Source organism: Myotis yumanensis, unplaced genomic scaffold (assembly GCF_028538775.1).
Source record: "Myotis yumanensis isolate MYYU_CA2020_CCGP unplaced genomic scaffold, mMyoYum1.0.hap1 SCAF_20, whole genome shotgun sequence".
Classification (NCBI taxonomy): Eukaryota; Metazoa; Chordata; class Mammalia; order Chiroptera; family Vespertilionidae; genus Myotis; species Myotis yumanensis.
Window position 1 is genome coordinate 12,937,261 of NW_027223771.1, and position 72,089 is coordinate 13,009,349.

The following is a 72,089-nucleotide window of genomic DNA, read 5'->3' on the forward strand; positions in this document are numbered from 1 at the left end:
GCACTGCCCCCTGTCACTCACAGAGCAGGGCCCATCAGGGGGTTGGGGAGCTCCCCCTGTCATGCACAGAGCAGGGCCGATCAGGGGGTTGAGGAGCTCCCCCCTGTCACTCACAGAGTAGGGCCGATAGGGGAGTTGGGGCACCGCCCCCTGTCACACACGGAGCAGGGCGGATCAAGGGGTTGGGGCGCTGCACCCTGTCACACTCAGGGCAGGGCCAATGGGGAGGTTATGGCTCTACCCTGTCACACACAGAGCAAGGCCCGTGGAGGGGGGTTGGGGCGCCACCCTCTATCACCCACAGAACAGGGCCGATCAGGGGGTTGGGGCGCCGCCACTGTCACACTCAGGGCAGGGCCAATGGAGAGGTTATGGCTCTACCCTGTCACACACAGAGCAGGGCCCGTGGGGGGGGGGGGGGGGGCGGTTCGGGCGCCTCACCCTGTCACACACAGAGCAGGGCCCATCAGGGGGTTGGTGAGCTGCACCCTGTCACACACAGAGCCGCAGGGCAATCGGGGGATTGGGGAGCTCCCCCCCATCAGGCACAGAGCAGGGCCTGTGGGGGGGGGCAGTGTTGGGGCGCCACACCCTGTCACACACAGAGCAGGGCCGATCAGGGGGTTGGTGCGCTGCACCCTGTCACACACAGAGCCGCAGGGCAATCGGGGGATTGGGGAGCTCCCCCCGATCAGGCACAGAGCAGGGCTGATCAGGGGGTTTGGGCGCTGCCCCCTGTCATGCTGATCCTGGTGCCGGGAGCCTCGCTGCTCCGCTGATCCCGGTGCCGGGAGGCATATTACCCTTTTACTATATAGGATAGAGGCCTGGTGCACGGGTGGGGGCCGGCTGGTTTGCCCTGAAGGGTGTCCTGGATCAGGGTGGGGGTCCCCACTGGGGTGCCTGGCCAGGCTGGCTGAGGGGCTGAGGGCTGTTTTCCCGCTGGCAGTTGACTAAAAGCTCCCAACCGCTCCTTGTTTTCTTTTTTTTTTTTTTTAATTCTGGGCCAGCTTTAGCTCTGAGGCCTCGCTGCTGAAAACATGGATACAATGTTGCGGTCCGGGGCTGACTGAAAGCCGGTTTTGTTTAGCTTCTTATTTGCAACATAGTAATAGTTGCTTAGAGTTGCAGTTGAGGGTCCGGCAAGTGAGACGGGGAACGTTGGAGTCTGCAGTCCCTGGAGGAAGCAAGCCTCCCTGCTCGCTTCAGTGCATGGCTGCCGGCCGCCATCTTGGCTGACAGTTAATTTGCATAAGGATACGCTGATTAGCCAATGGGAAGGGTAGCGGTCGTACGCCAATTACCATGTTTCTCTTTTATTAGTGTAGATACTAGAGGCCCGATACATGAAATTCAGCAAGAGTAGGCCTTCCTTCCCCCAGCTGTCAGCACCAGCTTCCCTCTGGGACCCGGGAACCAGGCTTTCCTCTCCCCGCTCCCGCCCCCAGCCCCAGCCACCATCAGGCACCCGGGACCCGGGCATCCCTTGAAGCCCTGGCTTTGTCCGGAAGGTCTTCCAGAAGGATGTTCGCTCTAATTAGCATATTATGCTCTTATTATTATGGGTATATATCAATCAACCATATGTAGTATTAGTTCATCTTTCTGGATTTATATACAGGTATATTTTATGTAACATTCTGGAACTTTTTTGTTTTTATATTATCATAAATTTTAAAATCTATCTACTTTGAGACAAATAGTTCTTTATTGATTTTAACTGCCCTGTAATATTTACTCATATAAGTATTTCAGAACTATGTATGTATTCCTTCTCTGGTGACTATTTACCATATTTTGTTTATTATTGTTTAAATTTTTTTTTTTTTTTACTTCAGAGAGGAAGGGAGATAGAGAGAAACTCAATGATGAGAGAGAATCATTGATCGACTGCCTCCTGCACACCTCACACTGGGGATTGAGCCTGCAACCCAGGCATATGACTAGGTTTCAGAGCAGACCGTTACTTCCTAGTTCATTGGTTGATGCTCAACAACTGAGCAACACTAGCTAGCCATATTTTGTTGATTTTAAAATGTGTAATAAGCGACATTTAAAATCATTTGAAATCCAAATACAGTGCTAATAATAACGCACATGACCTTCATGTACTCTGTGTAGGACAAGGGTCCACAAACTTCCTGTGTAAAGGGTTTGGTAGTAAATGGTTTGGGCTCTGTAGACAATACCATCTTGGTCATAACTACTCAAGTCTGCCATTGTAACCCGCAAGTAGCCAAAGACAATGTGTAAATGAATGTACATGTCTGTCTTCCAGTGAAACGGTAATTATGGACACCAAAATGTTAATTTCATGTTTATGTATCAAAAATATTCTTTTCATTGTTTTCTAACTTTTAAAAAGTGAATAAAAATGATTCTTATCTCATGTGACATATAGAAACAGGCAATAGTCCAGATTTCACCCACTGAATATAACTTCCTGACACCTGGTATACAGATAATATAATGACATACCCTCCTTTATAACATCTATAAAAAGTATGTCCTTCTTTAATATAAAACATTTAATAAAGTAAGTCAAAAATTAAAAGCTCAGATATTCTACATGATGATGAGCAAACCAGTGACCTAATGAAAAATTCTGGCTGTCGACACTGACTTGGTCAGAATGCAGAAATGTCCTGTGTTGAAGTTATTCTGCAGGGACAGACTGTCAGTAAGCAATGCTGGGTGGATGAACTAGCCCCACTATTGAGCACAGGGGGATGGCAGCAAGGAGCCCAGGGTGGCCTCCTGGTACTGCGCAGAGGCGCCACCAGGGGGCGCAGCAGCGGCAGACGCGCCTGGCAGGCCAGCCTGGCAGATCTGGCCACAGGCGCCCACGTGGGTGAGGGGGACAAGCCTGGACCGCGAGTCACAGGACACACTGGGCTTCCTGGCTCGCTCTGCTGCCTCGTGCGGGTCCGCCAGGGTCCCGCGGGCGGAGGAGCCGTTGGAGGCCGAACGCAGTTGGTGTGGATGGAGCCCCCGCCGCCAGACCAAGTGCATCTGCCTGGAGTCCAGGCCACCATCCTGCAGGCGGTCCTCTCCAGCCTGTGGGCTGGGTCCACTTGCTCATCTAAGGAAGGAGCTGGAGCTGAAGCTGGTGAGGGGCAGTGCTGGACCAGATCACCTTCCTCAATGTCACCAAGGTGAGTGCCCTCCTGCTCATCTGCCCAGACCCTCCTGCCTAAAAGCCCTGTCGAACCCCGCCCCCCGCCCCCTTCCTCTGCTCAACTGAGTGCGTGTTCCAGTCTATCTGGCACCTCCCGGGGGCCGGACTTGGAGTGTCCCACGTGGTAGTGGCTGTTGTGGGAATGAAAGGCTCATTCCAAGGGTGAACTTGGGCTTGCCACGTATTTAAAACACTTGGCGGATTGGGGTTCCCTGAGACTGGTTCTGTAGGGGCAGTCAAGGACTCACTTTCCCAAAGGGTGGGACTTGGAGAGCCCCTGGGTCCTGGGAGAAAGCAGGAGAGTGGAGAGGCCCCATCAAAGTCGCCACCTGGGAAAAAGAGCCCCAGTGGGAGACCAAGAGCCCCAGTGTGGCAGTGTGGGCTCCTTCCCTGTGTTTGGCTGGTCCCCTGTCATTCTGGTGCAGGTTCCATGTGATCCCTGGACCTGGAGGAGTGGTGGCTGCTGAGCTGACAGAAGGCAGCTGGGGACAGAGTTTCAGCCAGACCCCAGCAGGGCCCCCTGTCTATGAAGCCAGGCAATGAGGGGTCCTGCTTCTCCAGGGCTTGTGTCTCAAGCCAGGAGACAAGACGGATCTCTAGTTCCCAGAAAGTTTTAACTACCTGATCCAACAGGGTGTGTGTTTTGTGTGTGTGTGTGTGTGTATGTTGGGGGTGAGGGTGTGAGCGGGTGAGGGTGGAGAGGAGAGCTGAGGGAAGGGAATGGGCAGGGGTAGAGCTTATTCCAGGCTTGGGAATATGTGTCTTGGAGGGTAGTCACCACGTGAGCCCATATACAACTTGGTGTTTATTCAGCAGTGGCTTCAGTGCAAGGATGATAATTAAATTTTGGTTGGTTGGTTGGTTGGTTGGTTGGGAGGTTGTTTGGTTTGGTCTCAGAAGAAATAAGAGGTAGAGACAATCGTCTGTCTTTACTAGAGCCCAGCACTGGCCTGACTGGGTCTTGGCTGGTAGGGCTTGTCCTTCTCAGGCTGAGTTTGGAACTGTTCTGAGAGAGATGGCAGCACTTCTTGAAAGGGCGAGGGCTATGCCCTCCATCTTGCCCGTATCCTCCATGTTGGGGCAGCAGCCATGTGCTACCTTCTTCCCGGAAGCCCAGGCCTCTGCTGGCCACACCCGGGATTTTAAACTAACCAATGACAATCAAGGGACGTGTGCACCATAGAGATGACCACATCCTGTGTAACAAGACCCGACTTGCGCCTGGCCAATCAGCAGGGCCCACAGTCAGCTCCCCTCCCCTCACTCCACCCCCTATTAAAACCCTGTTTTTCCCAGGCGGTTTCACTCTGCTTCCGGTCGCTGTGTCCGCCAGGGGAGGGAGTCGGGCTAGCTAGCTCAATAAAGGACCTTCTGCTTTTGCATCGGACTGGCTGGCTCCTGGTGTGGTCTTTTGGGGATCTTGAGATCTGGGCATAACACTTCTCCCACCTGAGAGCTGAGGCTGGCATCCTGGCTGCCTCGCAGGCTGTCTGCCCAACGGGCTCAGTGGCAGGAATGATTCACACACAGCTCCCTTCCTCACTGGACACAATAGGTGACTTGTGGCTCTCAGTCCTTGCACTAAGCTAATGTCAGGATGGGGCAGACCCTACATGGAAGTATTTCAGCTTCACAAGCCATTTGAGTGAATTAAATAACATCATGTTTTCTAACTTTTAAGGCAGAAGATAAAGCCACATTTTAATTTGATGTTTACAAGAGTTGGTTTTCACCCCCCGCAAAACTGGCTTCAGCTGAAGTTTTTCATACCTGGGAAGTTACTTGTTGAAATTTAATAAAAGTGACATACAGTGCTCAACACATCTGTATTTTCTGAGCCTTTTCACACCAATACAAAGAATATGCAATTGACGTTTTAAAAAGATAAAGCTAAATTTACTAGTTTGGGTTATAGGACAGTTACTAAGAAATGTTGAATAGTAACTACCAAAATGTTATAGGATAAGTTTTATAGAGATTGTATATTTTTGAAATGAGTAGTATTATAAAAATGTGTTTACATTTTTGTGAAGTTTTGTACCACAAAGTTTAAAACAAGGAAAAGTTTATTATTGCTGAGATATTTAGGAAGATTGTAGAAATCTGAACCTACAATTATTTTTAAGAGTTTGTAGAAACCTTATTGAAAAGGTCTAATTTTACCCTCATTCTATAGATGTAGCCAGGAGTCCCAGAAAGTTGAAGTGAAATCCCTAAGACCACAAAGCTAATTCGTAGCAGAGATCAAATGAGAACCCAGGGCCAATGCTCCTTCTACTTTTCCTGTCGGCCTCTGTAGAGCCAGTTGAGGTTAGAACCATAGAGCTGTGACTTAGGAGATCTTAATCCTTTAAAAATCTTTTCTGTATAAATATGCTCCTCTTATGAGTCTTGATAGTATTATTTAATTACTAGATGCTGGCTGCATGAATTCATGCACATTGAAAGGAAATTAGAAGAAATATTTTAAGATCACTAGTTGCCCTTTCTCTATAATAGAAGTGTATACCAAATTCATGATCAACAGTGACAGATGGAAACACATGCAACTGGCGCCAGTGATATATATATATATATATATATATAAACTGTTTACTGAGATCTGCTTTCTGATTTAGCTAAACGTTTTCCAGCCTAGTGAAGTGCCCCAATTTTTTTTTAGGATATTGACTGGAAAACAGCAGTGAACACCACTATGAAAGCAGATTATTATTGTGGATCATGCAGGGAGAACAAAGGGAGAAATATTTAACTATAGCACTGTTTGACTATATTCTGTGCAGTGAGGAAACCTGAAGTCATGTTCAAGTTCTACCGTTTCTTGCTTTTTTTTTCAGTTGGGTCAATTTTTAGACATTCTAAATCTCCATTTACTGGCTAATGAAATGAAAAGAGGATTCTACTGAGTCTCCTCTCTACCTATTCCAGGACTTCTGTGAGGATCAAATGAGATAAGGCACAAGAAAACACTTCAAAGACATTTGGCTAAAGTGTAAAATGTTTGCACCTGGCTGTAAAGCAAGTGGGATGAAGAAACTCCAAGGAGGCTAGTCGCTAGGGAGAGGAAGCCTGGCATTGCTATGTGACATCATTACCCAGTGCCCACAGCCACCATTTCCCTGCTGGGCTGGGCTGTGGGCTTAGTGCCATGGGGTGGTGGTGGGGGCCTGTGCCCCACTTGGGGAAAGTGGAGTGTTGCTTGTAGACTCCGACAGTGCAGTGCCGTTTCTCTATAAATGGCCAGTTCACGTCCCAGCAGCTCCAGTATTGAACGTCTGCCCCTGGTGTGGTCAGTGCTCATCATAGCGAGTGGTCAGATGGTGGAATCCTTAGCACATTAGCCTTTTATATATATAGATTTTGCAATTAGAATGGCAAAAACCGTTTTAAAAAAATTTACTGTGGCTCATGTCTGAAGTTTATCAAATCTGAACCTTGACTGTAGATGTCAGCCTTCCAAAGAGGAATTCTTCAAATACATCCTGAGCTGTGGACCCTGAGGCATCCTGCCTAGGAGCCTCTCTTCAGGGTCCCTGACCGGCCCCATCCCCTACCGCGCCTCCAAGCCCTGCCCCATTATTTTTCCTAAGCAGACGCAGCATCGCCAAAGCCCAGTGTCTCATTCAGGAGCTGTTGGAGTGCAAGAATGCATTTTTTTTCCTTTTTCTTTTTTTCTTTTTTGTGCCTCCCGGAAATCTCTGCCATGGCCAGGACGCGTCCTCACCCCACAACACCCTTCATCGGGGCCCGCGACCTGTCGCTGCCCGGCGGGACGGGCTGCGGGCGTCCCTCTGTCACCCGGAGCCCGGCCTGGGCACCGCGGCCCGGGGGCGGCCCCGCCCGGCCCGGAGGGAGAGCTCCCGCCCGCCCGGCGCCCTTACCTTCGAGTCCGGGTCCGCGGGGAGGGCGTCGCTGGTGGTGGCCAAGGCTTCGGCTCCGGACGGAGCAGGCCGACCTGCGCGGGCAGCAGCGCCCCGGGGTCCTGCGCGTCCTCGGCCTCCCGGGTGTCCAGGGACACAATACGCGTTTTGTTATCGGCGATGCTCGCTGCGCAGCCCATGCTGGCGGCGGCCGCTCTCCGCTCAGCAAACGGTCAGCAAACGGCCCGCCCGGCGCCCGCGGCCCCCGCCAGCGCCGTGTCCTCGCCGCCCGGGCGCGCGGGCGGGCGGACGGCGGGAGCGCGGGGCTCAGGTCAGGAAGCGCGGCCGCCGCTTTGATCCCGGGGCGGCGGCGCGGAGGGGGCGCTGGGGCGGGGGCGCCGCGGACGCCCCGCCGAACATGCCCGCCCCGGGCGCCCGGCCGCCCTCCCATCGCCCGCTCGCCGGCCGCGCTGCGGGGAAACGCCGGGGAGGAGGTTCGCGCTCTCCCCGCCGGGAGCCCCGCGGCGCCCGACACGTCGCGGCTCCGACCCCCGAAAGAAGCGCCCCGGCGGCCTGGCCGCGCCCGCCCTGAGGCCGGGGACTGAGGGGAGCCCGTAGGGCGGCCGCCCGCTGAGAGGCAGGGAGCGCGGATCCAGGCGGCCCGGCCCGCGCCCTGGAGAACCACAGACCAAGAATGCATTTTAAAGGTATTTCACAACCCAAAGCACATTTGAACTTTCTCAAAGTTAAGTGGATGGTCACTGAACATGGATGCAAAATGCATTTTACACCCAGAAAAAGTTACTGAAACGTTTTTTAGAAGATTTTTTCTCATTATCAAAATATATAGGATTATTAGTAGAAATTTAAAAAGAATAGTATAAAGTAAAAGAAATCACTTCTTTCCACTATCCAAGGTTAACCACTGGCAACAATTCAAAGGATTTCCTTTTGTCTTTCGTACATTTATATATTCAGATACCATTTTGAGGTGATACTATTAATTGATTTATATTAATATATGTTGTATTGGCTTCAGAGAAGAAAGGAGAGGGTGAGAGAGGTAGTAACATGAATGATAAGAATCATTCATCAGCTGCATCCTACATGCCCCCTACTGGGGATGGAGCCCACAACCAGGGCATGTACCCTGACAGGGACCCCATGCATGACCTCCTGGTTCATAGATCAATGCTCAACCACTGAGCATGCCTCCAAGACATGATACTATTTGTTAGGTGTGTATTCTGACTTGTTTTCTCTTAGTTATGGTGTATTCATTCCACTGCATCTATAACCACTTTTTTCCCATTTATTAAGGCACTATTTATTTTTCCCAGCTTTATTGAGAAATAATCAATATACACCACTGTCTAAGTTTAAGGCAGACAGAACGATGGTCTGATTGACCTATATTGTGAAATGATTACCACAATGGCTTCAGCTAACATCTATTGAAGATGTGACAAACCAAAATTGAAATTTATAATGTATTGTGAGTTATTTTTTCTTCAAAGTCAAATCTACAATTCTTACTATTGCCAAAAAGAGCTTGTACTTTGCACTAAAGTGCAGGGTGTGGTGGGTCTGCAGGCTGGGGCTCTACTGCCCTGGCCTCTTGCACTTGACTCTTGTGCCTGTTCACATGCAGTTCCTTTCTCCCCACAGACTTCACATGACACTGGGAATGGATGTGCTGCCCCTACTGGACAAGCTTCCCGGTCTGTCTTCCCACCACTGAGTGGCAGAGGTGAGAGCCCACTGTGTAAGGCTGTGAGGCCTATAAAGTTCAGACCTCACTTGTGTCTCAGCAGGTCTGGGAGTAACCTCAAGATCAGTGTACGCAGAGATAGTGATGGAAGGCAACAGCGATTCTCGGATGACCATCCTGGAGCCAGAGGAAGGAGCCTGATTCTGGGTTGCATCACCTGAGAACTGCCTTCTCATCATCCAGGACCCCTCGGCAGATATCAGAGAACTGGTTTCGGCCCGATTCCCTGAAGGCCAGGCCGAGGGACCTCACCTGCCAGAGGGAGCCCACTCACTCCACAGACACCCTTGAAGCCAAGGCGCTGCCCCAGGTGCGGCCTACTGGGAGAGGGTTTGGGGGAGGTTGGCACTAGGGTGTGTGGGACCCCTCTCAGCCAGTCCCACCCCACTGGTCACTTTCTAATTAATTTCCTTTCAATGTGCACAGTCCATGCACCCAGTCTCTAGTAAAATATAATGATGTACTACTGAAATATCTTATGTCCATGTTCAATGCCATCATTTTGGCAGTTTGAACGTGGTGATGAGTATCTACACCAGGGAAACTTTCAACTACTACGAACCTAGACTTCATTTAATGCATCATGAAATGCTTAGACTTAAAGCACACTGGCGGAGAAAGTTAACAATGCAGATTAAATTTATAAGTGTATGGTACAAGTGGGCTATAAATCGTACATAGGGTAAAAATTGAGAAAAACTATTTTGTTTATAGAATTCAAAAACCAAGAATTCCATATAGCCAAGAAGTCAGTAGAGTCACTGAAGAATGAGTGAAATTCAAACCTATGTCGTAGAGGCTGCACTGCCCTTCTATTGGTTAGAATAGAATAATAAATTAACTTTAAAAGTAACCAAAAATCCTGAGCAGACATTTTAACAAAGAAGGTAAAGACAGCGAAAGAAATGCATGAAGAAATGATCACCATCAAACATTTTTGCGGAAATGGAGTTAAAACAAAAGTGAGTTAACAGTACACTCATAAGTGATTGACCATTTTAGGTCACAGTTCCATATGTTGAAATGTACCACATTCACTGACACTGGAACAGTCTGATAAGTATGACATACACCTGTAGAAAGAATGGAATACAATATTCCAAACTGTTTTATTTACAAAACAACAAAAGTAGAAATAACTGAAATCATAGGCAGCTCAATAGTTAAAGTGATTATCCATAGAATACAATATTTTCTAGAAATAAAAAATTCACTATTTATATAAATGTTTGTGTTGAATCTCAAACTATCTGTGTAGCATGAAGGAAGCCAGTGTTTGTTAAAGAGAATTCACCTTATAGTGCCAATAAAATTATGAACAATATGAACTACTCTATTGTAAAGGAAGGTAAATCAATGTCTGCATGGAGGGTTGGGGAAGCAGAAATATTACAAAATGACTGGAGGTAAATACAGAGTGTGGGAAAAGTAGGTTTAGAGATGTTGGTATTGAAAATAATACACTAGTGAATAACAACACAAATATAAAAACACCTTTAAAAGAAGATCATAAACCAGAGCAGAGGAGAGCACGGACATTGCCGATTAGTGAATAAGAAACCCCCAAAATGTATCAAAGCACAATGTGAGTTCCACTATGTCCCTGAAAGAGGTAGCACTTCCTAGCTGAGAAGGGGTGCTCTGAAGGAATCCTGGGTCAGGTCCATTTTCTAGTCATAGAGAAATGAATGAAGATACTGCCAAATTCCCTCAAGCAGAAGTGAGAACACAGAATACATTCCCCTGAGCACCCAGGGACAGTGACCGATGCACAATCCTCAGGTGAGCCAGGTGTTAGAGGTGAAATCTCTTCAGCGATAAACACTCACAGTGACATCATTTGGGTCGTAGGTCTAGGCATGTTAGCAAGTACAATGCAGCTCCTTCAAGTTTCACTTGTACCTCAAATTTATGAGGAATCTAGCAGCGTGTATATTCCCATAAAAGGGGTTTACATTCATGGGAATGGTCCTATAGAGCCCCGTAAGTGTTCCTATAAGTGAGAAAAATAAAACATTCCCTGCACATTTAAGGCTTTTCTCCAGTGTGAACTCTGTGGTGTGTAGTGAGGTGAGACCTTTGACTGAAGGACTTGCCACATTCACTACACTCATATGGCTTTTCTCCAGTGTGAACTCTGTGGTGTAGAGTGAGGTAAGACCTTTGACTAAAGGACTTCCCACATTCACTACACTCATATGGCTTACCTCCAGTGTGAACTCTGTGGTGTGTAGTGAGGTGAGACCTTTGACTGAAAGACTTCCGACATTCACTACACTCATATGGTTTATCTCCAGTGTGAACTCTGTGGTGTTTATTGAGGTTAGCTCTTTGACTGAAATGCTTCCCACATTCCCTACACTCATATGGCTTTTCTCCAGTGTGAACTCTGTGGTGTTCAGTGAGGGAAGCCCTTTCACTGAAATGCTTCCCACATTCACTACACTCATATGGCTTTTCTCCAGTGTGAACTCTGTGGTGTATAGTGAGGTTAGCTCTTCGACTGAAATGATTCCCACATTCCCTACACACATATGGCTTTTCTCCAGTGTGAACTCTGTAGTGTAGAGTGAGGTAAGACCTTTGACTAAAGGACTTCCCACATTCACTACACTCATATGGCTTTTCTCCAGTGTGAACTCTGTGGTGCATAGTGACTTGAGACCTTTTCCTGAAGGACTTCCCACAGTCACTACATTCACACTGCTTTTCTCTAATGTGAACTCTGTTGTGTTTAATGAGAGCAGTACTTTCATTGAAGACCTTCCCACAATCAGTACACTCATAGGGCTTTTCTTCAGTGTAAACTCTCCCATGTTGAGGGTGGTTAAATATTCGTCTACACACTTCCCCACATTTATTATACTCATCAATCATATCTCCAGAGCAGAGACCTTTCTGATAAGCAACTTTCTGTTTCTGGCTGGCAGCTGTTTCACATTCTACCCACTGGTGACGCCTTTTTCCACTGAGAAATTCCTGTGAAATCTCATTGTTACTGTGTGGCTCCTCAGTGTTAAGAGTGGCCTGGTGCTGGAGAAGCCCTGAGATGCCTGGGGAGTCTTCACCAACCTCGGTATTGGCTGCAGGCATCCAAGATAAGTAGAAGCAGCAACTCCTCACAAGCAAGGCACTCTCCATATCTTCTTTCCAGGGCTTCTCTCTACTGGCATCCTTCTGTTGCTGGTGACGGTTTGCACTGAAACACAAGTCTCTCACACACGCATCACTTAAGAACACATTCTTCTCAAAGTAAACCACTTGTAACTCACTCAGGTGCAAAATATCTTTTAACACTGAGAAACACAGCTTACACAGATGGGTCCTCTGGGTGGCTGAAGCTGTCTTGGAAGCCCTGACGTGAGAATCTCCTACGGATACACTGTGCTCAGAATAGGCCTCCACATCATCCATTTTATGCCAAGGACCTGAAAACAGAGAAATGATGAGAAATGAACGTTGACTTTGGTGATAGGAGGAAGTCCCATTATAAACGTGGGTTGCTCATACTACATTGGTTTCATTCAACTGGCTGAAAATAAAAGACCTGAAAGATGGACTAATAAGAGGCCCCTGTGTCAGGGGATAGAGCGTTGGCCTGCGGACTGAAAGATCCCAGGTTCGATTCTAGTCAAGGGCATGTACCTGGGTTGGTCACACTCCCAGTTGGAGGTGTGCAGGAAGCAGCTGATTGATGTTTCTCTCACATAAATGTTTCTAACTCTCTATCCCTCTCCCTTCCTCTCTGTAAAAAATCAATAAAATATATATTTAAAAAAAAATAAGAGGCCACTGTGAAGTACTCGACCACTGAAGATCACAAAACAAAGGAGACTTCAAGAGAAATAGAGCAAAAACATGGCAAGCACCACATGGAAGAGAAGCGGACTGTCCAGCTCATCCTGCTGCCAGCAGCATTCAGTACATCTCCTCTGGTGGTGACATGGGTAAGCTGTGCAGAAGGTTGGTTACATCTCATTCCAAGTAAAACTCAATAAACAAGCAGCTGGTATTTTCCGGGTATTTAAGCATGTCCACTGAGTGGCCAGATTATTATGACCGGCCAGATTATCATGACCACCCCATCAGTACAATGAAATGAATTAGTTATGCAAATAATAATAATAATAAAACTTTGAGAGTATCTGCTTAGGAAGTTTTCAATATTCAGTATTTTGGAAGCGTCAATGAAGTACTGATGGGGTGGTCATAATAATCTGGCCACTCAGTGTATGTGCTCCTTATAACACTTGCACAGGTCCATGTTGTAGTATACTGCAGAAAGAGATGTGCAGAGGAATACGTGATGTAAAAAGGACACAAAGGCGAAGATAGCCAAAGCTAAGAAGTCATTAATGGAATGAGAAGCCAGCAAAGGGTCAAGTATGGAAAGGGAAATGTATAAATGAGGGGTGGCCATTAGAACCGGCACCAAACACCACTGGACAGGAGCAGGTTCCTGGTACAATCTGAACACCATCCTTATGTCATACCTCCCCCCGGTTGACACTCATCCTCTGAGATCATCCTGTACATTCACCCTGGAGAAACCCAGGGTTCTCCCTGCACCTCCTTCTCTAGAAATATCTACAAACTAAATATTCTGAGAATCAATGAAAGACAACAGAGTTCAGTCGCCATCACTTGCCCATATCATTCGGTTTGCAATAATATTCACAGAAGGTAATATTACAAACAACAATGGAAGGAGGGTCTTACAAGAACAGCTCCTGGTTCATGTAAGTAAAGAAGATACCTGGCACAGGCATTCACCAAGGTCCTTATCTACAGGAAAGGTGCAGAAGTGGGGGCCATGGATCTGGATACAGTCACCCTCCCTGGGAGAGGAAGAGCAGGAGGGACCCATTAAGCTGTCTGTAAGACTGCTGACACCCTGACATTTCCTGCAGTTTCTGAGGCAACTGGTGTTAGGGAGGCTTATGGAGTCTATTGCTCAGGCCTCTCTGCAGAGCTCAGCACTGGCAGCCACAGCCCATTCGACAAGACAGTGGGGGAAATGAGCAGAGCCCATGGTCTTGCTTTGAGAGAGAGAGAGAGTGCTATGTCTGGAGAATAAATAAAGAGTGGGCATCACTTCAGGACACTAGGAGAGTTGAAGGTCTTACCTACGAATGATACAAATGCAAACACTTCCAGCATCACATCACAGTACAGATGTCTCTGAGCATCATCAAGGATCTCCCACTCCTCCTGAGAGAAGGCAATGGCCACGTCCTCAAAGTTCATATCCTGTCATAATGGAGAAAGTACATCCCATGATAAGATTCTCTCTTGAGCTGCCAAGTTTATCACACTTCCCACCCTGCACATCCATCTGCTTCCTCTACTCCCCACATCAGAGAAGATAGCAGGCCTTGGTCCCATCAAAGTCAATCTCTCCTTATATTCCTATTGATGCTGTATCTCCCACAACAATAAAGGCAGATGAGCAGTTAGAACATACCTGTGCTCCGATCCTCAAATGTGAGTCACACTGCCCCTTTTCAATAACAGTGGGTGTCAGTAACGTAGGGTAGGAAGAGATGTTGCACATAAAGGGAGTGTGAGTGACTTGACACTGGTCTTGTCAGGCAGTACCCATGTTGTCCTCCTATTGTCCCTCTAAGACACCAACATGGTAATGCCCATTACACTTCCGACTCCAATCCCAGTTTGCTGAGGCCATCACTTTGCATTACCTGCTGCCCATAGTTCTTGGATCCACACTTGTCTCACAGCTTCATTCCCAGAGGCACATCTTCACTAGTGACATGAATAAGCCATCACAAGGACAGGTTGTTTTCTAACCAGCTTCTTTTCTAAAATTCTCGTTCACCACCTCTGTAATGTATTTCTCTCTCAACCTTCTCTGTTCTCCCTTCCCCATGCTGGTGGAGATTTTCAAGTGCAGGTGACACTGATGTGTGCTATCCCATTCCTATTGTTCACTGGGTCAGCCCTCAACTAGAAATGACAAGTCGGCACATATATGTCACCTAAGCTCTGGACATGGCATGTAGCACCACATCAGCCCATCTTGTTAGAAATTATCCTAAAATTTCCCATATCATATCATGAAGACACCATCAGAAATGGACTCCCTTTTCATTCACTCATCTGTCAGTGTTAGTGCTGAGGCCATTGTTTTGTACTACCTGCTGCACACAGTTCTTTGAAAAACACTTCTCTCACACAGCTTCGTTCCCAGAGGCACAACTACAAAGGTAACACAAATTTGCCGTGGCGAAGACGGGTTGTTTCCTAATTACCTTATTTTCCAAAATTACAGATTACCACCTCCATCACCCATTTCTCTTTGACCCTGCTCCCTTACCCAGGCTCGTGGAGATTTTCAAGCCCAGAGAACACTGATGAATACTATCTTATTTGTAACCATCAGTATGTCACCCCCCACAACAAAAGGCAGGTAGGTACATACATGACATCTTGCAGATAGCCCCAAACACCCCTCTTTTCAGGCAATTACCCTAAAATTACCCTTGTTTTATCATCCAGACTCCACCAGAAATGGACTCTCCCTTCATTCACTCTTATGTCAATGTCAGGGTGCTCTGGCTATGATGTCACATTCCCTCTCCAAGTGCACATCACTCTGTCTTCCACACCTCTCTCACACCTGCACTCCTAGAGTCCCGGCCTCCATAGTCATCTGCTCACCCTCTTACTTACTACTCAGCATGTGTGGTCCAGAGAATGCTTGCTAAATTCAAACAGGATCAAGTACTGCCCCACATTCATAGAGGCAGCCTTGAGTCCTGCTATGAAGGCTTCTCTCCATGACTATTTTTTCCTGCAATCTAAACTATGAAGACCAACAGTCAGATTTCAGATACCCAGAGCCCACCTCCCGTGGTGCTGCACTTGATGTCCCTTCACCAGTCACAGACAACATCTCTCCACTTAATTGTTATTCAGTCCCAGCTGCGCTAGCCCTCTACACATGCTTAGTGAGTCTCACAGATGACCATTCAAGCCACTAAGCTAATGCACAAGAGTGACTGTTATTCCACCAGCCAGGTCACATTGAGGGACACAACAATAGCCTGGAGAGGGTTTAGAGAAATAAATATGTACCAACCCAATCTCATCTTGTTTGAATTACTCTTTGGCCTCCAATTAATTTCAGGTCCACTCATCTTTTAAAGGCCTTGCCCACTGCAAAACCATTCTCTCTCCCCTACACTCTACACGACACCTCTGTCACTATGCTGTGTTGTAACGCCCACCTCCCACAAACAGTGGATCCAGCAAGAAAGCTAGCACTCAGGCTCAAACTGTCCCTTCTGAGCTACTACTATCATTACCAACCTGACCATGATTCCCTTCCCTGTGTTAAAGTGATCTACAGTCCTGGCTGATGTCTGAGACGGTTGAGCATAGTCTCATGCACTGGTGAGGTCACATGCCTGGGTTGTGGGCTAGAGCCACAGTAGGGGTTGTGCAGGCAGCAACTGATCCTTCTTTCTTGCTCATCACTGTTTCTCTGTCTCTCTACCTCTCCCTTCCTTTCTACATCTAATATATATATGAACCATACCTGTCATTTCCTGAATCAGGTTACTCTTCACTCCCAGTCTTGGCATATTCTGGAACCTATGCCCTGAAGGACCGCCCACTCATTACACTGGTTGCCAGAAACAAGGTCCACTTCATAAAGCCCTCGTGGTGGACTTAGGATTCTGGGCTTAGTGTCTGTTCAAAGTATCCAGGTCCCAGGGCTACAAGAGCAGCTTGGCTAGGCCAAGGACTCCACTCTATCAGAGGCCACAAGTGTGTCAGACCCTGAAACAAGTTCCACAAACCCGTACACCTAATCGATTCTGCATTTGCAGCAATTTGTGGAAAGAAAATGGTCTGTGAGAGCCTGGCAAAAACCAGGCTCTATGGGCTCAGGCTGCTCAGTGCCCTCGTCCAGCCCAGAGGCCAGGTGCCCTCCAGATGCCTGTGTTATCTCAGGGCTCAGTCCTCAGTGCTCACTCTGGCCAGTTCCTTTATCATTCACAGGACTTCCCCTCCCTGTCCACAGCGCTGTCCTCTGTCCTCCAGTCTGTCCTTCCTCTGAGCAATGTTAGGAAAAGTTAGAATCCTACCTCAGAAAATGTCCCTCTATTTTCACAACCATCTATGGCCCCAGCGTTCTGAGAATGAAATTAAAACTCCTCGTGCAAAACCTCACCTCATCTTCTCTGTTGCCTTTAGACCCCAAAGAGGCAAGGGGTCTCCTACGCCTACAGGCTCAGCCCCACCCCCGTGTCCTTAGAAGGTGGCATTGCAGCCTGTGGCCCTTTCCCATCACACCCTGTGTCATCCACGATCGACTCACTGTTCTGGATGCGGCTTCCTGGGCTGCAGTAACTGAGAGGCTCCAGTCCCCAAGGCTGGAGGGTTAAGTGGGGTGAGGCTGCGGGAAGGCTGTAAGCAGAGGAGTCTGGGAGGCACGGAGGCCCCAATCCCCGCCTGTTGATGCTCAACAAATCTCAGACACACCCTGCACAGCAAGGACGCTGCCTCCTAGGCCTCCTCTTACTCACGACCAGTGGGCTGAAGCCTCTGAGTCCTTGAAGAAACTAAAGAGGTCAAAATGCCCGCCAGGAGGAAGAAGGCGGAAGTCCCGCCCTAACCGGATGCACCGACACCAAAGTGCCGTTTAGCTCCGCCCACGTGTACGCCTTACTATCTGGGTAATGTAGTTTTCTCACACCAAATGTGCCTCTTAGCTCTGCCCACGTGCACGCATTCCTTCCTGGGTAATGTAGTTTTCTCCAAGTTCAAGGGGCGGGCTAGCATCCCAGCCAATGACATTGGTGAATAGAGGTGATGTGGTTCAGCAAGTGGCCCTGGAAAGGACAAGGTGGGACCAGAGACCTGGTTAACAGGAACAGACTGGAAGATCTCCCAGGAGATGGGTGCGGGAGGACTGGGAGAGATCCCCCTAGGAATATATGCACAACCGTAACCGGTTTGGCGCAGTGGATGGGGCATCGGCCTGAGGACTGAAGGGTCCCAGGTTCCATTCCGGTCAAGGGCGTGTACCGTGGTTGCGGGCACATCTCCAGCGGGGAGTGAGCAGGAGGCAGCTGATCTATATTTCAATCTCATGGATGTTTTTAACTCTCTATCTCTCTCTCTTCCTCTCTGTGAAAAATCAATAAAATATATTTACCAAAAAAAAGAATATATGCACAGAGGAAAATGGGAGACATCTGTAATACTATCAACGATAATAAATGCATTAAAATTTTTTTGGTTTTGAGGTTTTTGCTTATTTTATTATTAAAAAATACAGAATCCAAAGTTGATTGTGACGGGAGGGGGGAGGCCCTGTCACCAGCTCCAGGCGTGGCAACACCACCACCCAAGCCAAAACCTACAAAAGTCCCCCCCCCACACCCCACCCCCTGCCAGCTGGAATGCCTGGTAGTCTCCAAGCAGCTGTGCACCATATGTATTTATATATAATATCTATAAAACACAGACCAGGAAAGGTGGGTAGAAATATGAAATCTGTATGAATGTGCTGTTTACTTCATTAAAGTGTCTTTGGGAGGGTGGTTGATTTTTGGCAGGCCCACCCCCCATCTTGTAGTGTCCTGTTTTCTTTTTTCTTATAGACATTCTTAGTCACGGAGTAGAGTAAGAGGGCTCTGACAGACGAACAAGCTTATTGCAAAGTGTGGCTTCTACTCTAAAAAGTCCACCCACCCACCCCCCCCCCCCCCACCAAAATAAAAGATGCCCCTGAAGATGTGAGAAAAGAAGAAACTGTCCAGTTTGTCGTCAGGAATGCAGTAAAAATAAACCACAGTATATACTTCCTGGCCCTATTTACAGAAATGTAAGGTCTTCTTGGGCTCAGGGGTGATGGAGAGAGGCTGTGGAGCACAGTGGGGAGCTGTAATTCGGAATGGCTGGAACTCCAGGGGCCTCTGGTGAAACAGCGTGGGTTTCCACTCTGGGAGACAATCACCATGCATGCGGAGAGTGGGACTGAGGGGATGAGAATTTGAGGTGGGTGCAGAGTCCTGGGCCAGAATCCAGGGGTCTCACCTTTACCCTTCTGCCTCATGCGGGCCTGTCCTGGGGCATCTGGGGGGTCTGCAGTGGTCTCCATCCAGGACCCAACAAATGGAGCAACCAGACTAGGGGTCACCCATCCCTATCCCCCAGGGGGCCAAGGACCTCCCCCGAAACTAATGTGTTTCCTTTCAAAGTCACTGGCAACAGCAAGGAATAAATTAAATTAAAAATTCAAGCCTTTCTGATCCAACCATGAAAAATAAACAAACAAAAACCCCAACATCACTGATAGTTTCTCAGGATCTCCAGTGCCCCTGAGGAGATGGTCTGCTCAGGGGCTGTACTGACACCCTGCCCCTCAGGCATCAGGGGCTGTTGGCTGTCCCCGTTACTGGGGCTGGTTCTGGAGCGGGCAGAAACCCCCTGTAGGTGGGGGCAGCACCAGTGGAGGGAGAGCCAGGCGCCTCTATTTGGTCTTGGATTCGGTCGTCCAGGTGGGGCCGGCATCATGTGGGCCAGAACTAGGAGCCCAAAAGGGTCCAGAGTACCGGGACAGTGCTGAGGAAGAGCTGACAGCTGCCCAGGCTACTGCACGAATTATTGCTGGTGAAGATGGCTCAGGGGCCTCACACAGGGTCTCGTTGCTTGGCCGCACATAAACCTTTAGCCGAAGGCAGGGCCGGTCACCAGCATTGGTGGTGTGGCAGAGATGTAGTAATACTCGTGGCCCGGGCGGAACTCGAAGCCCAGCGAGAAGGGCGTGAAGAGCTGGAACTTCTCGGAGAACTTGAGCGGCCCCCGGGCTCTGCGGGCAAGTTGCACTCCCATACTTGAAGCCGCGCTGCTGGTGGTCGCAGGAGGCGTGGCCCTCGCCTTGACCTTGTACAGCACATAGTGCTCCATGCGCTCAGCTGGAGGCAGCGGCGCCCGTAGCGCGGGCAGTAGATGTCCAGGTAGTCACTGATGCTCACCTCCACCGTGCAGCCCCCGGTCGTCCCCCCCACCCGCGTGGAACCTGGGGTTGCTGCGGTTCCAGTAGACTGTGAAGTGGTCTGAGTTGGCTCTGGAGGCATCCTCGGGGTGGCAGCAGGAACAAAAGAAGTAAGCACAGGCAGCAGGGGGCGCCATGGCCAGGTCCAGCCACCACCTGCCAGCAGTATCTCCTCCTCTGCTGCCACCGCCACCGCTGCAACCACCGAGCCATTTTTTTAAAAAAAATTTAAATACTAGTAATATAGCCCAGCTGGTGTGACTCAATGCTTGAGCATTGACCTATGATCCATGAGGTCACCGTTTTACTCCTGGACAGGGAACACACATGGGTTGTAGGTTCAATTCTCAGTTGGCTGGGGTTGGGGACGTGCAGGAGACAGCTAAGAGGCCACAGGTCTCAGTGTCCCAGTAATCACTGCAAGCCCCTCTGAGAGAAAGCTGCCCTTGAGTTCCAACCGATGCCAGACAGTCCAGTTTCTCCCCATATGAGTCTGGGTTCCCAGAGACTCTCCTGGAACTGGAGTTCAGAGCAGTCAGAAGCTTGTGTCTCCCTCCCAATTTCAAAAGACAACTGTATCCTCAGTTGCTAGCCCTTTCAGCGGGCACCTCCGTACCTCTGACCTTTACTTCCACACCTCCTCTGAGTCTCAGTGTGCTTTTCTCTTTCCTTCTAGTTGTGGAATTTCCACTCAGCCAGCTTTCCCGTGGTTCTGGATGATGTCCGTTTTGTCTTTTAGTTGTATTTTTGAAGTAGTTGTGCGAGGCAGCAATTTCCACTGTTTACCTATGCCGCCATCCTGGTTTCTCTCATGAGCTACTACTTTCATCCATCAGGCTACTCCTATTACGAGACTTAACAAAATTCATCACTGAGAACAAAGATTCATAAGCGTATTTGGATGAAAACATGGAGAGTAACGCTGTTGCAAAGTTTTTTAAACAGAAAAACTTTTCTGGAATGGCATTCCAAGTCCTCAATAGTTTGTTTTTGACATTATTGAAATTGCTCTTCCCCTCTTTCGTCAATCCATGTCTATGGTCTTTAAGATAACTTGTTATGTAAAATTATTTATTTATCTAAGATGCACCTACAATGAATTTATCTGAAAAATAAAAAAGTCGATATTAAGAAAAAAATTGTAAATAGATTATAAGAGAGCGTTTCGTGTGCCAGCAAGTTACTGGCGTGCCATGTTTGGCACGCATGCCAGGGGTTGCCCACCCCTGACTTAGGTGAATTAGGGTGTTGTGGACCAGCAAGTGACTCCTGGGAAGGGACTAGATGGGACCAGAGGCCTGGCTAACTGGAGTCCACTAACGGATCTCTGAGGGGAAGGAGTGGAGAGAAATGCAAGAGATCCACCAAAGAATATACACAGAGGGGGAAATGGGAGACATTGATAATATGTCAACAATAAAAAAATATGTATTTTGGTAAATTTTAAAATAATGCAGCCCAGCTGGTGGAGCTCAGTGGTTGAGCTTCAACCTAGAATCAGGAGGTCATGGTTCCTTTTATTTTATTCCTATTTTTTAAATAATTTATTGTGTAAAGTATTACATATAGTATTACATATAACTCCTTTTTCCCCCATGGAGTTCTGCCCAGCCACCCCCACGCCTCAGCACATGCCCTTATCCACTAGTGCCTGTGTCCATTGAGTAGGCTTATATGAATGCATATAAGTCCTTTGGTTGATCCCTTATCACCTCCTTCCCCTGACTTCCTTCTGAAGTTTGACAGTCTGTTGGAGGCTGGTGTTGGGATTATAAAGATGATTTCCTGAGACAAATGTATTGTAAATGCCTAAGGCATTATCTCACATAGTATTTCATCTATTGTATATCCTGCCCCATTACAGTGTCCTCCAGCCAGTTTTTGAAATTCTGTGGAAGCTTACCATCATCACTGTTTCCTTGTACATTTCTGTCTTTGTCATTTTGCCCTGGAGAACTATCCTTGTGGTGAGTAAACTAAAGCAATTTACAAATGCACTTTTACTCATAAATAAGCAAACATGTTCAAGCCCCTGGATTTTTTATGTGCTTTCAGGACTGTGAATTTCCCTCTGGCAATGATTTTTCTGAAGAGGCTGCCCATAAGCTCTTCTGAGGACAGCCTGGGGCTGGAGGCAAACTCTGAGGCCTCCTGAGGAGAAGGTCAAGTCCTGCCACAGCTCCCACATGCCAGCCAGGATCCCCCTTTCTAATTTCAGTTGTCCAAAGCAGCCACAGTGACCTGCCTTCATCTCCCAAATTGGGGGAACACCAGCACAGCCCATGGGGCCCCTGGGCTGTGCTGGTGTTCACATGTGTGTGGACTGACTGGTTAATAAACACATATACTGACATTATAGTGAGATTAAAATGGGGATTGAGAGATGCACACACACCAGTTCTTTTGCTCCATTACTTTCATACCTTCAGTAGTTGATTCCTGTAATTGCCCCGACCGGTGATGAGGCATCTCCCAAATGGAAGCCCTAAATCCAGCAGGCTTTCCAACTGGACTCTGCCACCCCTTCCTGGATTGTCTCAGGGAGGCCCCACTGACCACCACCGGCTTCACCTTATGCCTGAGCTCCTGTCGCCTGTCACAGCTGTCCTGTTCACTGTCTGTGGGCTGTCCTCCACTAGGACTCCAGCTCCTAAGGGAAGGGGACTCTGTATCTCCAGAGTCTGGAACAGTTGGGGTCAAAGTGTCCATGCCCCCGGTCCTTACATGTTTCAGCTGTGCCCGCCCTTGGCTGCTGCCTCTATATCCAGTCTGATTCCAATTCTCATTCCTAGAGCCTTCCCTCAGCCCAACCACTCAAGGACCATGCCCCTCTACAGCCCTGTCCCAGACCCCAATCTCTCTGCTCCTTCACCCACACACCCCAGCAGCACACTATGCCCAGAGTTCAGGGTCCATCAACTCACTTCATGAGCATGTCTCACCTTCAGTGGGAACATCACAGGCACAGCCAGGAAAGGGTGTAGAGGGGTGGGCTGTGCAGGCAGTAGAGCAGTCTCAGTGCAGCAGGGTGGATGCTTACCCATGAAGGAAAGATCAGGGACACGTTCTCTCTCTGGATTGATAAATATCTGGAACCTCCTTAGTGGCTAAACTTCAAGACACTGGTAACCCAGGACCACCTGGCTCAGCAATCTGCACCCCTCCTGCTGGGCAGATAGGGAATCAGCCTCTGCAGAGACAGCTCCTCTCCCTCCCTGGGCAGGGCAATGGCTGGAGCACTTCATTACAGTGGACTAGGTTAGCCCTTCTGGGTCACAAGTTTTCTTGTAGCACATGCTGATCCCAGGTCATGACATCCCAGGAATACCTGCAACAGAGCTTGTTCCATTTCCCACTAATCATGGCCCCAAAGAACAGAGCAGCCACCAGCCTGGACTAGGACTAGGGAGGGACTGAGAGCCACATACTCGGCCCAGCACTAACTCTCCCTGGCAACTGCCCTGGGTTATTCCTGCCCACACACACCCACCAGCCCAGCTACCACTACTGCTCCCAGCCTTGACACCTGAAAGGTTCCGGGCTTCTCAACCATCTGATTGTGAAATAACCCAGTCTCAGCACTTGACTGGAGGTGCAGAAACCACAAGTGGCATGTCCTAGACCCATGGTCGGCAAACCGCGGCTTGTGAGCCAAATGCGGCTCTTTGGCCCCTTGCATAAAATACCTGTGCGGGCGTGCACATACAGTGTGATCGAAACTTCAAGGCCCATGCGCAGAAGTCGGTATTTTGTGGAAGAGCCGGTATTTTGTGGAAGAGCCACACTGAAGGTGCCAAAGAGCCTCATGTGGCTCGCAAGCCTGGGTTTGCTGAGGGCAGTTTGCCCACCACTGTCTTAGACCAAAGCTTTTTACAGCTTGTTTTTAGTCCCAGGGATGCCATCATCCCCTGTGGGTGATTGTGCAGCTCAGCCCAGGATCCCCACCTGCCACACTTACAGCAACAGCACCTCGCATACTGTTCTCTGGACCATTGCCTGCTCTACCCTCATGTGAACCCTGGCTGCTGGTCACTGTGGGGCCCCTGGGCTGTGCTGGTATTCACATGTGTGTGGACTGACTGGGTGAATAAACACATATATTGATTTTAGAGTGAGAGGAAAATAGGGATAGAGACACACACAGTTCTTTTGTTCCATTACTTTCATACCTTCAGCGGTTGATTCTTGTAATTGCCCGACCTCTGATAGAACTTGTAACCTTGGCATATCATTGAGATGATTCTCCAACCCACTGAGCTATTTGACCACAGCAAGACATATGTAGCAATTTATGTATATTACCCAATAATGTGTGAATAGATAGATACAAAAACCATCACGATGACAGAGAGTGGTAGAAGGCAAGCTAGGATTCATGGGGTTTCATTAGTGTCTTTTACATGGGTATATTTCAGGTAAACGATTTCTAAGGCAGACTGCATTTTTGCATCTGTTTTGTTATATGCCGAGAATGAGGCACTGATAAGGGCAGGAGGAACTTGGTTTCAGCCATGCAGGAATGCATGGAAACAACAAAGGCATATGCTTAAAAATATATTCATTAAATCAGATATACTTACATCAAACTTTAAGAAAGTATTAGAAGTTGACAGTTCCCAATAATTCTATTTTACTTTGAGAGTTCTTGAGCATATTTGTCGCTACTGTATCAGTATGTTGCAAGTAAAATATAATGATGTGCTACTGATATATCTTAACATGTCTATGTGCAATGCCATCATTTTAGCAGTTTGCAACTGACAATGATGAGAGTATTTACAACAGGAAAATTAACAAAGATTATAAACCTACTCTTCACTTAATGTATCATTCAATGCTTAAACTTAAAAAAAGTGGTACCGGAGAATGTAAACAATGCAGAATAAATGTATAAGTATATGCTACAAGTTTGCTTAAATTGAACATAAAATAAAAATGAAGAAAAACAAGTTTCCTTCCAGTATGCAAAACCTGTGGTTCCATATAGCAAAGAAGTCACTTGACTCATTGAGGAATGAGTGAAATTCAAACATCTGTCTTAGATTCTACACAGTCCACCTTCAGGTTAAAATAATGAATTTATTTAAACAATTTGAAAGAGATTAGAAGCTGACTTTATTAACAAAGGAGATAAAGACAGTGTAAATAAATGTGTGAAAAACTGTTCACCATCAAAAATTCTTAGGTAAATAGAATTAAAACAAAAGTGAGTTAACACTAGTCTCAATTTTGGGTTCTCTTTCAAAAGATTAACCATTGCGTGTGCTGGCAGAGTTGCATAAAAACTGGATTTATTTTATACTGTGGTTTTGTGGAAGGCAAAAACAATGACCATTTTGAGTCACATTTCCACATACATTAAGGTGTGAAACATTCACCTACACAACTACAGTTTGATAAGTAAAACATATACATAAATAAAAATAACTGAACAATAATATTCCCAGAAGATTTATTTATGATACCTGAAACCTTGAAATAACCATCATCATAGACATATCAAAGGCAAAGTCAGTATCCATAGAACACAATTCTACTCACCAATCAAAAAGTAACTATTCACATAAGGATAAGTGTTGAATCTCAAAATAACTGTGTTGCATGAAGAAAACTACTATTTGGTAAACAACACACCTTATAGTGCCTATAAAATTATGAAAAATATGAACTAATCTATTGTATAGGAAGGACTATCAATGACTGCATTGAGGGCTGAGGAAAACAGAGAGATTATAAAAGGGCAGGAGGTATCAAAAATAGGTTTAGATTTTATGGTATGAACAAATATAATTAGTAAATAATAATACAAGAATATACTCAGCCCTGGCCAATATGGCTCAGTTGACTGGGCGTGGTCCCACTCACTGAAAGGTCGCTGGTTCCATTCCAGGTCAGGGCACATGACCATCTTCATCACCTGTAGGTGGCAGGGAAGAGGCAAGAGAACATCCTGTCTCCCTCTCCCTTTTCCTTTCCCCTCCCTAAAACAAACAAACAAACAATAAAACTAATTATTCAAATATTTCTTGAAAATATATTTTATTGATTTTTTACAGAGAGGAGGGGAGAGGGATAGAGAGTTAGAAACATTGATATGCTGCCTCCTGCACAACCCCTACTGGGGATATTCCCGCAACCAAGGTACATGCCCTTGACTGGAATTGAACCTGGGACCCTTCAGTCCGCAGGTCGACGCTCTATCCACTGAGTCAAACCGGTCAGGGCTATTTAAATATTTTTTAAAAGAATCTCTGTTTAGTATTCTTAGAACTGTTAAATCAATTTTTGCCTCACCTGGTATATTGGTGACAGATAATTATATTTCATGTGTAACAGCTTCATAGTTTTATCCTTATGTCAAAGCTCACCAAGTAGTACACATTAGAAAAGTGCACTTTGTTGCATGTCAATTCTCATTTCCTGGGCAGAACAGCCTTGTCTCAGTGGCAGCAAACACTGGCAAGCAGTGAAGACCATAGCCATCAGAATCAACAGGAATTCTGACTGGTTACAAAAAACACATTTTTAGACTGATTACAGGATTATCCTTTCCCTAGCTTTTAGGTCTTGACTGATGAGCAAATTTTGAGCTGAACAACCGAGAAGGGCCAGGGGAATAAAGAAAACCTGTTAGATTATTTTTTTCTGCCAATGACGTCAGCCACAGGAAACAGGTATGGAGGTCCTGAGAACTGTACACAAAGGTCACATAAGCCACAGTGCTGGAAGCCAGTCCATCCTTGCTGCTTGACACAGTCCTTGCAGGGAAGAAAAATCTGCACAGCCTATGTTTCAAAGGACTTGGCGTATATGGCATACTCTTCCTAATGTTTGCTCACCTTCTTGGCGCTATGTGTTTTAACCAAGGTCACCTCTCTGAGAAAGGTTGTTTCCCCAGGCAGGGATTTTTCCCTGAAGTTAAGGAGGGAATAAAACCCCTTAACTAAGTGCCAGGCGGGTAGTTAATCACTTTAACTACAAACAATCACGCTTAAGCTACATAATCTTTACTCCCTGGAATGGAGATAAGAAACGCTCTGACCTTTGGAATAGAAATTGATAGGATTAAAATCAACTGGTATAAATACAGATGTAACAAGACAATAAAAGACAGAACCTGGCTGGAGAACCTAGACAGAACTTGGCTGGAGATCCTGGCTAGGCTGCTGATCAACTGAATGCTGTCTCCGTGTCATTCCTTCTTCTCCAACTCCGTCCACACCTTTGGGGACCCCTGGACCTGTTGGGGTTTGACCCCAACACCACAGACCTTTGATCATTTGTGGAAAATGTTCAGAAGAGGCACTTTTCATCTAAGTCACTGTAGTCTTTCCCATTCACTAGGAATACAGTGTTTCTGTCCTAATGTTGGTTCCATCTAAACATCAGAGTCTTACAACAAATGACACCAGCATATGAAATTTCATACATCATGGCACATGGCACCTTTACAGTATGTGGGGAGGATTTCCCCTAACATTGCTGAGAATTAGGTAATATATACTGTGATGGAGAATATAATTCACATTGTTCACGGAAAGATAGCGAAGGCCTTCTCTTCATGGAAAACATTGACCTCACCAATAAAAGAGGCACCAGACTGCAAATTAGAACCAGAAAGTACTGCAGTCTTTATTTTAAGACCTTGGGCATCAATACAAAATAAGCCAACATTTGACAAAGAAATATTCTGTTATCATGCTGTGCCTTCCAAAGCACAGAAAGTTTAGGAGCCACTCTATTTGTTTACCCTACATGCTGACAGATCACAAGTTTTTCCATTTATCTCAGGGTGTGAATAGACCCAACAAAACTAATGGTACAAAAGGAAAAACACCTTTACAAAAAGATCATAAACCAGAGCAAAGGACAGCAAGAGGTTTGCAAGTTAGTGAATTGGAATCTGAAACAATTCATCACATGATGTGAGAAGCACAATGTCCCTGACAGAGGTAGCACTTCCTGGCTAAGGACAGGTGACCTGGACGAAACCTGGGTCAGAACAATCCTCTAGTCGTAGAGAAAGAAATGAAGATCCAGCCAGGAATTCAGAGTATTCATAATTTTCTCAAGCACAACTTCTGAACAAGGAGGGTTGTGAATGCTGCATACTCTTCGGGTGAGCCAGGTGGTAGAGGTGAAATAGCTTCTGCACAAATACTCACAGCGACATCAGTAGGCTTGTGGGCCCAAGGAGGTTAGCAAGTGCAACGCAGCTCCTTAAAGCCCCACTAGATCCTGAAACTTATGAGGAATCTGACAGAGTGTATGTTCTGACAAAAAGGTATTTATATTTAGGTAAATGGGTCTAAAACCTTCTCTGTAGGTGTTGTTATGCTGAGTCAGAAAGATAAAATACTCCCTGCCCATTTAAATCCTTTCTCCTGTGTGAACTCCATGGTGTTTAATGAGGTTAGAGCTATCACGGAAGTACTTCCCACAATCACTACACTCCTAAGGCTTTTCTCCGGTGTGAACTCTGTGGTGCTGAATTGGGGTAACTTTTTTCTAAAGAACATTCCACAATCACTACACTGATATGGCTTTTCTCCCATAGGAATACTATGGTGTTGAGTACTGGTGAGGCTTGTCACTCAAAGAGAATACTTTCACACATGAATCCCCAAAGAATGCTGCTTCTAACTAAGTCAGGTGCAGGGTATATTTTACCACTGAGAAAAAACACTTACACAGAAGGGCTTTCTGGCTTGCTGGAGCTGTGTTAGAAGCCCTGACCTGTGACTGTCCTTCCACAGATACACTCTACACAGAAGTTGCCACCTTATCTTCCATTTTCTGACAAAAACCTAAAAACACAGAATGATAAGGAAATGAATGTTGACTGTGGTCCCATGGGGATGATCTGATTCAAACATGTATTCTACAAAATACACTGTTTCCATGCAATTGTCTGAAAGTAAGCAGTGTACAGGAAAGATTAATAAGAGGTTCCAGTGCCCCAGGTCCAAGGACTAGAAGAGATGTAAGACAGTCCCAGGACACCACTATTTCAGAGGTCATAATATCAGGATTAAAAAGAGTGGTTAGGGGCACTCAGGCAGGAAGGCAAGCATTTAAGGGCATCAGGCAGGCAGGAAGAGGGTTTAGGGGCGATCAGGCAGGCAGGCAGGCAAGCAGTTAGGAGCCAGCAGTCCTGGATTGCAATAGGGATGCCCAACTGCCAGTTTAGGCCCAATTGGACCTTACTGGCAGTTGGACATCCCCGGAGGGGTCCTGGATTGTGAAAGCGTGCAGGCCGGGCTGAGGGACCTGCTCCCTCCCCACTGCCCTATACACAAATTTCGTAAACTGGGCCTCTAGTAAAATATAATGATTTGCTACTGAAATATATCCTTGTTCAGTGCCATCATTTTGGCAGTTTAAAACTAACCACAATGAGGGTATTTATATGATGGAAATTAACAAAGACTATGAACTTAGAATTCACTTAATATATTTTTGAATGCTTAGACTTATAGAAGAATGGTGGAGAATGTTAACCATGCATATAAAACCTGTAAGTATAAGGTACACGTGGGCTTAAATTGTACATAGAATAAAAATTGAGAAAATCAGTTTTCCTTACGGTATTAAAAACCTATAGTTGCATACAGGAAAGAAGTCAGTTGAGTTATAGAGGAATGAGTGAAATTCAAATATATATCTCAGACTGTAAAGTGTCCTCATATAGGTTAAAATAATAAGTTATTTTAAAAAAGGCAAAAATCCTGAGCCAACATTTTAACAAAGGAGATAAAGACAATATAAAAAAATGTTCACCATCAAAAATTCTTATGGAATAGAATTAAAACGAAAGCAATTTCACATATAGGCAATTCCAGGCCTACCATTTAAAAGGATTAACCACCAAATGTGATGGCAGGGTTGAAAAAAACTGGAATTTTTATATACTGTGCCTGGGTGGGAAGGCAAAGTGCATGACCATTTTAGATCACAGTTCTGCAGACATTAAAATGTGAAATATTAACCTAGATTGCAAATGTTTGACTAGTAAAAGATCTATTAAATAACTGAACACAAATATTCCAAACAGATTTATTTATAATACCCCAAATCTGGAAATAACCAATTTTACAGAGAGATCAATATATAAAGTTGTTATCAATAGAACACAATACTCAGCAATAAAACAAATTCAATATTCACATAATAAATTTGTATTGGATCTCAAAATATCTGTGGCATTAAGGAAAGCAGTATTTGTAAAAAAAAGTATACACCTTATAGTGCACAAAAAAATTATAAAAAAATATGAACTAATCTAAAGATGGAAAATGAATGATTGCATGGAAGACTGGGAAAGTCAGAAAGAGAGATTATAAAAGGGAGGGAGGAAAATGTAGAGTGTGGGAAATGTAGGATTAGAGTTGTTGGTATGAAAAATAAATAATACGTAAATATAGCAGAATAAACTCTGCTTTAACCGTGTACCTCATCTGGGTGGGTGTCATCCAGTGCACTGAAATGTCAACTTCAGTGTTGTTATTCTGAGTAAGAAAAAGGAAACATTCCCTAATCATTTAAGGCTTTTCTCCACTGTGAAGTCTCAGCTGTCTTATAAGGTTACATTTTTGGGTAAATGATTTCCCACAATCTGTACACTCATAAGGCTTTTTTCCAGTGTGAATTCAGATGTTGAATGAGGGTGGAACTCTTACGGAATCGCTTCCCACAATCTGTACATTCATATGGCTTTTCTCCAGTGTGAACTTGCTGGTGCTTATTGACATCAGACCTATATCTGAAAGGTTCTCTACAATCACTACACACATAAGGCTTTTCTCCAGTGTGAATTCTCTGATGGCGAATGAGGGTAGAACTCTCATGGAAGGACTTTTCACAACCTGTACACTCATATGGCTTTTCTCCAGTGTGAACTCGCTGTTGTTGATTGACATAAGACTTATATCTGAAAGACTTCCCACATTCACTACATTTATAAGGCTTTTCTCCAGTGTGACTTCTCTGATGTTGAATGAGGGTGGAACTGTTACTGAAGGACTTCCCACAGTCTGTACACTCATATGGCTTTTCTCCAGTGTGAACTATCTTATGTATAATGAGGTTAAAGTTTCATCTGAAAATTTTCCTACATGTGTCACACTCATAAACCAGTTCTCCAGAACAGACATCCTGAGATTCAACAACTTTCTGTTTCTGTCTGGCAGCTATTTCACATTCAGCCCACTGGTGATGACATTTTCCACTGAGATATTCTTGTGAAACCTCACTGCCACAGTGTGGTTCTTTAGTGTTCTGAGAAGCCTGGGGCTGGAGGAGCTCTGAGGGAGCTTGGATGTCTTTCCCAACCTCCTTGCTCTTCGAAGGCACCTCTGAGAAGTAGAAGCTGCACCTGGTCACAAACGAGGGCCTGTCCATAGCTTCTTTGCAGGATGTCTCTCCACTGACATCCTTCTGTTGATGGTGAGGGTTTTCACTGAAACAGAAGTCTCTCACACATGCCTCACTGAAGAAGCATTTGTGCTCAAAGTATTCCACTTGTGGCAGAGTCAGGTGCAAAATATCTTTTAACACTGAGAAACACCGCTTACAGGAATACGACTTCTGGGTTGCTGGAGCTGTCTTAGAAGCCCTGACACGTGACTCTCCTTGAACAGAAACACTCTGATCAGAATCGGCCTCCTCATTATCCATTTTATGCCAACAACCTGAAAACAGAAAAAAGGTGAGGAAATGAATGAAGACTGCAGTGACAGGGGGAAGTTCCATTACAAAGTAGGTGGCCTATGACAGCTGGGCCCCATGCAATTTTCAGAAAAGAAGAGATGTGCAGGAAGCATTAATAAGAGGCTTCTGTGGGGAGAATCGAAGATGGCGGCATAGGTAAACACCGGAGGCTGCTGCCGCAAACAACCACTTCAAAAATACAACTAAAAGACGGAACGGACATCAACCAGAACCACAGTAAGGCTGGCTGAGGAGAGACTCTTCAACTAGAAGGAAAAACAACAGCATTACGAGGCTCAGAGGAGGCGCAGTGTGGAAAATTTAACGGTACGGTGGTGCGGTGGTGCGCACATAAAGCGGGCTGGTGGCTGAGGGCACGGTTGTCGTTTTCAATCAGGAGGGAGTCTCAGACTCTGGGCTACAGATCCGGGCGAGTCTCTAGGAACCCAGACTCAAACAGGAGAAGCGGGACTGTCTGGCTACGGTCCCTCCGAGGTTTGCAGCGGTTGCTGGGACAGAGAGGCAGAGCCCCTGGGGACGGACTGAGAGCAGCCATAGCTGCTCCCTCCCCCCAAGCCCTGCGCAGAGCCTTTTGCCAGTCGCCTCAGGCAAAGGCTAGATTACCACCTCCCCAAAGGACAGAAGTTTTCCACACAGCTGATTGCCACAGCCAGTTGGTCTGGTAGTCAAATCCCTCTAGTATTAACTACAACAATTAAGGCTTAACTAGAACAAGACTGCACACAAAGACCACAAGGGGGTGCACCAAGAAAGCATAAAAGATGCGGAGACAAAAAAACATGACAGAAATGGAGGATATAGAGCTAAAAATCGCAATTTTGAGGGCTTGCAATAAACTTGAGCAGAGTCTCACGAAAACTAATGAGACCCTCGATGCTGCGATAAAGAAATTAGAAAGTAAGCATACACGGACTGAAATAAAGAATATTATACCCAATAGCAGACCAGAGGAGCACAAGAATCAAGCCAAAGATTTGAAATTTGAAGAAGGAAAAAACACCCAACTGGAAAAGCAAAATGAAAAAAGAATCCGAAAGTGTGAAGATAGTGTAAGGACCCTCTGGGACAGCTTCAAGCAGACTAATATCAGAATTATAGGAGTGCCAGAAGATGAGAGACAGCAAGATATTGAAAACCTATTTGAAGAAATAATGGCAGAAAACTTCCCCCACCTGGTGAAAGAAATGGACTTACAGGTCCAAGAAGTGCAGAGAACCCCAAACAAAAGGAATCCAAAGAGGACCACACCAAGACACATCATCATTAAAATGCCAAGAGCAAAAGACAAAGAGAGAATCTTAAAAGCAGCAAGAGAAAGAGACTCAATTACCTACAAGGGAATACCCATACGACTGTCAGCTGATTTCTCAATAGAAACTTTGCAGGCCAGAAGGGAATGGCAAGAAATATTCAAAGTGCTGAATACCAAGAACCTACAACCAAGATTACTTTATCTAGCAAAGCTATCATTCAGAATTGAAGGTCAGATAAAGAGCTTCACAGATAAGGAAAAGCTAAAGGAGTTCATCACCACTAAACCAGTATTATACGAAATACTGAAAGGTATCCTTTAAGAAGAGGAAGAAGAAGAAAAAGGTAAAGATACAAATTATGAACAACAAACATGCATCTATCAACAAGTGAATCTATGAATCAAGTGAATAAATAATCTGATGTACAGAATGAACTGGTGATTATAATGAATCAGGGACATAGAAAGGGAATGGACTGACTGTTCTTGGTGGGGAAAGGGGAATGGGAGATGCGGGAAGAGACTGGACAAAAATCGTGCACCTATGGATGAGGACAGTGGGTGGGGAGTGAGGGCGGAGGGTGGGGCGGGAACTGGAAGGAGGGGAGTTATGGGGGGGGAAATAGGAACAAATGTAATCTGAACAATAAAAATTTAATTAAAAAAAAATAAGAGGCTTCTGTGAAGTTCTGGGCCTCTGCAGATCATAAAAGAAGGAAGACTACCCCGGGAATATGACACAAAGATGAAAAGCACCACATGGGAGAGAGGTAAGAATTCCAGCCCTTTCTTAGGCTAACAGTGTTCAGTAGGGCTTGTCTGCAGGTGACATAGGCAAACTGTGCAGAATTTTGCTTATGTCTTATTTAAAGAAAAATTCAATAAATGAGTAGCTGGTGTTTGAAACCTACTTAAGCATATGTGTGCACTTCATAACACATGTGTAAGTCTGTGTTAAAGAATACTGCAGAGGCAGCAATCCAGAGGAACGGGTGATGTAAAAATGCCACAATGTTAACATAGCACAAAGCCAGGAAGTCACAGGTGAAGTGACATGTCAGATAGAGTAAAGTAGGTAAAAGATAAGGTAGGAATGTGATGTAGCCAGTGGCACTTGCATCTGAACACTGATGGGAAAGAGCTGGTTCCTGGTATGAAGGAGGGTCTTACAAGAATAGCCCATGGTTCATGCAAATAAAGACCATAGTCTGGCACAGACAGTCACCCAGGAGTTTAGCTATAGGAAAGGAGCAGAGGTAGAAGCCATGGATCCAAATACAGTCACCTTCCCAGGAAGAGAAACAGCAGGTGGGATCCATTAAGCTGTCTGTAAGACCCCTGACTTCCAGAAATTTCCTGCACTTCCTGAGGCAAATGTTGTCAGAGAAGTTTGTGGAGTCTATTGCTCAGGGCTCTCTACAGTGCTCAGCACTGGCAGCCATAGCACATTTGAAAAGACAGTGAGGAATATTTGCAGAACCCATGGTCTGGCTGTGAGAGATAGAGTGATATGCCTGGAGAATAAAGTAAGAGAGAACATCGCCTCAGGACACAAGGAGAGATGTGAAGGTCTTACCTACAGATGCTACAAGTGCAAACATTTCCAGCATCACATCACAGTACAGATGTCTCTGAACCTCATCAAGAAGCCTCCACTCCTCCTGAGAGAAGGCAATGACCACGTCCTCAAAGTTCATATCCTGTCATAGTGGGGACAGTACAGACCATGATCAGATTCTCTCCTAATATTCCATGTCTGTCAAACTCTTACCCCACCACATCCATCTGCTCCCTCTACTCCTCACATCAGAGAAGATAGCAGGCCTTGTTCCCATCAAAGTCAAACTCTCCTTACATTCCTTCTGATGCTGTGTCTTCCCACAACAATAAAGACAGTTGAGCAGATAGAAGATACCGGTACTCTGGGTCTCAATGTGAGTCACATTGCCCCTACTCGATAACAGTGGGTGTCACGTGTTAGGGTAATGAGAGCTGTTGCACATAAAGGGAGTGTGAGTGATTTGTCACTGGTCTTTTTAAGTAATATGCTTTTTTTCTCTCAATTTTCCCTCCAGGACACCAAAAAACATGGTGTCACACTTCAGCCTTCTGAGTCCAAACCCAGATTGCTGAGTCCATTACATTTCACTACATCATTTTTTTCCCACAGAATTCTTTGAACCACACTCCTCTCATGCAGCTTCATTCCAAGAGGCACAACTTCACTTGCTCTGCATACTCCCTACTGGGGATGTTCCTTGCTCTTTTCACACAAATATGCTGTGAAAACGACAGGTTGTTTCCTAATTAGCTTGTATTGTTCTAAAATGTTAAAATGTATTGTTCTGCAAATGTTCAACTGTGAAGTGTCCTCATATAAGGTAAAATTTGGACTGAGGCCCTTAGTGCTTCCAGATTTTTCTGCTGGAAGTGACAGCTTCATTCCCAGGGCCTCAGTCCAAATGTTTACTACATGTGCCAGTCCCTGGATTCAATGCTTCACATGCATTATTATTTCAAGGTAAATAATAAAAGAGATGATTCTCCTATGAACGTAACACTTCCTACTACGAATTTCTCCATCTGAGTTTATGGTGCTTTCATACATTCAGGTGCTAATCCAAACCAATTAGCTTGTTTTTCAAAATTCTAATTGATTATCTCTATAATGTATTTCCCTCTTACCGTCTCCCTTCCTCATGCCAGTGGAGATTTTCTTTTTTTTTAAAGAATATATTTTATTGATTTTTTTTACAGAGAGGAAGGGAGAGGGACAGAGAGTTAGAAACATCGATGAGTGAGAAACATTGATCAGTTGCCTCCTGCACACCTCCTACTGGGGATGTGCCCGCAACCAAGGTACATGCCCTTGACCGGAATCGAACCTGGGACTCTCGAGTTCGCAGGCCAATGTTCTATCCACTGAGTCAAACCGGTTAGGGTGCCAGTGGAGATTTTCAAGCATAGGTGACACTGATGTCTGCTATCTCATTCCTATTGATCAGTGAGTCAGCCCTCAACAAGAAACGGCAGTTAAGCATATATAGTTTAAGCTCTTCATCTGGCATGTCAAACCACAACAAATGTTCTTTTTAGGAATTACCCTAAAATTCCCCATATATCATTCAGTCCCCACCAGAAATGGACTCATCCTTCTTTCATTCTTATGTTAATGTCAGGGCCCTGCAGCCTTGAATTCACATACCCTCTCCAAGTGCACACCATTTTTTTCTACCACACTTGTCTCACACCAGCACTCCCACAGCCTAAGCACCCATGTCATCTCCTTGGCCTCATACACATTATTGAGTATGTGTGACCCAGAGAATGCCTAGAAAATTAAAACTGAGTGATGTACTACCTGTAAATCATAGTCCACAACCATAGAGGAAGGGTTGTGTCCTGCTATGAAGGCCTCTGTCCCTGCTTGATTTTTTCCTTCAACCTCACCTTACGTGAACCACAGGAGATCTCAGATATTCAGAGCTCACCTTCACTGTTACTGCACTTGATGTCTCTTCACCAGTCACAACCTTTCATCACTTATGGCCCTCTAACCATGCCCAGTGAGTCTCTGAGAGGATCACTCATGCCCCTAAGCCAGTGGTCGGCAAACTCATTAGTCAACAGAGCCAAATATCAATGGTACAATGATTGAAATTTCTTTTGAGAGCCAATTTTTTTAAACTTAAACTATATAGGTAGGTACATTGTTATTAACTTAATTAGGGTACTCCTAGGCTTAGGAAGAGCCACACTCAAGAGGCCAAAAAGCCACATGTGGCTCTCAAGCCATGGCCCTAAGCAATCCCACCAAACTGACTGCAACAACTCAGCCACAGCAATGGTAATCAGAAACCCCAGTAAGTGTTTAGAAAAAAAACACCAACCACAGTCTCATCTTACTTACAATATTCTTTGGCATCCAATTCAAAACAAACAAACAGAAAATGGTGATCTACACCTCCTATCTGGTCTATACATTTTCCACTACATTTAAGGAAGTATTCCTATTGAACTGCTCATCAGAATTCTAGACGCTCTTGAACTGCTCTCTGAAATACCCTAACAGGTCAGAAAATAAAAGTTTTTGTATCTCCTATGAATATAACACTTCCTACTATGAATTTCTCCATCTGAGTTTATGGTGCTTTCATACATTCAGGTGCTAAATCCAAGCCTTAATGTCAACTCTGACTATTACCTCTCTGTCTCTCTCAACCCCAACATTAGAAAATCCAGGTGGCCACACCTAAATCACCGATCCGGAATGCCACTGCTCCTTCCGCCTCCACAGCCACCATCATGAGCCAATTACCATCACACTCACCCAGTCTATCACAGCTGCTTCCTTCCTAGTCTTTCTATCTCCTACCTCACAGGCATATTGTTCATCATGCTGTAGCCACAAGGAGTCTAATGAGATCTGGGTCAGAGGGAAAAAATGGCGGAGGCTTAGACGGACGTGTTGGTGCTTTGTCCCGGAGCAGATAAGGGCGAGCAGCTGAAACGGGTAACAATCAGCCCAATCAAGCTAAGGAGGCTCAGCTGAGAGACAGTTTGCAGCCAGGAAAGACAGAGAACTCCTAAAAAATGGGGATGGTTAGAGATTGAGGCTGAAACCTCCTCCTGGGCGCCAGCGCAGCGGCGAGATCGCGCCATCTTGTGTAGCTGTTATCCGCATCCAGAGATTGGCTACTAACCCAGAGGCAACGACTCTAAAGCAGCGCGACTGCAAGAGCCCAGAGGAGACCTGCATCCCTCCACGGAAAGCAGATTCAAGCAACAGCGGCCTCCTGATCACCACACGCTCTGCCTGGGGAACAGTTGCTGTGTGTTAAGCCTCCCTCCACCAGCCAGAAGAGCCACCACAGCTGTGAACAGCACCCACCAGAGGCTCTGCTATCAACAGAGCTGCTGCTACCACAACCGCCCAAGGAGCAACCACAACCTGAGGAGCCACTGCTACCCAGGGAGCAGCCACTGCCACCCAGGGTCCAGACACTGAACGACTCAACAACTAGTCATGTCAGTGAGATCAAACATGGGTAGACAAAGAAACCCCCAAAGGAAAGAAAAGGAGGACTCGCCAGAAAAGCAGCTAAGTGAGACAGAGATATGCAACATGACAGAAAAAGAATTCAGAATAAGGTCCCTAGAGTACATGCACCGGATGTTCAAGAAGCAAGAAGAAACAGATGAAAAAATCAACTACTTATGCAAGAAGCTAGAAGAAACAGATGAAAAAATCAACAACTTAAGTAAGTCCCAAGAAGAAATGAAGAGCGACATAGCTGCAATAAAAAACACCATTGAAAGTATCAACAGTAGACTGGGAGAAGCGGAGGACCGAATTAGTGAGTTAGAAGACAAGGAAGCAAAACACACTCAAACTGTACTGCAAATGGAGAAAAAAATTAAAAGACAGGAGGAGAGCCTAAGGGAGCTTTGGGACAACATGAAATGAAACAACATACGAATAATAGGGGTGCCAGAACAACAGAAAGATGAACATGGATTAGAAAACCTATTCGAAGAAATAATATCAGAAAACTTCCCTGAGGTGGGGAAGAAAAAAGTCACACAAGCCCAGAGAGTCCCAAACAAGGTGAACCCAAAAAGACCCACACCAAGACACATCATAATTACCATGGCAAATGTTCAGGATAAAGAGAGAATCTTACAGGCTGCAAGAGAGAGACGGAAAGTAACATACAAGGGATCTCCCATTAGATTATCAAATGATTTCTCAACAGAAACACATCAGGCCAGAAAAGAATGGACGGAAATCTACAAAGTGATGCAAAGCAAAGGACTGAATCCAAGAATACTCTATCCAGCAAGGCTATCATTCAAAATTGAAGGGGAAATAAGAAGCTTCACAGAGATCTCGGTCAGATCACCTGCCACCACTGTTGCAAATCTGCCATGCTCCCATCACCTGTAGAGCAGACTCCAAAGTTGTCACAAAGCTCCTCTAGACCTGATTTTCTCCCATTTTTAATAATTCCCTCTTTTTATTTATTTTACTTTATTTTTTAAAGACTTTTTAATATTTTATTGATTTTTTACTGGGAGGAAGGGAGAGAGATAGAGAGTTAGAAACATCAATGAGAGAAACATCGATCAGCTGCCTCCTGCACAGTCCCTACTGGGGATGTGCCTGCAACCAAGGTAGATGCCCTTGACCGGAATCAAACCTGGGACTCTTCAGTCCGCAGGCTGATGCTCTATCCACTTAGCCAACCTGGTTAGGGCTACTTCCCTCTTTTTAAAAAGAGGATGCCTGCCAGTCCCTGAACTGGTCTGGTCTTTCCTCCATGTGTTCACACATTCTGGGAGGACCTCCCACATCTCATTCCTCTAATTGACAAAATCAGGGAGCACTTCATACAACCCTAGACCTGGACTTAGGATCTGGGCTTAGTGTTTGTTCAAGCTTCCCAGGCCCAAAGGCTGGGGGAGTGGCAGCAGAGTCCCAGGACTCCACTATCTCAGAGGCCACAAGAGTGTGAGGCCCTGCAATAAGCTCCACAAACGAGTACCCCTAAGCCAGTGGTCGGCAAACTGCGGCTCGCGAGCCACATGTGGCTCTTCGGCCCCTTGAGTGTGGCTCTTCCACAAAACACCACATGCGGGCGCACATGTACAGTGCGATTGAAACTTTGTGGCCCATGCACAGAAGTCAGTATTTTGTGGAAGAGCCACACTCAAGGGGCCAAAGAGCCACATGTGGCTCACGAGCTGCAGTTTGACGACCACTGCCCTAAGTGATGTTGCATTTGTAGGAATTTGTGGAAAGTAAAGGTCTGTTGAGAGCCTTGCAAACACTGCCAGGATCCATGGGCTCTGGCCACTCAGTACCTTTCCCTGGGCCCAGAGCCAGATGACCTGGAGATGAGCACATTACATCAGGGCCTCAGTCCCAAAGGCACACGCTTGCCTAGTTTGCTATCTTTCAAAGGACTTCTCATTCCTGCCCCCTACTGGTATCTTTTCCCTTCTAGTTTCTTGTTCCCCTGAGCAGGTGGGAAATTTAGAACCCTACTTCAGATAATATCCCTCGTTTATTCTCCACCATCACTGGCCCTAGGTTCCTGAGAATGAAACTAAAACTTCTCACGCAATATTTCGCCTTGTTTTCTTTGTTGCCTTTAGATACAAAACAAGCCCAGGATTCCTGAATTCTTTCATCTCAGCCACACCAACCAAAACCATACAGTGTGGCATTGCAGCCTGTCACTCTCTTTCTTCCATTACACCATGTATCACACACATCACTGTTCTGGATGCTGTGACCTTGGCTTCAGGACCTGACAGGCACCCAAGGATGGAGGGTAAATGGAATGAGGCTGAATAGAACTCTGCAGGCAAAACAGAGTCAGGGAGGCACATAGGCCTCAATACTGGCCGTTGCTGCTCACCAAGCCACAGACAAACCACTGCACAAGGTGAACACTGCCTCTGAAGCCTCATCCTCTTGTGATCCAGCGCTGGAACCTATGAATATGTTAACAGAACAAAGAGTTCAAAATGCCCACCTTGAGAAAGAAGTTGAAAGTAATACACAAACCAATCACCACGAGTAAATACACCTGTGCTGGGCTTTCATTGGCTAAATACACCCATCATTGGGCGCATTGCCCTTTGGGTAATTTCATTTTTCTGGCCCAACAGGTGGCATTAGGATCCCAGTCACTGACTGATCATTACAAACATTGGTATTGGGGCACCCAAGTGCCCCGGGGAAATGCCAACTTTAGGATTTGGTGGCTGGTCCCAGGTTTCTGGGAAGTGTTTTCTGCAACTGATCTCTTATTTCGAGATATTATTTCAGATTCCATGAGCATTTCAGAATGCTCTCTGAGGTGAAAATCATTATTTCAATTATTTCTGAAGACCAGAAATCTGGATGGATATATTGTTTTTAAGTTTTTATTTGATTTTTAGTATAGATAGTAAAGAGAAAGGGAAAGAGAGAAACACTGATTTGTGCCTGCTGCATGGCCCCTTCCACCTACTGGGAATCCACCAAGAAAGCTTGGCTTCTGCCTCCACAGCAATCAAACTGGTAACCTTTCTGTTCCTGGGACTACGCTCAAAAAAAGACCCACTCCAATCGTCACATGTTTTTAGTTTTATTTAAAAAATCACAGTATTAAGATAAATATACATAATCCTATCATATTTGTTTAAAAACAAAATTTGAAAACATACATAGGTGAACAAGTTGACATTTCCTAGATTGTCTACAAGTTTATAGTCAGTACACATTGTGAAGCTATGGAGTTAAGAGTTATTGAATGTTTACTACATGTGCCAGGGCCTGGATTCAATGCTTCACATGCATTATTATTTTAAGGTAAATCAACTGCTTGTAGAGTTAATAAAAGGCAGGGCTGGAAGTCAACCCCTTGAATCTCCAACAGAGCTCTGGATTCTAATGTTAGGCTCTGCTGCCTCCTAGAGAGTAGAGTTGGTAATGCATAACCATTAGGATGGGCTAGGTATTGTTGTGGATAACAAACAGCCCCAAAGCTTTGGTAGATTATATTAAAGAAGGTATCTTTCTTGGTCATACTACATGTCCTCCCCGGTTCTCCTGGGACTGGTATAAAAGGAATCCATCATGTAGATGCCTCCTACATATATCAGAGATGGACAGCAACAGTGGCACTTTCAGTGCTTCTAGATTTTTCTGCTAGAAGTGACAGTCATTGCAAATTTAATATCATAGCCATTGTGACATCATAGCCATTGAAACGACATAGCAATTGAAATGTCATAGCCATTGTGATGTCATAGCCACTTTGATGTTATAGCCATTGTAATGTCATAGCCATTGTGATGGCATAGCCATTGTGATGTTATAGCAATTGTAACGTCAGAGCCATTGTAACGGCATAGCAACTGTGATGGCATAGCCATTGTAGCTAGATAGCCATTGTGATGTCATAGCCATTGTAACATCATAGCCACTATAATGTCTTAGCCATTGTGATGTCATAGCCATTGTGACACCACAGCAACTATAACATCATATATATTGTAATGTCATAGCCAGAGTAGTTTCATAGACATTGTAATGTCATTGCTGTTTACTTTATGGCCATCATGACGTCATAGCCACTGTGACATCATAGCCACTATAATGTCATAGTCTTTGTAACATCATACTTACTATAATGTCACAGCCATTGTAAAATAATAGCCTTTATGATGTCACAGCTATTGTAATATCATAGCCCTTGTGACATCATAGTCATTGTGAAGTCATATCAATTGTGACTTCATAGCAATTGTGATGGCATAGGCAATATAACATCATGCCCATTGTAGTCAAAGCTATTGTAGTATCATAGATACTGTAATGTCATAGCCACTCTAGTGTCATAACCACTGTGCCTTCATAGCAATTGTGACATCATAGTCATTGTAACCTCAGAGCCACTTTAATTTCACAGCCATTCAAACTTCATAGCCACTAAAATGTCACAGCCATTGTAACATCATAGGCAGCATAATGTCAGACATATTTAAGTCATTGCAAATTTAATGTCATAGCCACTGAGACATCATAGCTATTGAAACATAATAGCCATTGTGATGTTATAGGCATTTTGATGTCACAGCCATTCTAATGTCATAGCCATTGTGATGGCATAGCAATTGAGATGTCATATCCATTGTGACATCAGAACCATTGCAACGTCATAGCTACTGTGATGGCATAGCCATTGTAACTTCATAGCCATTGTTACATCATAGCCATTGTGACGTCTTAGCAATTGTGATGTCATGGCAATTGTAACATCATAGCTCTTGTGACATCATAGTCTTTGAGAAGTCATATCAATTGTGACTTCATAGCAATTGTGATGTCATAGCCATTGAGATGACATAGCCATTGTGTCGTCATAGCCACTATAATATCATATGCATTGTATAGTCGTAGCTATTGTAATATCATAGCAATTGTAATGTCATAGCCATTTTAATATCATATCCATAGGAATGTCACAGCAACTCTAGTGTCATGACCATGGTGACTTCATAGCCATTGTGACATCATAGCAATTGTAAACTCATAGCCACTTTAATGTCACAGCCATTGAAAAGTCATAGCAACTATAATGCTACAGGCATTGTATCGTCATAGCCACAATAATGTTATAGACATTGTACTGTCATTGCTTTTGTGATGTCATAGCCATCGTGAAATCATTGCCATTGTGCCAACATAGCCACGATAATGTCACAGCCATTGTAACATCATAGGCACCATAATGACACAGACAGAGTTAAGTCATTGCAAATTTAACATAATAGCCATTTTGATGTCATAGCCATTTCAATGTCATAGACATTGTGATGGCATAGACATTGTGATGTCATAGCCATGGTAACATCAGAGCACTGTACGTCATATCCTCCTTGTTGGCATAGAAATTGTAACTAGATAGCAATTGTGATCTCAGAGCCATTGTAACATCATAGCCACTATAATGTCATAGCCATTGTGATGTCATAGCCATTGTGATGTCATAGCCATTGTAATGTCATAGCCGTTGCGCTGGCATAGCCATTGTGACATCACAGTGAGTATAACATCAAATATATTGAAATGTGATAGCCACTGTAGTTTCATAGACATTGTAATGTCATTGTTGTTTACGTTATGGCCATCATGACGTCATAGACATTGAGACGTCATAGCCACTATAATGTCACAGCCATTGTAACATGATAGGCACAATAAAGTCATAGAAATAGTAAAGTCATTGCCACTGTATTGTCATAGCCATTGGGTTGTCATAGCCATTGTAACATCATAGCCATTGCGAAGTCATAGCCATTTTAAAATCATACACATTGTACCATCATAGCCATTTTAACCTTAAAGCAACTTTAATGGCCCAGCCATTGAAAGGTTGTAGACATTGTAAAGTTATAGCCTTTGTAATATCATAGCCATTGTATCGGCTTAGCCATTGTCATCATAGCCATCCTCACGTCATAGCCATGCTAACATCAGAGCCATTGTAACATCATAGCCACTGTGACATCATACCCACTATAATGTCATAGCCTTTGTAACATCATAGTCACGATAATGTCACAGCTATCGTAATGTCATAGCTATTGTGACGTCGTGGGTATTGTAACATCATAGAAATTGTGTCCTCGTAGCCATTGTGACATCATAGCCGCTGTAACATCATAGCCCTTGTGATATCATAGTCAATGTGAAGTCATATCAATTGTAACTTCATAGTAATTGTGATGTCATTGCCATCATGACGTTACAGCCATTGTGACGTCATAGCCACTATAATGTCAAAGCCATTGTAATATCTTAGGCATTATAATGTAATAGACATAGTAAAGTCATACCCACTGTATTGTCACAGCCATTGTGAGGTCGTAGCAATTGTGACGTCATAGCAATTGTAACATCATAGCCCTTGTGATATCATAGTCATTGTGAAGTCTTATCAATTGTGACTTCATAGCAATTGTGGTGTCATAGCCACTATAACATCATATCTATTGTAAAGTCACAGCTATTGTAATATCATAGCTACTGTAATGTCATAGCCAATGAAACATCGTATCCATAGTAATGGCCTAGCCACTCTAGTGTCATAACAATTGTGCCTTCATACCCATTGTAACATCATAGCCACTTTAATGTGACAGCCATTGAGACGTCATAGCTTCTATAATGCCACAGGTATTGTACCATGATAGCCACAAAGTTATAGACATTATAAAGTCATTGCCTTTGTGACATTATAGCCACCGTGAAATCATAGCTATTGTGACGTCATAACGACTAAAATGTTACAGCCATTGTAACATCATACGGAACATAATGCAAAGACATAGTTAGGTCATTGCAAATGTAATGTCATAGCCATTGTGAAGTCATAGCCATTGAAACGTCATAGCCATTGTGATATCATAGCCATTTTGATGTCATAGCCATTGTTAAGTCATAGCCATTGTGATGGCATATCCATTGTGATGTCATAGCCATCGTAACATCAGAACAATTGAAACATCAAAGCCACTGTGATGGCATAGCCATTGTAACTTTGTAGCCTTTGTGATATCATAGCCATTGAGAAGTCATAGCAATTGTAACATCATAGCCCTTGTGGTATCATAGTTATTGTGAAGTCATATCAATTGTGACTTCATAGCCATTGTAATGTTATAGCCATAATGGCATAGACATTGTGACATCATAGCCACAATAACATCTATTGTAGAGTCATAGCTATTGTAATTTCTTAGCTATTGTAATGTCTTAGCCAGTGTAACCGCATCCATAGTAATGAAATAGAAACTCTAGTGTCATACCATTGTGCCTTCATAGCCATTGTGACATCATAGCCATTGTAACCTCAGAGCCACTTTAATATCACAGCCAATGAAACGTCACAGCTACTATAATGCCTCAGGAATTGTACTGTCAGAGCCACAATAATGTGATAGACACTGTAATGTCATTGCCTTTATGATATCATATCCATCATAAAATCGTATCCATTGTGAGGACATAACCACTATAATGTCACAGCCATTGTAAAATCATTGGCACCATAATGACATAGACATAGTTAGGTCACTGCAAATGTAATGTCATAGACATTTTGATATCATAGCCATTGAAACGTCATAGCCATTGTGATGTCATAGCCATTGTGATATCATAGCCATTGTAATGTCATAGTCACTGTGATGGCATAGCTATTGTGACATCACAGTGAGTATAACATCACATATATTGTAATGTCATAGCCACTGTAGTTTCATAGACATTGTAACGTCATTGCCGTTGACTTCATAGCCACCATGACGTCATACATATTGTGATATCATAGCCACAATAATGTCACAGCCATTGTAACATGATAGGCACTATAATGTCATATACATAGTAAAGTCATTGCCACTGTCTTGTCATAGCTATTGTGATGTCATAGCCATTGTAACATCATAGCCCTTGTGGTATCATAGTCATTGTGAAGTCATATCAATAGGGACTTCATAGCAATTGTGATGTCATGGCCATTCTAATGTTATAGCCATAATAGCATAGCCATTGTGACATCATAGCCACTATAACATCATATCCCTTTTAAAGTCATAGCTATTGTAAACTCATAGCTATTGTAATGTCATAGCCATTATAACATCACATCCATAGTAATGGCATGGCAACTCTAGTGTCATAACTATTGTGCCTTCATAGCCATTGTAACCTCACAGCCACTTTGTCACAGCCAATGAAAAGTCAGAGCTACTAGAATGCCACAGGCATTGTTCCATCATAGCTACAATAATGTGATAGACATTGTAACATCATTGCCTTTCTGACATCACATCCATCGCAAAATCGTCGCCATTGTGAGCTCAGAACCACTATAATGTCATAGCCATTGTAACATCATTGGCACCATAATGACATAGACATAGTTAAGTCACTGTAAATTTAAAGTTGTAGCCATTTTACATCATAGCCATTCAAACGTCATAGCCATTGTGATGTCATAGCATTTTGATCTCATAGACATTGTAACATCATAGCCATTATAATGTCTTTAGCCATTGCTATGTGATTTCATAGCCATTGTAGTGTCATAGCCATTGTGAAATCACAGCAACTATATTATCATATATATTATACCATAGCCACTTTAGTTTCATAGACATTGAAAGGCCATTTCCATTGACATCATTGCCATCATGACGTCATACACATTGTGACATCATAGCCACTATAGTCACAGCCATTGTAATACCATAGGCACTATAATGTCATCGATATAGTAGAGTCATTGCCACTGTAATGTCATAGCCATTGCGACGTTGTAGCAATTGTGACATAGCAATTGTAACATCATAGCCCTTGTGATATCATAGTAATTGTGAAGTCATATCAAGTGTGACTTCATAGCAATTGTGATGTCATGGCCATTATAAGGTCATAGCCATAGTGATGACTTAGCCATTGAGACGTCATACCCACTTTAATATCACAGCCATTGAAAAGTCATAGCTACTACAATGCCACAGGAATTGCATCGTCATAGCCACGATAATGTCACAGCCATTGTAACGTCACAGGCACCATAATGACACAGACATAGTTAAGTCATTGCAAATTTACAGATCATAGCAATTTTGATGTCATAGCCATTGCAATGTCAGAGACATTGTGATGTCATAGCCATTGTAACGTCAGAGTGATTATAACGTCATTGCCACTCTGATGGCATAGCCATTGTAACCAGATAGCAACTGTGATCTCATAGCCACTGGAACATCAGAGCCACTATAATGTTATAGAAATTGTGATGTCATAGCCATTGTAATGTCATAGCCATTGTCATGGCATAGCCATTGTGACATGACAGCGACTATAACATCACATGTATTGTAATGTCATAGCCACTGTAGTTTCATAGACATTGTAACATCATTTGCATTGACGTCATTGCCATCGTGAGGTCATATACATTGTGACGTCATAGCCACTATAATGTCACAGCCATTGTAACATAATAGGCACTATAATGTCATAGAGATAGTAAAGTCATTGGCACTGTCTTGCAATAGCCATTGTGACATCATAGCCATTGTGACATCATAGCCCTTGTGATATCATAGTCATTGTGAAGTCATATCAATTGTGACTTCATAGCAGTTTTGATGTCAAAGCCATTGAAATGTTATAGCCATAATGGCATAGCCATTGTGACATAACAATTATCACATCACATCTATTTTAAATTCATAGATATTGTAATATCATAGCTATTGTAATGTTGTAGTCATTGTAACATCTCATCCATCGTAATGAAATAGCAACTCTAGTGTCATAACCATTGTGCTTTCATAGTCATTGTGACATCATAGTCATTGTAACCTCATAGCCACTTTAATTTCACATCCATTGAAATGTCATAGCCATTGTGATGGCATAGCAATTGAGATGTCATATCCATTGTGACATCAGAACCATTGTAACGTCATAGCTACTGTGATGGCATAGCCATTGTAACTTCATAGCCATTGTTACATCATACCCATTGTGACGTCTTAGCAATTGTGATGTCATAGAAATTGTAACATCATAGCCATTGTGACATCATAGTCTTTGTGAAGTCATATTAATTGTGACTTCATAGCAATTGTGATGTCATAGCCATTGAGATGACATAGCCATTGTGTTGTCATAGCCACTATAATATCATATGCATTGTATAGTCATAGCTATTGTAATATCATAGCAATTGTAATGTCATAGCCATTGTAACGTCATATCAATAGGAATGTCACAACAACTCTAGTGTCATGATCATTGTGCCTTCATAGACATGTGACATCATAGCCATTGTAACCTCATAGCCATTGTAACCTCATAGCCACTTTAATGTCACAGTCATTGAAAAGTCATAGCAACTATAATGCCACGGGCATTGTATCATCATAGCCACAATAATGTTATAGACATTGTAATGTCATTGCGTTTGTGATGTCATAGCCATCGTGAAATCATTGTCATTGTGCCAATATACCCATGATAAGTTCACAGCCATTGTGACATCATAGGACCATAATGACAGAGAGAGTTAAGTCATTGCACATTTAACGTCATAGCCATTTTGATGTCATAGCCATTTAAATGTTATAGCCATTGTGATGGCTTAGATATTGTGATGTCATAGCCATGGTAACATCAGAGCCATTGTAACGTCATATCCACCTTGTTGGCATAGAAATTATAACTAGATAGCAATTGTAGTCTCAGAGCCATTGTAACATCATAGCCACTATAATGTCATAGCCACTATAATGTCTTAGCCATTGTGCTGGCATAGCCATTGTGACATCACTGCGACTATAACATAATATATATTGAAATGTCATAGCCACTGTAGTTTCATAGACATTGTAACGTCATTGTTGTTTACTTTATGGCCATCATGACGTCATAGACATTGTGAAGTCATAGCCACTATAATGTCACAGCCATTGTAACATGATAGGCACTGTAATGTCATAGACATAGTAATGTCACTGCCGCTGTATTATCATAGCCAATGTGATATCATGGCTATTGTCATCATAGCCATCCTCACGTTATAGCCATCCTAACATCAGAGCCATTGTAACATCATAGCCACTGTGACATCATACCCACTAAATTGTCACAGCCATCGTAATATCATAGCCATTGTGACGTCGTAGGTATTGTAATATCATGGCCCTTGTGAGATCATAGTGATTGTGAAGTCATATCAATTGTGACTTCATAGCAATTGTGATGTCATGGTAACTATAATCTTATAGCCATAGTGATGGCATAGCCATTGTGACATCATAGCCACTGTAACATCATATCCATTGTTTAGTCAAAGGAATTGTAACATCATAGCTCTTGAAAGGTCATAGCCATTGTAACAGTGCATCCATAGTAATGGCCTTGCCATTCTAGTGTCATAACCATTGTGCATTCATAGGCATTGTGACATCATAACCATTGTAACATCATAGCCACCATAATGTCATAGACATTGTGATGTCATAGCCATTGAGATGTCATAGCCATTGTAATTTCATAGCCATTGTGATGAGATAGCCATTGTGACATCTCAGCGACTATAAAACCATATATATTTTAATGTCATAGCCACTGTATTTTCATACACATTGTAAAGTCAATGCCATTTACATCACTGCCATCGTGAAGTCATAGACATTGTGATGTCATAACCACTATAATGTCAAAGTCATTGTAACATGTTAGGCACTATAATGTCATAGAAAGAGTAGAGCCATTGTAAGGTCCTAGTCACGATAGTGTCACAGCCATGGAACCGTCATATCCATTGTGACATTATAGTCCTTTTAACGTCATATTGGTTTTGAAGTCATAGCTATTGAAGTGTTATAGCCACTCTAGTGTAATAACCATTGTGAAGTCATAGCCATTGTTACGTCATAGGCATTGTGACGTCATAGCCATTGTAACCTCATAGCCACTTGAATGTCATAGCCATTGAAACGTCGTAACCTTTGTGATGACTTATACATTGTAAAGTCATAGCATTTGTAATATGCTAACCATTGTGTCGGCATAGTCATTGCCATCATAGCCATCGTCATGGCCATTATAACATCAGAGCCATAGTAGCGTTATAGCTACTGTGATGTCATAAACACTATGATGTCATAGCCTATGTAAAGTCAGTCACAATAATGTCACTGACATTTTAACGTCATAGCCATTGTGTCCTCGTAGCCATTGTGACATCATAGCCACTGTAACATCATAGCCCTTGTGATATCATAGTCATTGTGAAGTCATATCAATTGTGACTTCATAGCAATTGTGATGTCATTGCCATCATGACGTTACAACCATTGTGACGTCATAGCCACTATAATGTCACAGCCATTGTAATATCTTAGGCATTATAATGTAATAGACATAGTAAAGTCATACCCACTGTATTGTCACAGCCATTGTGAGGTCATCGCAATTGTGACATCATAGCAATTGTAACATCATAGCCCTTGTGATATCATAGTCATTGTGAAATCTTATCAATTGTGACTTCATAGCAATTGTGATGTCATAGCCACTATAACATCATATCTATTGTAAAGTCATAGCTATTGTAATATCAAAACTACTGTAATGCCATAGCCATTGAAACATCATATCCCTAGTAATGGCCTATCCACTCTAGTGTCACAACCATTGTCTTCATACCTGTTGTGACATCATAGCCATTGTAACCTCATAGCCACTTTAATGTCACAGCCATTGAGACATCATAGCTACTATAATTCCACAGGTATTGTACCGTCACAGCCACAATGTTATATACATTGTAACGTCATTGCCTTTGTGATATCATAGCCATCGTGAAATCATAGCCATTGTGACGTCATTAGCACTTAAATGTCACAGCCATTGTAACATCATAGAGAATATAATGCAAAGACATAGTTAAGTCATTGCAAATGTAATGTCATAGCCATTGTGATGTCATAGCCATTGTAATGTCATCGCCATTGTGATGGCGTGTCCATTGTGATGTCATAGCCATCGTAACCTCAGAACAATTGTAACGTCATAGACACTCTGATGGCATAGCCACTGTAACTTCGTAGACTTTGTGATGTCATAGCCATTGTGACGTCATATTTGTTGTAACATCATAGCCCTTGTGGTATCATAGTCATTGTGGAGTCATATCAATTGTGACTTCAAACCAATTGTGATGTCATAGCCATTGTAATGTTATAGCCATAATGGCATAGACATTTTGACATCATAGCCACTGTAACATCTATTGTAGAGTCATAGCTATTGTACTATCTTAGATATTGTAATGTCTTAGCCAGTGTAACATCGCATCCATAGTAATGAAATAGCAACTCTAGTGTCATACCATTGTGCCTTCATAGCCATTGTGACATCATAGCCATTGTAATCTCACAGCCACTTTAATGTCACAGCCAATGAAATGTCATAGCAACTATAATGTCACAGCCATTGTAGAATCATTGGCACCATAATGACATAGACATAGTAGGTCACTGCAAATGTAATGTCATATACATTTTGAAGTCATAGCCATTCAAATGTCATAGCCATTGTGATAACATAGCCATTGTAATGTCATAGCCATTGTGATGGCATAGCCATTGTGACATCACAGTGAGTATAACATCACATACATTGTAAAGTCATAGCCATCATGACGTCATAGATATTGTGACATCATAGCCCCTATAATGTCACAGCCATTGTAACATGATAGGCACTATAATGTCATAAACATAGTAAAATCATTGCCGCTGTCTTGTCATAGCCGTTGTGATGTGATAGCCATTGTGACGTCGTAGCACTTGTGAAGTCATAGTCATTGTGACATCATAGCCCTTGTGGTATCGTAGTCATTGTGACATCATAGCCCTTGTGGTATCATAGTCATTGTGAAATCATATCAATTGTGACTTCATAGCAATTGTGATGTCATAGCCATTGTAATGTTATAGCCATGTTAGCATAGCCATTGTGACATCATAGACACTATAACATCATATTGCTTTTGAAGTCATAGCTATTGTAAAGTTATATCAATTATAATGTCATAGCCATAGTAATGGCTATGCAACTCTAGTGTCATAACCATTGTGCCTTCATACCTATTGTGACATCATAGCCATTGTAACCTCACAGGCATTGTACTGTCATAGCTACAATAAGGTGATAGGCATTGTAACGTCATTGCCTTTCAGACATCATATCCATAGAAAAATTGTAGCCATTGTGAGATCATAACCACTATAATGTCACAGCCATTGTAACGTCACAGGCACCATTATGACACAGACATAGTTAAGTCATTGCAAATTTAACATCATAGCCATTTGGATGTCATAGCCATTGTAATGTCATAGGCATTGTGATGGCTTAGCCATTGTGACATCACAGCGGCTATAGCATCATATATATTGTAATGTAATAGCCACTGAGGTTTCATAGAAATTGTTAGGTCATTGCCGTTGAATTCATAACCATCGTGACATCATAGACATTGTGATGTCATAGCCACTATAATGTCAGAGCTATTGTAACATGATAGGCACTATAATGTCATAGAGATAGTAAAGACATTGCCACTGTCTTGTCATAGCCATTGCAACGTCATAGCCATTGTAACATCATAGCCATTGTGAAGTCATAGCCATTTTAAAGTAATATCCATTGTTACATCATAGCTTTTGAAATGTCATAGCCTTTGTAAGATCCTAGTCACGATAATGTCACTGCCATGGAAACGTCATATCCATTGTGCCATCATAGTTCTTTTAACGTCATATTCGTTTTGATGTCATAGCTATTGAAATGTTATAGCCACTCTAGTGTAATAACCATTGTGACGTCATAGCCATTGTTATGCCATAGGCATTGTGACGTCATAGCCATTGTAACCTCATAGCCACTTGAATGTCATAGCCATTGAAACGTCGTAACCTTTGTAATGACTTATACATTGTAAAGTTATAGCATTTGCAATATCCTAGCCATTGTGTCGGCATAGTCATTGTCATCATAGCCATCGTCAAGTCATGGCCATCATAACATCAGAGCCATAGTAACGTCATAGCTACTGTGACGTCATAATCACTATAATGTCATAGCCTATGTAAAGTCAGAGTCACAATAATGTCACACATTTTAACATCAAGCCATTGTGTCCTCGCAGCCATTGTGACATCATAGCCACTGTAACATCATAGCCCTTGTGATATCATAGTCATTGTGAAGTCATATCAACTGTGACTTCATAGCAATTGTGATGTCATTGCCATCATGACGTTACAGCCATTGTGACGTCATAGACATTGTAACCTCACAGCCACTTTGTACCGTCATAGATACAATAAGGTGACAGGCATTGGAATGTCATTGCATTTGTGATATATCCACCGTAAAATCGTAGCCATTGTGAGATCATTACCACTATAATATCACAGCCTTTGTAACATCATTGGCACCATAATGACGTAGACATAGTTAAGTCACTGCAAATTTAAAGTCATAGGCATTTTGACATCATAGGTATTCACACATCATGGCCATTGTGGTGTCATAGCCATTTTGATGTCATAGACATTGTAACGTCATAGCCATTATAATGTCGTAGCCATTGCAATGTCATAGCCATTGTGATTTCATAGCAATTGTAATGTCATAGCCATTGTGATGGCATTGCCATTGTGACATCACTGCGACTGTATTATCATATATATTATAACATCAAAGCCACTGTACTTTCATAGAAATTGAAACATCATTTCCATTGACGTCATTGCCATCGTGACGTCAAAGACGTTGTGACCTCAGAGCCACTATAATGTCAAAGCCATTGTAATACCATAGGCACTATAAGGTCATCAATATAGTAGAGTCATTGCCACTGTAACGTCATAGCCATTGTGACGTCGTAGCAATTGTGACATAGCAATTGTAACATCATACCCATTGTGACATCATAGCCATTGTAATCTCACAGCCACTTTAATGTCACAGCCAATGAAATGTCACAGCTACTATAATGCCACAGGCATTGTACCGTCATAGCCACAATAAGGTGATAGGCATTGTAACGTCATTTCCTTTGTGACATCATATCCATCATAAAATCGTACCCATTGTGAGATCATAACCACTATAATGTCACAGCCTTTGTAACATCATTGGCACCATAATGAGATAGCCATAGTGAAGTCACTGCAAATTTAAAGTCATAGGCATTTTGACATCATAGGTATTCACACATCATGGCCATTGTGGTGTCATAGCCATTTTGATGTCATAGACATTGTAACGTCATAGCCATTATAATGTCGTAGCCATTGCAATGTCATAGCCATTGTGATTTCATAGCAATTGTAATGTCATAGCCATTGTGATGGCATTGCCATTGTGACATCACTGCGACTGTATTATCATATATATTATAATATCATAGCCACTGTACTTTGATAGACATTGAAACATCATTTCCATTGACGTCATTGCCATCGTGACGTCAAAGACGTTGTGACCTCAGAGCCACTATAATGTCACAGCCATTGTAACACCATAGGCACTATAAGGTCATCAATATAGTAGAGTCATTGCCACTGTATTGTCATCGCCATTGTGACGTCATAGCAACTGCAACATCATAGACATTTTGAACTTATAGCCATTTTCAAGACATATCCACTGTAACGTCATAGCCATTTTATCGCCATTGCGATTGTGATGACATAGCAGTTGAAATGTCATAGACACTGTAGTGTAATAACCATTGTGACATCATTGCCATTGTAATGTCATAGGCATTGTGCCATCTTAGCCACTGTAGGCTCATAGCCAGTGTAATCTCACAGCCATTGAAACATCGTAGCGTTTGTGAGGTCATAGACATAGTAAAGCAATAATATTTGTAAGTTCAAGGCCATTGTGTCTGCATAGACATTTTCAATATAACCATCATCACATCATAGCCATCATAACATCAGAGCCATTGTAACATCATAGCCACTGTGATGTCCTACCCACTATAATGTCATAGCTTTTATAACGTCATAGTCACAATAATGTCCAAGGCATTGTAACGTCATAGCCGTTGTGACGTCGTAGCAATTGTGACATAGCAATTGTAACATCATACCCATTGTGACATCATAGCCATTGAAACCTCATAGCCACTTTAATGTCATAGCCAATGACACATCATAGCTACTATAATTCCACAGGTATTGTACCATCATAGGCAAAATGTTATAGACATGGTAACGTCATTGCCTTTGTGACATCATAGCCATCGTGAAATCATAGCCACTGTGACGTCATCAGCACTAAAATGTCACAGCCATTGTAACATCATAGGGAAGATAATGCAAAGACATAGGTAGGTTATTGCAAATGTAATGTCATAGCCATTGTGACGTCATAGCCACTGTGATGTCATAGACATTTTGATGTCATAACCATTGTGATGGCGTATCCATTGTGATGTCATAGCCATCGTAACCTCAGAACAATTGTAACGTCATAGCCACTGAGATGGCATAGCCATTGTAACTTCGTAGACTTTGTGATGTCATAGCCATTGTGACGTCATAGCAGTTGTAACATCATAGCCCTAGTGGTTTCATAGTCATTGTGAAGTCATATCAATTGTGACTTCATACCAATTGTGATGCCATAGCCATTGTAATGTTATAGCCACAATGGCATAGACATTTTCACATCATAGCCACTATAAAAACTATTGTAGAGTCATAGCTATTGTATTATCTTAGATAATGTAATGTCTTAGCCAGTGTGACATCGCATCCATAGTAATGATATTGCAACTCTAGTGTCATACCATTGTGCCTTCATAGCCATTGTGACATCATAGCCATTGTAATCTCACAGCCACTTTAATATCACAGCCAATGAAATGTCACAGCTACTATAATGCCACAGGCATTGTACCATCATAGCCACAATAAGGTGATAGGCATTGTAACGTCATTTCCTTTGTGACATCATATCCATCATAAAATCGTACCCATTGTGAGATCATAACCACTATAATGTCACAGCCATTGTAACGTCACATGCACCATTATGACACAGACATAGTTAAGTCATTGCAAATTTAACATCATAGCCATTTGGATGTCATAGCCATTGTAATGTCATAGGCATTGTGATGGCTTAGCCATTGTGACATCACAGCGGCTATAACATCATATAAATTGTAATGTAATAGCCACTGTGGTTCCATAGACCTTGTAACGTCATTGCCGTTGACTTCATAACCATCGTGACGTCATAGACATTGTGATGTCATAGCCACTATAATGTCAGAGCTATTGTAACATGATAGGCACTATAAGGTTATAGAGATAGTAAAGACATTGCCACTGTCTTGTCATAGCCATTACGAAGTCATAGCCATTGTAACATCACAGCCATTGTGAAATCATAGCCATTTGAAAGTCATATACTTTGTTACATCATAGCCTTTGAAATGTCATAGCCTTTGTAAGATCCTAGTCACGATAATGTCACTGCCATGGAAACGTCATATCCATTGCGCCATCATAGTTCTTTTAACGTCATATTCGTTTTGATGTCATAGCTATTGAAATGTTATAACCACTCTAGTGTAATAACCATTGTGACGTCATAGCCATTGTTATGCCACAGGCATTGTGACGTCATAGCCATTGTAACCTCATAGCCACTTGAATGTCATAGCCATTGAAACGTCGTAACCTTTGTAATGACTTATACATTGTAAAGTTATAGCATTTGCAATAACCTAGCCATTGTGTCGGCATAGTCATTGTCATCATAGCCATCGTCAAGTCATGGCCATCATAACATCAGAGCCATAGTAACGTCATAGCTACTGTGACGTCATAATCACTATAATGTCATAGCCTATGTAAAGTCAGAGTCACAATAATGTCACAGACATTTTAACGTCATAGCCATGGTGTCCTCGTAGCCATTGTGACATCATAGCCACTGTAACATCATAGCCCTTGTGATATCATAGTCATTGTGAAGTCATATCAATTGTGACTTCATAGGAATTGTGATGTCATTGCCATCATGACGTAACAGCCATTGTGATGCCATAGCCACTATAATGTCACAGCCATTGTGATATCTTAGGCATTCTAATGTAATAGACATAGTAAAGTCATACCCACTGTATTGTCACAGCTATTGTGAGGTCGTAGCAATTGTGACATCATAGCAATTGTAACATCATAGCCCTTGTGATATCATAGTCATTGTGAAGTCGTATCAATTGTGACTTCATAGCAATTGTGATGTCATAGCCACTATAACATCATATCTATTGTAAAGTCATAGCAATTGTAATATCAAAATTATTGTAATGTCATAGCCATTGAAACATCATATCCATAATAATGGCCTAGCCACTCTAGTATCATAACTATTATGCCTTCATACCCATTGTGACATCATAGCCATTGTAACCTCATAGCCACTTTAATGTCACAGCCATTGAGACGTCATAGCTACTATAATTCCACAGGTATTGTATCGTCATAGCCACAATGTTATATACATTGTAACGTCATTGCCTTTGTGACATCATAGCCATCATGAAATCAGCCATTATGACATCATAAGCACCAAAATGTCACAGCCATTGTAACATCATAGGGAACATAATGCAAAGACATAGTTAAGTCATTGCAAATGTAATGTCATAGCAATTGTGACGTCATAGCCATTGTGATGTCATAGCCCTTGTGGTTTCATAGTCATTGTGAAGTCATATCAATTGTGACTTCATACGAATTGTGATTTCATAGCCATTGTAATGTTATAGCCATAATGCCATAGACATTTTGACATCATAGCCACTATAAAAACTATTGTAGAGTCATAGCTATTGTAATATCTTAGATATTGTAATGTCTTAGACAGTGTAACATCGCATCCATAGTAATGAAATAGCAACTCTAGTGTCATACCATTGTGCCTTCATAGCCATTGTGACATCATAGCCATTGTAATCTCACAGCCACTTTAATGTCACAGCCAATGAAATGTCACAGCTACTATAATGCCACAGGCATTGTACCGTCATAGCCACAATAAGGTGATAGGCATTGTAACGTCATTTCCTTTGTGACATCATATCCATCATAAAATCGTACCCATTGTGAGATCATAACCACTATAATGTCACAGCCTTTGTAACATCATTGGCACCATAATGACGTAGACATAGTGAAGTCACTGCAAATTTAAAGTCATAGGCATTTTGACATCATAGGTATTCACACATCATGGCCACTGTGGTGTCATAGCCATTTTGATGTCATAGACATTGTAACGTCATAGCCATTATAATGTCGTAGCCATTGCAATGTCATAACCATTATGATTTCATAGCAATTGTAATGTCATAACCATTGTGATGGCATTGCCATTGTGACATCACTGCGACTGTATTATCATATATATTATAATATCATAGCCACTGAACTTTGATAGACATTGAAACATCATTTCCATGGACGTCATTGCCATCGTGACGTCAAAGACGTTGTGACCTCAGAGCCACTATAATGTCACAGCCATTGTAATACCATAGGCACTATAACGTCATCAATATAGTAGAGTCATTGCCACTGTATTGTCATCGCCATGGTGACGTCACAGCAACTGTAACATCATAGACATTGTGAACTTATAGCCATGTTCAAGACATATCCACTGTAGGATCATAGCCATTTTATCGTCATTGCTATTGTGATGACATAGCAGTTGAAATGTCATAGCCACTGCATGTAATGACCATTGTGACGTCATTGCCATTGTAATGTCATAGGCATTGTGCGATCTTAGCCACTGTATCCTCATAGCCACTTTAATCTCACAGCCATTGAAACGTCGTAGCATTTGTAAGGTCATAGACATGGTAAAGTAATACTATTTGTAATATCATCGCCATTGTTTCGGCATACACATTTTCAATACAACCATCATCACATCATAGCCATCATAACATCAGAGCCATTGTAATGTCATAGCCACTGTGATGTCCTACCCACTATAAAGTCATAGCTTTTATAACGTCATAGTCACGATAATGTCAAAGCCATTGTACTATCATAGCCCTTGTGACATCATAGTAATTGTGAAGTCGTATCAAGTGTGACTTCATAGCAATTGTGATGTCATGGCCATTATAAGGTCATAGCCGTAGTGATAACATAGCCATTGAGACGTCATACCCACTTTAATGTCACAGCCATTGAAAAGTCATAGCTACTACAATGCCAGAGGAAATGCATCATCACAGCCACGATAATGTCACAGCCATTGTAACGTCACAGGCACCATTATGACACAGACATAGTTAAGTCATTGCAAATTTAACATCATAGCCATTTTGATGTCATAGCCATTGTAATGTCCTAGCCATTGTGATGTCAGAGCCATTGTAACGTCATAGTCATTGTAACGTCATTGCCACTCTGATGGCATAGCCATTGGAACCAGATAGCCACTGTGATCTTATAGCCATTGGAACATCATAGCCACTATGATGTCATAGAAATTGTGATGTCATATCCATTGTAATGTCATAGGCATTGGGATGGCTTAGCCATTGTGACATCACAGCGGCTATAACATCATATATATTGTAATGTCATAGCCACTGTGGTTTCATAGACCTTGTAACGTCATTGCCGTTGACTTCATAACCATCGTGACATCATAGACATTGTGATGTCATAGCCACTATAATGTCAGAGCTATTGTAACATGATAGGCACTATAATGTCATAGAGATAGTAAAGACATGGCCACTGTCTTGTCATAGCCATTGTGACATCATAGCCATTGTAACATCATAGCCATTGTGAAGTCATAGCCATTTTAAAGTCATATCCATTGTTACATCATAGCCTTTGAAATGTCATAGCCTTTGTAAGATCCTAGTCACGATAATGTCAAGCCATGGAGACGTCATATCCATTGCGCCATCATAGTTCTTTTAACGTCATATTCGTTTTGATGTCATAGCTATTGAAATGCTATAGCCACTCTAGTGTAATAACCATTGTGACGTCATAGCCATTGTTATGCCATAGGCATTGTGACGTCATAGCCATTGTAACCTCATAGCCACTTGAATGTCATAGCCATTGAAACGTCGTAACCTTTGTAATGCCTTATACATTATAAAGTTATAGCATTTGTAATATCCTAGCCATTGTGTCGGCATAGTCATTGTCATCATAGCCATCGTCAAGTCATGGCCATCATAACATCAGAGCCATAGTAACGTCAGAGCTACTGTGACGTCATAATCAGTATAATGTCATAGCCTATGTAAAGTCAGAGTCACAATAATGTCACAGACATTTTAACGTCATAGCGATTGTGTCCTCGTAGCCATTGTGACATCATAGCCACTGTAACATCATAGCCCTTGTGATATCATAGTCATTGTGAAGTCATATCAATTGTGACTTCATAGGAATTGTGATGTCATTGCCATCATGACGTAACAGCCATTGTGATGCCATAGCCACTATAATGTCACAGCCATTGTGATATCTTAGGCATTCTAATGTAATAGACATAGTAAAGTCATACCCACTGTATTGTCACAGCCATTGTGAGGTCATAGCAATTGTGACATCATAGCAATTGTAACATCATAGCCCTTGTGATATCATAGTCATTGTGAAGTCGTATCAATTGTGACTTCATAGCCACTATAACATCATATCTATTGTAAAGTCATAGCTATTGTAATATCAAAACTATTGTAATGTCATAGCCATTGAAACATCATATCCGTAATAATGGCCTAGCCACTAAGGTATCATAACTATTATGCCTTCATACCCATTGTGACATCATAGCCATTGTAACCTCATAGCCACTTTAATGTCACAGCCATTGAGTCGTCATAGCTACTATAATTCCACAGGTATTGTATCGTCATAGCCACAATGTTATATACATTGTAACGTCATTGCCTTTGTGACATCATAGCCATCATGAAATCAGCCATTATGACATCATAAGCACCAAAATGTCACGGCCATTGTAACATCATAGGGAACATAAGGCAAAGACATAGTTAAGTCATTGCAAATGTAATGTCATAGCGATTGTGACGTCATAGCCATTGTGATGTCATAGCCATTGAAACTTCGTAGACTTTGTGATGTCATAGACATTGTGACGTCATAGCAGTTGTAACATCATAGCCCTTGTGGTTTCATAGTCATTCTGAAGTCATATCAATTGTGACTTCATACCAATTGTGATTTCATAGCCATTGTAATGTTATAGCCATAATGCCATAGACATTTTGACATCATAGCCACTATAAAAACTATTGTAGAGTCATAGCTATTGTAATATCTTAGATATTGTAATGTCTTAGACAGTGTAACATCGCATCCAAAGTAATGAAATAGCAACTCTAGTGTCATACCATTGTGCCTTCATAGCCATTGTGACATCATAGCCATTGTAATCTCACAGCCACTTTAATGTCACAGCCAATGAAATGTCACAGCTACTATAATGCCACAGACATTGTACCATCATAGCCACAATAAGGTGATAGGCATTGTAACGTCATTTCCTTTGTGACATCATATCCATCATAAAATCGTACCCATTGTGAGATCATAACCACTATAATGTCACAGCCTTTGTAACATCATTGGCACCATAATGACGTAGACATAGTGAAGTCACTGCAAATTTAAAGTCATAGGCATTTTGACATCATAGGTATTCACACATCATGGCCACTGTGGTGTCATAGCCATTTTGATGTCATAGACATTGTAACGTCATAGCCATTATAATGTCGTAGCCATTGCAATGTCATAACCATTATGATTTCATAGCAATTGTAATGTCATAACCATTGTGATGGCATTGCCATTGTGACATCACTGCGACTGTATTATCATATATATTATAATATCATAGCCACTGAACTTTGATAGACATTGAAACATCATTTCCATGGACGTCATTGCCATCGTGACGTCAAAGACGTTGTGACCTCAGAGCCACTATAATGTCACAGCCATTGTAATACCATAGGCACTATAACGTCATCAATATAGTAGAGTCATTGCCACTGTATTGTCATCGCCATGGTGACGTCACAGCAACTGTAACATCATAGACATTGTGAACTTATAGCCATGTTCAAGACATATCCACTGTAGGATCATAGCCATTTTATCGTCATTGCTATTGTGATGACATAGCAGTTGAAATGTCATAGCCACTGCATGTAATGACCATTGTGACGTCATTGCCATTGTAATGTCATAGGCATTGTGCGATCTTAGCCACTGTATCCTCATAGCCACTTTAATCTCACAGCCATTGAAACGTCGTAGCATTTGTAAGGTCATAGACATGGTAAAGTAATACTATTTGTAATATCATCGCCATTGTTTCGGCATACACATTTTCAATACAACCATCATCACATCATAGCCATCATAACATCAGAGCCATTGTAATGTCATAGCCACTGTGATGTCCTACCCACTATAATGTCATAGCTTTTATAACGTCATAGTCACGATAATGTCAAAGCCATTGTACTATCATAGCCCTTGTGACATCATAGTAATTGTGAAGTCGTATCAAGTGTGACTTCATAGCAATTGTGATGTCATGGCCATTATAAGGTCATAGCCGTAGTGATAACATAGCCATTGAGACGTCATACCCACTTTAATGTCACAGCCATTGAAAAGTCATAGCTACTACAATGCCAGAGGAAATGCATCATCACAGCCACGATAATGTCACAGCCATTGTAACGTCACAGGCACCATTATGACACAGACATAGTTAAGTCATTGCAAATTTAACATCATAGCCATTTTGATGTCATAGCCATTGTAATGTCCTAGCCATTGTGATGTCAGAGCCATTGTAACGTCATAGTCATTGTAACGTCATTGCCACTCTGATGGCATAGCCATTGGAACCAGATAGCCACTGTGATCTTATAGCCATTGGAACATCATAGCCACTATGATGTCATAGAAATTGTGATGTCATATCCATTGTAATGTCATAGGCATTGGGATGGCTTAGCCATTGTGACATCACAGCGGCTATAACATCATATATATTGTAATGTCATAGCCACTGTGGTTTCATAGACCTTGTAACGTCATTGCCGTTGACTTCATAACCATCGTGACGTCATAGACATTCTGATGTCATAGCCACTATAATGTCAGAGCTATTGTAACATGATAGGCACTATAATGTCATAGAGATAGTAAAGACATGGCCACTGTCTTGTCATAGCCATTGTGACGTCATAGCCATTGTAACATCATAGCCATTGTGAAGTCATAGCCATTTTAAAGTCATATCCATTGTTACATCATAGCCTTTGAAATGTCATAGCCTTTGTAAGATCCTAGTCACGATAATGTCACTGCCATGGAGACGTCATATCCATTGCGCCATCATAGTTCTTTTAACGTCATATTCGTTTTGATGTCATAGCTATTGAAATGCTATAGCCACTCTAGTGTAATAACCATTGTGACGTCATAGCCATTGTTATGCCATAGGCATTGTGACGTCATAGCCATTGTAACCTCATAGCCACTTGAATGTCATAGCCATTGAAACGTCGTAACCTTTGTAATGACTTATACATTATAAAGCTATAGCATTTGTAATATCCTAGCCATTGTGTCGGCATAGTCATTGTCATCATAGCCATCGTCAAGTCATGGCCATCATAACATCAGAGCCATAGTAACGTCAGAGCTACTGTGACGTCATAATCACTATAATGTCATAGCCTATGTAAAGTCAGAGTCACAATAATGTCACAGACATTTTAACGTCATAGCCATTGTGTCCTCGTAGCCATTGTGACATCATAGCCACTGTAACATCATAGCCCTTGTGATATCATAGTCATTGTGTAGTCATATCAATTGTGACTTCATAGTAATTGTGATGTCATTGCCATTATGACGTTACAGCCATTGTGACGCCATAGCCACTATAATGTCACAGCCATTGTGATATCTTAGGCATTCTAATGTAATAGACATAGTAAAGTCATACCCACTGTATTGTCACAGCTATTGTGAGGTCGTAGCAATTGTGACATCATAGCAATTGTAACATCATAGCCCTTGTGATATCATAGTCATTGTGAAGTCGTATCAATTGTGACTTCATAGCAATTGTGATGTCATAGCCACTATAACATCATATCTATTGTAAATCAAAGCTATTGTAATATCATAGCTACTGTAATGTCATAGACATTGAAACATCATATCCGTAGTAATGGCCTAGCCACTCTAGTGTCATAACTATTGAGCCTTCATACCCATTGTGACATCATAGCCATTGTAAACTCATAGCCACTTTAATGTCACAGCCATTGAGATGTCATAGCTACTATAATTGCACAGGTATTGTACCCTCATAGCCACAATGTTATAGACATTGTAACGTCATCGCTTTGTGACATCATAGCCATCGTGAAATCATAGCCAGTGTGCCTTCATAAGCACCAAAATGTCACAGCCATTGTAACATCATAGGGAACATAACGCAAAGACATAGTTAGGTTATTGCAAATGTAATGTCATTGCCATTGTGATGTCATAGCCATTGTGATGGCATATCCATTGTGATGTCATAGCCATCGTAACCTCAGAACTATTGTAACGTCATAGCCACGGTGATGACATAGCCATTGTAACTTTGTAGAATTTGTGATGTCATAGCCATTGTGACGTCATAGCAGTTGTAACATCATAGCCCTTGTTGTATCATAGTCATTGTGAAGTCATATCAGTTGTGACTTCATACCAATTGTGATGTCATAGCCATTGTAATGTTATAGCCATAATGGCATAGTCATTTTGACATCATAGCCACTATAACATCTATTGTAGAGTCATAGCTCTTGTAATATCTTAGATATTGTAAAGTCTTAGCCAGTGTAACATCGCATCCATTGTAATGAAATAGCAAATCTAGTGTCATACCATTGTGCCTTCATAGCCATTGTGACATCATAGCAATTGTAATCTCACAGCCACTTTAATGTCACAGCCAATGACATGTCACAGCTACTATAATGCCACAGGAACTGTAACATCATTGCCGTTGACTTCATAGCCATCACGACATCATAGATATTGTGACGTCATAGCCCCTATAATGTCACAGCCATTGTTACATGATAGGCACTATAATGTCATAGAGAAAGTCATTGCCACTGTCTTGTCATAGCCTTTGTGATGTAATAGCCATTGTGAGGTTGTAGCCCTTGTGACATCGTAGCCATTGTAACATCATAGCCCTTGTGGGATCATAGTCATTGTGAAGTCATGTCAATTGTGACTTCATAGCAATTGTGATGTCATAGCCATTGTAATGTTATAGCCATGATAGCATAGCCATTGTGACATCATAGCCACTATAACATCATATCTCTTTTAAAGTCATAGCTCTTGTAAAGTCATAGCTATTGTAATGTCATAGCCATTATAACATCGCATCCATAGTAATGGCATAGCAACTCTAGTGTCATAACCATTGTGCCTTCATACCCATTGTGACATCATAGCCATTGTAACCGCACAGCCAGTTTAATGTCACAGCCAAAGAAATGTCACAGCTACTATAATGCCACAGGCATTGTACCATCATAGCTACAATAAGGTGATAGGCATTGTAACGTCATTGCCTTTCTGACATCATATCCATCGAAAAATCGTACCCATTGTGAGATCATAACCACTATAATGTCACAGCCTTTGTAACATCATTGGCACCATAATGACGTAGACATAGTTAAGTCACTGCAAATTTAAAGTCATAGGCATTTTGACATCACAGGTATTCACACATCATGGCCATTGTGGTGTCATAGCCATTTTGATGTCATAGACATTGTAACGTCATAGCCATTATAATGTCGTAGCCATTGCAATGTCATAGCCATTGTGATATCATAGCAATTGTAATGTCATAGCCATTGTGATGACATTGCCATTGTGACATCACTGCGACTGTATTATCATATATATTATAATATCAAAGCCACTGTACTTTCATAGACATTGAAACATCATTTCCATGGACGTCATTGCTATCGTGACGTCAAAGACGTTGTGACCTCAGAGCCACTATAATGTCACAGCCATTGTAAAACCATAGGCACTATAATGTCATCGATGTAGTAGAGTCATTGCTACTGTATTGTCATAGCCATGGTGACGTCATAGCAACTGTAACATCATAGACATTGTGAACTTATAGCCATTTTCAAGACATATCCACTGTGACATCATAGTCATTTTATCGTCATTGCGATTGTGATGACATAGCAGTTGAAATGTCATAGCCACAGTAGTGTAATAACCATTGTGACGTCATTGCCATTGTAATGTCATAGGCATTGTGCCATGTTGGCCACTGTAACCTCATAGCCACTTTAATCTCACAGCCATTGAAACGTCGTAGCATTTGTAAGGTCATAGATATGGTAAAGTAATAATATTTGTAATATCATAGCCATTGTGTCGGCATAGACATTTTCAATATAACCATCATCACATCATAGTCATCATAACATCATAGCCACTGTAACATCATTGCCCTTGTGATATCATAGTCATTGTGAAGTCATATCAATTTTGACTTCATAGAAATTGTGATGTCATAGCCATTGTAATGTTATAGCCATAATGGCATAGACATTTTGACATCGTAGGCACAACATCTATTGTAGAGTCATAGCTCTTGTAATATCTTAGATATTGTAATGTCTTAGCCAGTGTAACATCGCATCCACAGTAATGAAATAGCAATTCTAGTGTCATACCGTTGTGCTTTCATTGGCATTGTGACATCATAGCCATTGTAATCTCACAGCCACTTTAAAGTCATAGCCAATGAAATGTCACAGCTACTATAATGCCACAGGCACTGTACCATCATAGCCACAATAAGGTGATGGACATTGTAACATCATTTCCTTTGTGACATCATATCCATCATAAAATCGTAGCCATTGTGAGGTCATAGCAACTATAATGTCACAGCCATTGTAAAATCATTGGCACCCTAATGACATAGACATAGTTAGGTCAGTGCAAATGTAATGTCATAAATATTTTGACGTCATAGCCATTCAAATGTCATAGCCATTGTGATGTCATAGCCATTGTGATGGCATAGCCACTGTGACATGACAGTGAGTATCACATCACATATATTGTAATGTCATAACCACTGTATTTTCATAGACATTGTAACGCCATTGCGGTTGACTTCATAGCCATCATGACGTCATAGATATTGTGACGTCATAGCCCCTATAATATCAGAGCCATTGTTACATGATAGGCACTATAATGTCATAGATATAGTAAAGTCATTGCCACTGTCTTGTCATAGCCGTTGTGATGTCATAGCCATTGTGACGTCGTAGCCCTTGTGACGTCGTAGCCATTGTAACATCATAGCTCTTGTGGGATCATAGTCATTGTGAAGTCATATCAATTGTGACTTCATAGCAATTGTGAGGTCATAGCCATTGTAATGTTATAGCCATGATAGCATAGCCATTGTGACATCATAGCCACTATAACATCACATCACTTTTAAAGTCATAGCTCTGGTAAAGTCATAGCTATTGTAATGTCATAGCCATTATAACATCGCATCCATAGTAATGGCATAGCAACTCTAGTGTCTTAACCATTGTGCCTTCATACCCATTGTGACATCATAGCCATTGTAACCGCACAGCCAGTTTAATGTCACAGCCAAAGAAATGTCACAGCTACTATAATGCCACAGGAATGGTACCGTCATAGCTACAATAAGGTGATAGGCATTGTAACGTCATTGCCTTTCTGGCATCATATCCATTGTAAAATCGTAGCCATTGTGAGATCATAAGCACTATAATGTCACAGCCATTGCAATATCATTGGCACCATAATGACATAGACATAGTTAAGTCACTGCAAATTTAAAGTCATAGACATTTTGACATCATAGACATTCAAACATCATGGCCATTGTGATGTCATAGCTATTTTGATGTCATAGACATTGTAACGTCATAGCCATTATAATGTCGTAGCCATTGCAAAGTCATAGCCATTGTGATTTCATAGCAATTGTAATGTCATAGCCATTGCGATGGCATAGCCATTGTGACATCACTGCGACTGTATTATCATATATATTATAATATCATAGACACTTTACATTCATAGACATTGAAACATCATTTCCATGGACGTCATTGCCATCATGACGTCATAGACGTGACGTCATAGCCACTATAATGTCACAGCCATTGTGAAACCATAGGCACTATAATGTCATCGATGTACGAGAGTCATTGCCACAGTATAGTCATAGCCGTTGTGATGTCATAGCCATTGTGATGTCGTAACCATTGTAACATCATAGCCTTTGTGGTATCATAGTCATTGTGAAGTCATATCAATTGTGATTTCATAGCAATTGTGATGTCATAGCCATTGTAATGTTATAGCCATAATAGCATAGCCATCGTGACATCATAGCCACTATAACATCATATCTCTTTTAAAGTCATAGCTCGTGTAAAGCCATAGCTATTGTAATGTCATAGCCATTATAACATCGCATCCATAGTAATGGCATAGCAACTCTAGTGTCATAAACATTATGCCTTCATACCCATTGTGACATCATAGCCATTGTAACCTCACAGCCACTTTAATGTCACAGCCAACGAAATGTCACAGCTACTATAATGCCACAGGCATTGTATCGTCATAGCTACAAGAAGGTGATAGGCATTGTAACGTCATTGCCTTTCTGACATCATATCCATCGTAAAAATCATAGCCATTATGAGATCATAACCACTATAATGTCACAGCCATTGTAACATCATTGGCACCATAATGACATAGACATAGTTAAGTCACTGCAAATTTAAAGTCATAGGCATTTTGACATCATAGACATTCAAACATCATGGCCATTGTGATGTCATAGACATTTTAAAGTCATATCCATTGTTACATCATAGCTTTTGAAAGCTATGTCATAGCCTTTGTAAGATCCTAGTCACGATAATGTCACTGCCATGGAAACGTCATATCCATTGCGCCATCATAGTTCTTTTAACGTCATATTCGTTTTGATGTCATAGCTATTGAAATGCTATAGCCACTCTAGTGTAATAACCATTGTGACGTCATAGCCATTGTCATGTCATAGGCATTGTGACGTCATAGCCATTGTAACCTCATAGCCACTTGAATGTCATAGCCATTGAAACGTCGTAACCTTTGTAATGACTTATACATTGTAAAGTTATAGCCTTTGTAATATCCTAGCCATTGTGTCGGCATAGTCATTGTCATCATAGCCATCGTCAAGTCATGGCCATCATAACATCAGAGCCATAGTAACGTCAGAGCTACTGTGACGTCTTAATCACTATGATGTCATAGCCTATGTAAAGTCAGAGTCACAATAATGTCACAGACATTTTAACGTCATAGCCATTGTGTCCTCGTAGCCATTGTGACATCATAGCCACTGTAACATCATAGCCCTTGTGATATCATAGTCATTGTGTAGTCATATCAATTGTGACTTCATAGTAATTGTGATGTCATTGCCATCATGATGTTACAGCCATTGTGACGTCATAGCCACTATAATGTCAAAGCCATTGTAGTATCTTAGGCATTATAATGTAATAGACATAGTAAAGTCATACCCACTGTATTGTCACAGCCATTGTGAGGTCATTTCAATTGTGACATCATAGCAATTGTAACATCATAGCCCTTGTGATATCATAGTCATTGTGAAGCCTTACCAATTGTGACTTCATAGCAATTGTGATGTCATAGCCACTATAATATCATATCCATTGTAGAGTCATAGCTATTGTAACATCATAGCTACTGTAATGTCATAGCCATTGAAACATCATATCCGTAGTAATGGCCTAGCCACGCTAGTGTCATAACCATTGTGCCTTCATACCCATTGTGACATCATAGCCATTGTAAACTCATAGCCACTTTAATGTCACACCCATTTTAACATCATAAGGAACATAATGCAGACATAGTTAAGTCATTGCAAATGTAATGTCATAGCCATTGTGACGTCATAGCCATTGTGATGTTATAGCCATTTTGATGTCATAGGCATTGTGATGGCATATCCATTGTGATGTCATAGCCATCGTAACCTCAGAACAATTGTAACATCATAGCCACTGTGAAGGCATAGCCATTGTAACTTCGTAGACTTTGTGATGTCATAGCCATTGTGACGTCATAGCAGTTGTAACATCATAGGCCTTGTGGTATCATAGTCATTGTGAAGTCATATCAATTGTGACTTCATACCAATTGTGATGTCTTAGCCATTGGAATGTTATAGCCATAATGGCATAGACATTTTGACATCATAGCCACTATAACATCTATTGTAGTGTCATAGCTATTGTAATATCTTAGATATTGTAATGTCTTAGCCAGTGTAACATTCCATCCATAGTAATGAAATAGCAACTCTAGTGTCATACCATTGTGCCTTCATATTTATTGTGACATCATAGCCATTGTAATCTCACAGCCACTTTAATGTCACAGCCAATGAAATGTCACAACTACTATAATGCCACAGGCACTGTACCATCATAGCCACAATAAGGTGATAGACATTGTAATGTCATTTCCTTTGTGACATCATATCCATCATAAAATCGTACCCATTGTGAGGTCATAGCAACTATAATGTCACAGCCATTGTAAAATCATTGGCACCATAATGACATAGACATAGTTAGGTCACTGAAAATGTAATGTCATATACATTTTGACATCATCGCCATTCAAACGTCATAGCCATTGTGATGTCATAGCCATTGTAACGTCATAGCCATTATAATGTCGTAGCCATTGTGATGGCATAGCCATTTTGACATCACAGTGAGTATAACATCACATATATTGTAATGTCATAGCCCCTGTAGTTTCATAGACATTGTAATGTCATTGCCGTTGACTTCATAACCATCATGACGTCATAGACATTGTGATGCCATAGACACTATAATGTCACAGCCATTGTAACATGATATGCATTATAATGTCATAGAGATAGTAAAGTCATTGCCACTGTCTTATAATAGCCATTGTGACGTCATAGCCCTTGGGATATCATAGTCATTGTGATGTCATATCAATTGTAACTTCATAGCAGTTGTGATGTCAAATCCATTGTAATGTTATTGCCATAATCGCATAGCCATTGTGACATCATAGCCACAATAACATCTTATCTATTTTAAAGTCATAGCTATTGTAATATAACTATTTTAATGTCATAGCCATTGTAACATCGCCTCCATCGTAATGAAAAAGCAACTCTAGTGTCATAACCATTGTGCCTTCATAGCCATTGTAACCTCACAGCCACTTTAATATCACAGCCAATGAAAAGTCACAACTACTATAATGCCACAGGCATTGTAGCATCATAGCCATAATAATGTGCTAGACATTGTAACTTCATTGTCTTTGTGACATCTTTTCCATCATAAAATCGTAGCAACTGTGAGGTCATAGCCATTTTAACTTCACATCCATTGTGACATCATAGCCATTTTAACGTCATATCCATTGTGACATCATAGCCATTGAACTCTAATAGCCTTTGTAACGTCATGGTCATGATAATGTCAGCCATTGTAACGACATATCCATTGTGACATCATAGTCCTTTTAATGTCATAATCGTGATGTCATATCTATTGAAATGTCAAACGCACTCCTGTGTAATAACCATTATGACGTCATAGCCATTGTTATGTCATAGGCATTGTAATCTCATAGCCATTGTATCCTAAAATCCACTTTAATGTCACAGCCATTGAAATGTAGTAACCTTTGTAATGTCATATCCTTTGTAAAGTCATAGCATTTTTAATATCCTATCCATTGTGTCGGCATAGTAATTGTCATCATAGCCATCATGTTGTCATGGCCATCATAACATCAGTGCCATTGTAAAGTCATAGTCACTCTGATGTCATACC

The 72,089-nt window shown here is 42.3% G+C and overlaps 1 protein-coding gene and 1 pseudogene across 1 annotated transcript; both read right to left on the reverse strand.

Moving 5' to 3' along the window:
• Nucleotides 1–10,837: 10,837 nt before the first annotated feature.
• LOC138998568 (zinc finger protein 436-like) lies at nucleotides 10,838–11,686 on the reverse strand. The gene has a single exon (XM_070400717.1). The coding sequence runs from the start codon at nucleotides 11,684–11,686 to the stop codon at nucleotides 10,838–10,840; it is 849 nt and encodes a 282-aa protein (XP_070256818.1).
• A 7,443-nt stretch (nucleotides 11,687–19,129) lies between these two features.
• LOC138998569 (ephrin-A2 pseudogene) lies at nucleotides 19,130–19,975 on the reverse strand (annotated as a pseudogene).
• Nucleotides 19,976–72,089: the final 52,114 nt, after the last annotated feature.

Bases quoted from the DNA above. Each gene is read 5' to 3' on its own strand.
- LOC138998568 (XM_070400717.1), bottom strand. From the start codon at position 11,686: ATGATTGATGAGTATAATAAATGTGGGGAAGTGTGTAGACGAATATTT.